The 60,948-nt window shown below is 42.7% G+C and overlaps 1 protein-coding gene and 1 long non-coding RNA gene across 2 annotated transcripts; both read left to right on the top strand.

Moving 5' to 3' along the window:
- Positions 1–4,057: 4,057 nt before the first annotated feature.
- On the top strand, positions 4,058–7,211 carry LOC146649654 (uncharacterized). The gene is made up of 3 exons (XR_014908347.1): positions 4,058–6,508; positions 6,670–6,830; positions 7,098–7,211. It is a non-coding gene; the product is annotated as an uncharacterized LOC146649654 (long non-coding RNA).
- A 2,288-nt stretch (positions 7,212–9,499) lies between these two features.
- LOC146649653 (tetraspanin-8-like) lies at positions 9,500–30,925 on the top strand. Its single transcript, XM_085387098.1, has 9 exons — positions 9,500–9,654; positions 16,949–16,999; positions 19,328–19,453; positions 19,561–19,635; positions 20,186–20,272; positions 20,613–20,747; positions 29,959–29,991; positions 30,081–30,164; positions 30,649–30,925. Exons 1-9 carry the CDS (start codon positions 9,595–9,597, stop codon positions 30,733–30,735), a joined length of 738 nt encoding a protein of 245 aa, XP_085243224.1. The 5' UTR covers positions 9,500–9,594; the 3' UTR covers positions 30,736–30,925.
- The last annotated feature ends 30,023 nt before the right edge of the window (positions 30,926–60,948 follow it).

Below are 60,948 nucleotides of genomic sequence, written 5' to 3'. Positions count from 1 at the left end.
TCAAGTCAAAATGTATTTCTATAGCAATTAAAATTATATTACAAGGTGTAGTGCAGGCCAAATGAAAGTCAAACTAATTTGCTTCAGTAGATGTTAAACACTGGACATAATTCATTCAGGTTCTGTTGGGTAACGTTTAGTTCACTTTTTTATTTACAACTGAGAAAATTGGTTTGGCTCAGATTAAAGTTAAGTTTCATTACTGCATAATTTTACTGAAGTTTAATGTCTGACTGGAGCACATTTTGGACCATTCACTTTTCTTTATCTGGTGTTCATTTTTGTTATTTGTTGGATTTTTTAATCGTTTATAATGAGTTGAAAGTGTGATAAGTTCTATCTTCCTTTAGCTTTAACTTTTTGTGCGATGGTTTGCATCTTCCCCCGCCTGTTGGGTGCTACCGCAGGTTCCTTTAACGGTAAAAAACATTTCGTTGACATTGTTGTGTTCGTTGGGGAAAAAACTTACAAACATACAGTACAGCACTTCAGAGTCACACTGCCAGCAATCAAAGATTTATGTAAATTTGACAAGCTGAATGCATTTTTTACAGGACAGAAGACACAGAACGGAGATTGATTGACAGTGGTCTACAGCCGATCAGGACGCAGAACACAATGCAAACAAACAAACAAAAAAGCATGCAAAATTGCACAAAAAAATCCACGAAACAGCGAGGCCGCAAAAGGTGAACCAGGTTATAGCGAGGGACCACTGTAATTGACTTTTGTCTTTGGTTTTCTATTTGTATTTTTTGCTTGTCTTGATATTACATGTTATATTTTTTTCTACTCTTTTGTCCGTTTTCATAACTTTTTATTGCTCCTGTGACAAGTGAATTTCCCCAAGAGGAATCAATGGAGTTCTTATTTTATCTTATCTGTGTCATGTCTGCGGTGGCAGAGGAATTATAGAAGAATGAGGACCCAAGCTGACTGGAGGATGTTTTGAATGGAAAGTGAGCCTCTGGTCTGGTAAAATGGAGGGCCAGGAGTGACAAAATAAATAAATTAAATACGCCATTAAATAAATAATACATCTTTTATTAATTAATAACATTTGAATGAATGAATTAAATCAATATTTAAATAATTTATTAAATGCCTATTCATTCAATTTAAAACATTTAATCAATTATTTCTTTATTTCAATTTTTATTTAATTAATGACACATTTAATTATTTAATTATGTATTTATTTATTTCATTTTGGCAGTCCTGACACTGTGGCTTTGTTCTTGAATCAATATTATCTGTCAGCCTCACCCATCAAAGTCAGGAGGCGAGGTTAATGCTGATTGAGTCAAAACCATTGCTTTGGCCTGGTGGCGTTTCTCAACAACAACTATGAACATGTTGAAAATAACTGAACCGTGCTTTGAAATACCCTATTACCCCTTTAAAATTGTTTTAGCTGAAAATGTAGCGGTTTAATCTTCAGATATCTGGTTGGTTTGTCCTATTTCCAAAAGTGCTTCAATGATTTTGGAGATGTCTGCCCAGCCCAGTCACATGGCAAAGCATGTGATAGACCCACTCGCCTATTAAACCGCAGACAACTGCCATACACAACTGGTAGACAACTGTCCTAAAACTCTGCTGACTGTCACCTTGTCATGATCTGCGTGGCAGATCATCTGGAGGAGGAGGATTTGAACCCAAACGCAAGCATGGACAATAGCGTAGTTGTGAGAAAATTTATTAACAATGAAAGGCAAAATAAAAACCAAAGCAGAGCATTGCAGGGAACTATGCAAACAAAAACCTAAACTGGGAACAGCTACAAAATAACAATGAAAAGAACAAAAACCTGCAATGAGAAACTTGAAACATGAAAACCTGAGGTGTGAAACCTTGGAACATGGAGAAACACACGGCAGAAATACAGGGGTAGACACACAGACGAACCCGCGACTACAACAACTGGGAGCCTCGACCCAGTGACGAACCTCAAAGTGGTAATCTTGCAATGTCTCCAACCACCGGGCTAGCTGTCACTCCGGTTCTTTAAAGCTGAGCAGCCAAGTGAGGGACGCATGGTCTGTGCGCAGGAGGAACTTCTTCCCGTAGAGCTGGCGATCGTGGCTCAAGAGTTCAGTTATTTTTAACATGTTCGTCTTGTAATCGGAAGGTTGCCAGTTCGAGCCCCGGCTCAGACAGCCTCGGTCGTTGTGTCCTTGGGCAAGACACTTGCCACCTGTTGCCTACTGGTGGTGGTCAGAGGGCCCGGTGGCGCCAGTGTCCGGCAGCCTCGCCTCTGTCAGTGCGCCCCAGGGCAGCTGTGGCTACAATGTAGCTTACCATCACCAGTGTGTGAATGGGTGGATGACTGGATGTGTAAAGCGCTTTGGGGTCCTTAGGGACTAGTAATGCGCTATACAAATACAGGCCATTTACCATTTACTAATTTAAAGTAACTTACCCAACACTGATGGTTACATGCATTCATTGCTAAGAACTTCGCCACACACTAAGCGTGGGCTCATCTTCTATGCCACTCCAAAAAGAATCCAAACTTGATATAATTCAAATCATATTTCCTCACTGTTTTGTAGTGGTGCAACGGATCAAAACTCTCACGGCTCGGATCGGATCACGGTTTTAAGTCATGGATCAGATCAATTTTCGGATCAGTAAAAAAAGAAAAAGACAAAAATTGAACATTTACTTTTTTACTTATTGAACTATGTTTTGCCTGTTAAAAACATTAAACTCTAGGCTCAGTCCACGCAATTATTAAAAAAAAATTATGGTACAATATAGGTCAGTATAGGGCTTTGTATCTACCACTCAATTCAATTTTATTTATAAACCGCCAAATCACAACAACAGTTGCCTCAAGGTGCTTTATATTGTAAGGTAGACCCTACAATAATACCGCTCATTATATCGCACTCCGGTGTGATATAATGAGCTGTCACGGTCACGTAGCTTTCCGTTGACCTGGAGGTCCACCCATTTGTATGGGTTAGGGCAATAGAAGATGCCTGGGACAGTTCAGCCATAACTTAAATCTTTTCCTGCTCATACATGCCTGGAATGATCTTGCCATTAAAGTGGATGCGCAACGGGATATCATGGCATGGCTCAAGCACCTTCATCATAGTTTAAACCCCTTGTTTTGGACAATGGAATACAACCTCTCATCTGCAGCTAAACACCCCAGTAGCTTTTGTAATAGCTTTAGCCTGGTCGGACTGGGCAGGAAAGGGCTGCTTAAATACCTTAAATCTGTTTATATGGGCTTCCCCAGATAGCAAGACGACATTGAATTGATGTTGATTTTTCATCCGATCCGTCGTTACGGTCAGGGTTGAAATGCCAATCTTATAACAACATTGAAATACTGTGGTAAACCGACGGTCTTACTATAGGGACATTGTAATGATGTTGATTTACCGTTGTTTTTTTGTCATTGATATTTGATCTATTTGTAGTCGACCAGGTGGCAACAACAACATCGAGAAAATGTCTATTTATAGTTGACCATCATTCCGCGCCGGTCACCATCAAAAAGCCATTGATTTGTAGTTGAGCGTTAAATTGCATTGCAACTGAGCGGGTATAAAGTACCGGAGAAAGTAGATTTATTGTTCTTTTGTTATCAATGATTTCTGGTCTAGTTCACCAGCTTTAAAAAATCGTGTCGACGTGCAATTTATGTATAGTTGACTGGGAAATTACAGCAGGGATCACTTGGACTATTCCACAGCACCCCTCTCACAGTGGTACATCCCTCCAGGTAACCAAAACTTTAGACTCAGTTCGAATGCTCACGCGGCATGCCCACGTGACTGTACGTTGCATGCTCACCTAACTTTACGTTGCATGCGTACATGACTTTCCGACACAGCTTTGCAATCTCCCCAGCATGCAGTCTGATGTCGATGTCTTCCCTATAGATGGTATGCTTTTAAAATAGTTTTAAAGCTGCATCACAATGTCATTGTACTCTTATCTTCAAAACACCAATTTATACTCCTGAATGTCATCTTGTTGTGATTTTTTTTCTGTAGATTCCAGAGACTCTGTGAGGCCACTATTACAAGGCAAGTTTGAAAATCTTGGAATTTCACAGTTTACATGGTATAAATGGTAAATGGCCTATATTTGTATAGCGCTTTTACTAGTGTTAAGGTTCAGAATATTGGGATGGACACCAGAGGAAAAAACCCACAATAACAACACTGGTCCGGTCGGGTTGAGTCAAACGATGATTTAATGATCACACACGTGGGAGATGGACACTGTATGCAGACAGTCTCAGATCTCATCTCAAAAAACACATCACCATAGTTTTATGAAATCAGGGTATTAGAACGCCCCCTCATGCGTAGTGACAGGTGTAATACAATCAATGTTGACAATTTTATTTAACACAAAGAATAACATTGTCTCCTTCCCGAGGGCAGACGCTGACTGCCCCCGTCTCCTGGAACCGTCTGTACCCTGCTAAGACACAACATGGCAGCTACAAGGACTCTTTCATTTGTTAAGACCATCAGTGTGTATTGCTCTAAATCAAGTATATAATATTAAATGAATATTGCTGGATCAGCTACTTCTACTTAAACATATTAAAACATGACTAAGCACAAAATCACCAAGAATAACATCTTATAAGTGCTGTGTAAGCGCGTGCGGCCTTCCAAGCTCAAAGCCTTTGCCCTCCATAGATCAGCCAGACTCGCGCTGGCTGTAGCTTTTAACCTTTAATTACCTTGAGCACAACTCTAGAATAAGCAACAAACTGCAATGTGTATGGAATGATCATGGTTACATCTGCAATGGAAAATCATGTTATTATTCTGGTACCTGTAAGAAAAGATCAAACTAAAGTTATCACCATCACTGTAATGCAAAGAATAATGTAAGATCAAAAACTTCAATTTATGCTTAATGCAAAGCTGGTTATATACTTCTAATGAACTAATAATGGCATATTAAAATATTAAATGATAATGAGAAAAACATCCCCTCCTTATTCTACACTAGTCTCTAAGGACCCCAAAGCGCTTTACACATTCAGTCATCCACCCAATCACACACACATTCACACACTGGTGATGGCAAGCTACATATACAAATATCAAATATATGTGACAGGCAAAAACTAGTAAACACTTTTAACAGTTACAACAACTACCGTAATTGTCGGGCTATAAGCCGCTACTTTTTGCACAAGCTTTGAACCCTGCGGCTTTTAGTCAGTTGCGGCTTTTTTATGGATTGTCCAAGATTTTTGTGATATCGTAAGAGGATTTATTTTGTTTGTTCCGCTGTTGTACGGCACTACGTTGACTGGCAGGAGGGCATGTGATCAGACACACAGTATCGGGGTTCAAGAGTGGTATGTTGGTCACGTGTCCATTCGCCAGGCAACATAGTGCTGTACAAGTAGCGCGAAAAACAAACTTCAAATTAACGCTACGCGTTCAGCGGGAGTCGTGGATGACGAGCGGCGATAAACTTGCGAAAAGCAAGTTATGCTGAACTCCACCGGTGGAACCTGACAGCGTGGAAAAGTGTGAAAACATCCATGATCACCAACGGATTTCAAAGGGCTGGACTGCTGCATTATGGAGAGGAAGACACCGCCACGGCCCTTCAGAGGGGGTTCGACTCTGACACTGACAACGAGGATTTCTTTGGTTTTGTAAGTGACAACGAATGAAAGAAGCTGAGAGTGGATGACGTAGCCATCCTGAGCCTGTTCGTATCCGACACTGGAGGAGAGGACTTTGGTGGTTTTAGTGCGCAGGAAGATGGTGGTGAATGACTGACTTTTCTTCTTGTTAAAGCCATGTCACTGCACCTGAGCCTAAAAGGTAGTCTGAATCTATTTTTCTGGTGTGCTGTAGGTTATTGTTATGTACTACATTTGTTACTCATTTATGAAGCACAGTACATGTTTCGTACTTGTAATTACCGCTACTTGTACATATACCTAAAAAGTTATGCAAATATGTACCCATAACTTGTTTTTCAAAATATTAATAAAAGTGATGTCTCCAAACAGCCGTCTCTTTCCTGACAATTCCCTTTGTGCATATTCTCTTACATATGATAAGTCAACATTGAAACACCTGCGGCTTTTAGTCAGGTGCGGCTAATGTATGTACAAAACAGGATTTTCCACTGATTTTAGCTTGTGCGGCTAATATTCAGGTGCGCTTTGTAGTCCGGGAAATACGGTAATATTTGAATGCAGAATGTTACACCATCACTTATGGATATATTCGTTTTTCGCCTCCCACTGCTTAAGCCATTAATCTTTCTAGAATTGTTCTTTGAAACAGATGCGACCTCACAAAAGATGTTAACGATGCTGTCAGACCTGACCAGAGCAGTTAACGAACTCCGTGAGGAGGTCAGAGCCAACCGCCATCCCTGCTGCAATGAATCTGTAGATGCTGGGGTATTGCCTCTGGATTTGCCTTTGCACAACATTGAGGAGCTAAACAATGCAGGGGCAGCCCTTCAATCACCGGAGGCAAATAAGGCAATGGTAAGTATATAAAGGTTATGTACACTTTGTAACTATAAAGTGTAATAGCTATCAGATTTGATTAAAATACATAACATGCCTGTTGATTAAACACACAAGCACTTGCGTACACATTTAAGACATGAGACACGCTAATTCCATCTCTTAAAATGTGTCTATAGGTGAGGCGCTTTGCCTTGATTGGAGGGACCACACTGGAGGTGCGAGTCTGCCGCACCGCCAAACGAGCTGGCCTCGGTACTCAATTGGGCAGGGAAAAAAACAAGGACCAGACAGCAAAAAATGGCATTTAAAGAGACAGCGCAGTGCAGATGCATATTTGGTAAGTTTTATCATTTATTGTAGTTTTATGAGCCTACAGTAAACAATAAAGGGATCAATTGATGTGCTGGGTGTGTTTCACATATCCTATGTCCGGTTTTTGCTATATTACTTTGTCTTTCTTAATAACAAGACTTTCATGTCCGGTTAATCTGGAGATGGAGTCTTTGGTCTTCGGCTTGTTTTGTCAATTAACAAGAGCTTATTCATGTGCTCTAATTCACTTTTTTTGTCTTTTTTTTTCTGTGTGTGTCTATTTTTGTCCTAGATGGCCTGACGCAGCAGGTAGGGGCAAACTCTATGTCTGAGTTTGTCTTTGCTCAAGCAGTCCAGAAATGGCTCAGATATGCTCCGGATTGTAAAAATTAAAAAGTGACGTGAAACATAGAAATCTTAATAGGAAACTTTGTCTTTTAATAAAATATTTTGCAAACGATACATGTCTATTGACCTTTTTTTTTCTTTTCTGTTCTCTGTTACATGATGTGTGATGCTTTCTGTTTTTAGAACTGACTATCAGAATCAGAATCAGAATACTTTATTGATCCCTGGGGGAAATTATTTTTTGTTACAGTGCTCCATTTTAAACCAACATTAAGACAAGACAGACAATACGCTAACTAAGAATAGTACAATATATACATATATATACATACATACATACATAAGTCACTTATAAATAAATATTTGGAAAAGAAACATGTGTAGTTGTAGCAGCAAACAGTGTGTTAAGTGGATGCGTTGTACAGGGAGATGGCCACAGGCAGGAATGATTTCCTGTGTCGTTCAGTGGTGCTTTTCGGTAATCTCAGTCTCTCACTGAACGAGCTCCTGTGACTGACCAACATGTCATGGAGTGGGTGGGAGGTGTTATCCAACATTGTCTTTATCTTGGACAGCATCCGCCTCTCCGACACCACCTTGAGGGAGTCCAGCTCCATCCCCACAACATTGCTGGCCTTACGGATCAGTTTATTAAGTCTGTTGGCATCTGCGACCCTCAGCCTGCTCCCCCAGCATGCAACAGCATAGAGGATCGCACTGGCCACAACAGACTCATAGAAAATCCTCAGCATTTTCTGACAGATGTTGAAGGACCTCAGTCGCCTCAAAAAATAGAGACGACTCTGGCCCTTCCTGTAAAGTGCTGTGGTGTTTTTAGCCCAGTCCAGTTTATTGTCAATGTGTACTCCAAGGTATTTATAGTCCTCCACAATGTCAACACTGACCCCCTGGATTGAAACAGGGGTCAAGTGTTTCCTGGTCTTCTTGAAGTCCACGATCAGTTCCTTGGTCTTTGCCACGTTGAGCTGCAGATGATTCTGCTCACACCACGTGACAAAGGAGTCGACCACAGCCCGGTACTCTGTCTCATCATCCCTGCTGATGCATCCAACCACCGCAGAGTCATCAGAAAACTTCTGAAGATGGCAGGTCTCTGTGCAGTGGCTGAAGTCTGTGGTGTAGAGGGTGAAGAGGAAGGGGGAGAGGACAGTCCCCTGTGGTGCCCCTGTGTTGCTAATCACCTTGTCAGACACACACTGTGGGAGACGTACATATTGTGGTCTTCCTGTCAGGTAATCAACAATCCAGGACACCAGGACTATTGACATGATACATTGTGAGACATTTTTTAACATATAAAGGGTGTCCAATTTGAGGAATAAGTACAATTATGTGTTTAGGTGGTTTAAATATGATGGAAACATGCAGTAGTTTAGTATTGATTAAAATACCTATAAAGAATGGTAGATTTCCAGTCATGATTTCCAGTAACTGTTGTTTCAATAAAAAGCAACTGTGCGAAAGAAGTGGAAAATCAACATCATAGTTCAACAGTGTTTCAATATTAGAATCTGACATTGTTTCGATGTCAACATTATTAGAAAATATAGCGTCGAATCAATGTCAGCTTTCAACATTGATTCAATATCAAAAACTGACGTTTCAATAACAGTAAAGGGTGCAAGTGTAACGTTAGGTCAACGTCACACCTCAACGTTGATTCAGTGTTTCCTTGCTATCTGGATCCCTTCTAGTGCACACCCGTGACATATACAATTATTTAATCCTAACAAAAAAATATTGGAGACTTCCCACGTACCACCAGACATAGGTGGTACACGTATTACAATTTGAGAACGACTGCTATAGTAAATGTTGTGTGCTTTAACCTCTCTAGGCCAAGTGTTAAACTGATGCAAAGTAAACTGAGCAGCCACAGTGAATCAAGCGAAAAGTCCTTGCCATTTTAGATGAAGTGAAGGAGACTCAACTGGTTCATAGCAAGATGTTAAATGCCTTGCTGAAGTAGAAAAATTGATTTAGTTGCATAATTCCTTGAAGGGGTGGTTTTACCTCTCAAAACCCAAGACGATGTTGAGGCTCTTAATGGAAGACTGGAGGACTGCAGTCTTATCTCTGCTGTATTACGTTTACTCCCCCCCCCCCCCCCCCATTCTGTTTGCCAGTGTTCTTTATACAGTAGTCAGAAATAATTCTTTGATATGTTTTTTTCTTTCAGTTTTTGTTTTGCTTACTGTTATTAAGTTCATGAGAACTAAAGCATGTTTTTTTTTCTAACTGCATGTGTTTTATGAGGTCTTACTATAGATGTGAGGGTTTGTCCTCAGAGAAGCCTTTTGTGTTTCACTTCTGCGTCTTCCTGAATTCACATTCACTCTGTGTGTTCACAAACGGCAGAAAAGCTGCACATTCTTACACTCTGGGTTACAACCTCACTGCATCACCTCTAAAAATTGAAGATGGGGAAAATTAATGGATGTCTCAAGTGCATTTTTGTCTTCTTCAATGTGCTTTTTGCAGTAAGTGGAATCTTTATTTTTTTGTTTTTAGGATTTCATTTTGATGATTGATTTATTGATTTTTGTTATTATTTATGTTGAAGGAAAGAGAGAAACTAAAAGGATTTATTTTTCACAAGTTTATTTTAAAAAAAAGAAAATTGTTCACTTCAGTTTTATTTATGTAGCACCAAATCACAAGAACAGTTGCCTCGTGGCACTTTACATTGTAAGGTAAAGACCCAACAATAAGACATACATGCAGAAATGGAAAAACTATTTTCAGCATTCTCATATTTTAATCTAACTATGAACCACTGAAGCCTTTTTGTCTTTTACCATGGTGAAGCAGTGCTGCAAGATATAATGATTAAAAGACTGGGCAGTTAGAAGAAGCTGTTTTTCCATAATTTAGAACAAATAAATAAGGATTTATTTTTAATGCTTAGCACACATATTTCCTACTATGTTTTATTAAAATTACATTTACATTGCTTCTAGCAATGAGCACTCTGAGTGCAAAAGTATACATATATACATAAATGTATATACATACACACACACACACACGCACACACACACACATATATATATATATATATATATATACTATATATATATATATATATATATATAGATATATATATATATGCATATGTGTATATATACGTATATATATGTACACACACACACACACACACACACACACATATATATATACATATATATACACATACATACATACATACATATATATATATATATATATATATACAACACCCAGCACGCCCCTGCGGGCGGTTTATCCTTCAAGCTCGGGTCCTCTACCAGAGGCCTGGGAGCTTGAGGGTCCTGCGCAGTATCTTAGCTGTTCCCAGGACTGCGCTCTTCTGGACAGAGATCTCCGATGTTGTTCCCGGGATCTGCTGGAGCCACTCGCCTAGCTTGGGAGTCACCGCACCTAGTGCTCCGATTACCACGGGGACCACCGTTACCTTCACCCTCCACATCCTCTCGAGCTCTTCTCTGAGCCCTTGGTATTTCTCCAGCTTCTCATGTTCCTTCTTCCTGATATTGCTGTCATTCGGAACCGCTACATCGATCACTACGGCCGTCTTCTTCTGTTTATCTACCACCACTATGTCCGGTTGGTTAGCCAGCACCATTTTGTCCGTCTGTATCTGGAAGTCCCACAGGATCTTAGCTCGGTCATTCTCCACCACCCTTGGGGGCATCTCCCATTTTGACCTCGGGACTTCCAGGTTATACTCGGCACAGATGTTCCTGTACACTATGCCGGCCACTTGGTTATGTCGTTCCATGTATGCCTTGCCTGCTAGCATCTTGCACCCTGCTGTTATGTGCTGGATTGTCTCTGGGGCATCTTTACACAGCCTGCACCTGGGGTCTTGCCTGGTGTGATAGACCCCAGCCTCTATGGATCTTGTGCTCAGAGCTTGTTCTTGTGCTGCCATGATTAGTGCCTCTGTGCTGTCTTTCAGTCCAGCTTTGTCCAGCCACTGGTAGGATTTCTGGATATCAGCCACCCCCTCTATCTGCCGGTGGTACATACCGTGCAGGGGCCTGTCCTTCCATGATGGTTCCTCGTCTCCCTCCTCTTTCTTGGGTTTCTGCTGCCTGAGGTATTCACTGAGCACTCGGTCAGTTGGGGCCATCTTCCCAATGTATTCTTGGATGTTCCTTGTCTCATCCTGGACTGTGGTGCTGACACTCACCAGTCCCCGGCCCCCTTCCTTCCGCTTAGCGTACAGCCTCAGGGTGCTGGACTTGGGGTGAAACCCTCCATGCATGGTAAGGAGCTTTCTTGTCTTTATGTCAGTGGCTTCTATCTCCTCCTTTGGCCAGCCTATTACCCCAGCAGGGTACCTGATCACGGGCAGGGCATAGGTGTTGATGGCCCGGATCTTGTTCTTACCATTCAGCTGACTCCTCAGGACTTGCCTGACCCTCTGCAGGTACTTGGTGGTTGCAGCTTTTCTAGCGGCCTCTTCATGGTTCCCATTCGCCTGCGGGATCCCCAGGTACTTGTAACTGTCCTCTATGTCTGCAATGTTGCCTTCTGGTAGTTCAATCCCCTCAGTTCTGACTACCTTCCCTCTCTTTGTTACCATCCGACTACACTTCTCCAGTCCGAACGACATTCCAATGTCATTGCTGTATAGCCTGGTAGTGTGGATCAGTGAATCGATGTCTCGTTCACTCTTGGCATACAGGTTGATGTCATCCATGTACAGGAGGTGGCTGACAACTGCTCCGTTCCGTAGTCGGTATCCGTAGCCAGTCTTGTTAATGATCTCACTGAGGGGGTTCAGGCCTATGCAGAACAGCAGTGGGGACAGAGCATCTCCTTGGTAGATCCCGCACTTGATGGTGACTTGTGCTATGGGCTTGGAGTTGGCCTCTAGTGTTGTACGCCACATCCCCATTGAGTTCCTGATGAAGGCTCTTAGGGTCCCATTGATCTTGTACAATTCTAGGCATTCCAGTATCCAGCTGTGGGGCATTGAGTCATAGGCCTTCTTGTAATCAATCCAGGCAGTGCACAGGTTGGTCAGTCTGGTCTTGCAGTCTCGGCTGATTGTTCTGTCTACCAGTAGCTGGTGTTTTGCGCCTCTGGTATTCTTGCCAATTCCTTTCTGTGTCCCGCTCATGTATTGACCCATGTGCCTGTTCATCTTAGCCGATATGATGCCTGACAGGAGCTTCCATGTAGTACTGAGGCAGGTTATTGGTCGGTAGTTGGAGGGGACCGGTCCCTTCTTGGGGTCCTTGGGGATCAGGACCGTCCGACCTTCGGTTAGCCATTCCGGGTGTCTCTCGTTAACTAGCAGCTGGTTCATTTGTGCTGCTAGACGCTCGTGGAGTGCAGTCAGCTTCTTTAGCCAGTAGGCGTGAACCATGTCGGGCCCTGGTGCTGTCCAACTCTTCATACTGGAGACCCTTTCTTGGATATCTGCCACTGTGATGGTTACTGGATCCTGTTCGGGGAGGTTGCTGTGGTCTGCCCTCAGATCCACTAGCCACTGAGCATTGCCGTTATGGGTTGCGTCCTTCTCCCATATGCTCTTCCAGTATTGCTCGGTCTCCAGCCTTGGTGGTGCTGTTCTCTTATTGTTCCCTTGCCACTGAGAGTACACCTTTGCTGGTTCTGTGGAGAACAGCTGGTTTATTCTCCTGCCTTCTATCTCTCTGGTGTACCTTCTCAAGCGGCTGGCCAAGGCTGTGAGTCTTTGCTTGGCAGTTTCTAAGGCCTCAGGTATGGACAGCTTGCTGTATTTCTTATGCACCTTCTTTGTCGCACCTTTCTGCAACTCCGTTAGTTGGCTAACCTCCCTCCGTGCTACTTTGATCTTGCCCTCTAGCCTCCTTCTCCATGGAGGGTACTGCCCCTTGTGGCTGTTCAACTTGTAGCCAAGCATCTCACTGATCACTGCTGCCATATTGTAGATCAGCTTGTTAGTGTCGGTAATCGTGGTTGTAGGTATCGTCCGTAGTGCTGCATTAACATCATCTAGCAGACCTTCTGAGGGTACTTCACGTAATCTTGGTAACCGGCTACGGGGGATCCAGGTTTCAAGCTTGGCCATGATCCTATCTTTCAGGTCAGTTCCTCTCGCACTTAACGATCCTTCTCCTATCGCACTTGGGGCTATGTACCCAATCTCGGGTGGGGGTGATGATATCGCCCCCCTGACCTGGCGTCCTGACTCCTCCTTGCCGTAGCATTTGTGTTGTACCTTGTCAATCTCTAGCTGTGAGAGCAGTCCCTTCTTTCGAATGTTGGAACACTGAGCTACTAGTTGTTTCGCCGTCATTGTGGATGTTGGGTATCGAAGAATCCATAGGTCCCTCAGCCTATTCATGTAGCCCCTTCCGCCAGGGTTACTTGCGTAGTAGCATTCCAACAACGCCCTGTTTTCGTCTCTTGCCCACCGATGCCTTCTTGTTCCAGTAGCCCACTTTTCGTCAGGGTGCCCTGGTTCCTCAACACCTGACGCGGACCTTGTTGATCCGGGCGACGTCCGAGCCGGCATGCCTTCATATTTATCTGTCTCGCTCATGTCTGCGGTAGGCTTGCTTAGCATAGGGGGTCTAGCCTTAGGACCCTTACTGGATACAGACGCCCCAGGCAGGAATCGAACTTGCGATCCTCTGTTCCAAAGGAGTGTAGTCTAACCACTACGCTATCCAGCTGCTTCACTACGCTATCCAGCTGGATATATATATATACATACATACATATATATATATATATATATATATATATATATATATATATATATATATATATATATATATATATATATATATATACACAGTGGGGCAAAAAAGTATTTAGTCAGCCACCGATTGTACAAGTTCCCCCACTTAAAATGATGACAGAGGTCAGTAATTTGCACCAGAGGTACACTTCAACTGTGAGAGACAGAATGTGAAAGAAAAATCCATGAATTCACATGGTAGGATTTGTAAAGAATTTATTCGTAAATTAGGGTGGAAAATAAGTATTTGGTCACCTCAAACATGGAAAATCTCTGGCTCTCACAGACCTGTAACGTCTTCTGTAAGACGCTTTTCTGTCCCCCACTCGTTACCTGTATGAATGGCACCTGTTTGAATCCATCATCTGTATAAAAGACACCTGTCCACAGCCTGAAACAGTCAGACTCCAAACTCCGCCATGGCTAAGACCAAAGAGCTTTCGAAGGACACCAGGAAAAGTATTGTAGACCTGCACCAGACTGGGAAGAGTGAATCTACAATAGGCAAGCAGCTTGGTGTGAAAAAAATCAACTGTGGGAGCAATCATCAGAAAATGGAAGACATACAAGACCACTGATAATCTCCCTCGATCTGGGGCTCCACGCAAGATCTCATCCCGTGGGGTCAAAATGATCATGAGAACGGTGAGCAAAAATCCCAGAACCACACGGGGGGACCTGGTGAATGACCTGCAGAGAGCTGGGACCAAAGTAACAAAGGTCACCATCAGTAACACACTACAACGGCAGGGAATCAAATCCCGCAGTGCCAGACGTGTTCCGCTGCTGAAGCCAGTGCATGTCCAGGCCCGTCTGAAGTTTGCCAGAGAGCACATGGATGATACAGCAGAGGATTGGGAGAATGTCATGTGGTCAGATGAAACCAAAGTAGAACTTTTTGGTATAAACTCAACTCGTCGTGTTTGGAGGAAGAAGAATACTGAGTTGCATCCCAAGAACACCATACCTACTGTGAAGCATGGGGGTGGAAACATCATGCTATGGGGCTGTTTTTCTGCCAAGGGGACGGGACGACTGATCCGTGTTAAGGACAGAATGAATGGGGCCATGTATCGTGAGATTTTGAGCCAAAACCTCCTTCCATCAGTGAGAACTTTGAAGATGAAACGAGGCTGGGTCTTCCAACATGACAATGATCCAAAACACACCGTCCGGGCAACAAAGGAGTGGCTCCGTAAGAAGCATTTGAAAGTCCTGGAGTGGCCTAGCCAGTCTCCAGACCTCAACCCCATAGAAAATCTGTGGCGGGAGTTGAAAGTCCGTGTTGCTCGGCGACAGCCCCAAAACATCACTGCTCTCGAGAAGATCTGCATGGAGGAATGGGCCAAAATACCAGCTACTGTGTGTGCAAACCTGGTAAAGACCTATAGTAAACGTTTGACCTCTGTTATTGCCAACAAAGGTTATGTTACAAAGTATTGAGTTGTATTTTTGTTATTGACCAAATACTTATTTTCCACCCTGATTTACGAATAAATTCTTTACAAATCCTACCATGTGGATTCATGGATTTTTTTTTTCACATTCTGTCTCTCACAGTTGAAGTGTACCTCTGGTGCAAATTACCGACCTCTGTCATCATTTTAGGTGGGGGAACTTGCGCAATCGGTGGCTGACTAAATACTTTTTTGCCCCACTGTATATATATATATATATATATAGACAAGAAAGCTCCTTACCATGCATGGAGGGTTTCACCCCAAGTCCAGCACCCTGAGGCTGTACGCTAAGCGGAAGGAAGGGGGCCGGGGACTGGTGAGTGTCAGCACCACAGTCCAGGATGAGACAACGAACATCCAAGAATACATTGGGAAGACGGCCCCAACTGACCGAGTGCTCAGTGAATACCTCAGGCAGCAGAAACCCAAGAAAGAGGAGGGAGATGAGAAACCATCATGGAAGGACAGGCCCCTGCACAGTATGTACCACCGGCAGATGGAGGAGGTGGCTGATATCCAGAAATCCTACTAGTGGCTGGACAAAGCTGGACTGAAAGACAGCACAGAGGCTCTAATCATGGCAGCACAAGAACAAGCTCTGAGCACAAGATCCATAGAGGCTGGGGTCTATCACACCAGGCAAGACCCCAGGTGCAGGCTGTGTAAAGATGCCCCAGAGACAATCCAGCACATAACAGCAGGGTGCAAGATGCTAGCAGGCAAGGCATACATGGAACGCCATAACCAAGTGGCCGGCATAGTGTATAGGAACATCTCTGCCGAGTATAACCTGGAAGTCCCGAGGTCAAAATGGGAGATGCCCCCAAGGGTGGTGGAGAATGACCGAGCTAAGATCCTGTGGGACTTCCAGATACAGACGGACAAAATGGTGGTGGCTAAACAACCGGACATAGTGGTGGTAGACAAACAGAAGAAGACAGCCGTAGTGATCGATGTAGCGGTTCCGAATGACAGCAATATCAGGAAGAAGGAACACGAGAAGCTGGAGAAATACCAAGGGCTCAGAGAAGAGCTCGAGAGGATGTGGAGGGTGAAGGTAACGGTGGTCCCCGTGGTAATCGGAGCACTAGGTGCGGTGACTCCCAAGCTAGGCGAGTGGCTCCAGCAGATCCCGGGAATAACATCGGAGATCTCTGTCCAGAAGAGCGCAGTCCTGGGAACAGCTAAGATACTGCGCAGGACCCTCAAGCTCCCAGGCCTCTGGTAGAGGACCCGAGCTTGAAGGATAAACCGCCCGCAGGGGCGTGCTGGGTGTGTTTATTTTGGTTTTTTTTACATATATATATATATATATATATATATATATATATATATATATATATATTCTGTATTGGTCAAACCTAACCAATGGGCAGATCGACTAAAGTTTAAACTTGAAATTCTCTGTGGTACTGTTTATCTTTTGTTTCTTTTGTTTTGAAACATTTTTAAAACAAGTCCCTGATGAATTTATCTTTTAAAGAATAAATGTTTCCTTGGTACATTTAGGCAACCATACAGGAACTCTGGTTTTGCTATTGCAGATGACATGATCTGAGTCTCTTTCCTCAGATAGTTGGATTTGGGCTGATTTACGGATTGCTACAGACCTCTACCCATAAGGTAAACAGTCTCATTAATTTTTCAGTTTTTAATTAGAACAAAGCAGATTGCTGATTTTTTTAAGTGTCACTTTCTTTTAAAATGTTTCCTTTTAACATGTTTAATATATCCACATTTTATTCCCCAGCATGCTACCGACCTGTTGTTAGTTAACAAAATATGTTTCAAAATGTTCCTCCAGTTGTTCCTTTTTTCCATACTATTTTTCGAACTATTTGTCAAGCCTTTTGTTACCTGACCCCAACTGTTTTGCAATGTGTTGCCATTTTTAGTACAGAAGTACAAGAACATGACATGCAGTAGTGTCATATAAACCATTAACAGAAAAAGGTAGTACACAAGCCTTGAGACGACTGTTGTGATTTGGCGCCAGTGTTGGGAAGGTTACTTTTAAAATGTATTCCACTACAGATTACAGAATACATACGCCAAAATGTATTCTATAACGTATTCCGTTACGTTACTCAATGAGACTAACGTATTCTGAATACTTTGGATTACTTAATATATTATCATGCTTTTTACAACTACGTGAATGTACTATTGCTGTGTGATTTATTACTGTTACTGAAGGTCCGCGACTCCGAACTGTAGTAAACGGACCTCTGACTAATACGTCGGTTCCGTGTTGGGCTTGTAGCTGAAAAATAGCTTTACTTTGTTGTCTGGGTCACCTTTGCTTGTGAGAGACAGAGAGAGGCGTTGAAAGGCTGCTCCAATGGAACTTATTGTTTCGTAGGAAAACATGAACACAGTGTACAGTCGAGTCTTAATAGCTTACTTACAACTGGGCTCGCCAGGCACTCTTCTTGGCTGCAGTGGTTATTATTATATTTACATGCTTCCAGCTCCCGTTTTTGTTTGATGACAACTCGTACTTTTCCACTCTCCTTTTTCTCCCTCCTCGCGCTCACAGACACATAATGGGTATGGCGATCCATTCTCCCTGCAGCACGGACTACACTGCCTATGATGCTACATTCTTTAGGGCTATACCTGTAGCATTCTGCCTATTAGCTTTTTTTTTTTTTTTTTTTTTTTTCTAAATGACATCAGAAACAGCAGTATGCGACATTACGTGATGACAGAGCTTCAGTTCATCCTTTGTCATTTTTTTTTTTTTTTTTAAATAAATAGGACAGGGGGAATGAATGAGAGAAAGAGGGGGAGAGAAAGAAAGAAAACCAAAGGGGAGAAGAGACGGTGAGAAGGGGGGGGAAGAGAGAGAAAAAAAAAAAGAACTCCTGGGTCACCTGTATGGAGAAAAAAAACAAACAAACAAAAAAAACAAACAGAGGAGACAGCAAACAACAAAGAGCAACATAATAATAGAGAAAACAAAGCACCATCACAATAAACTAGCTAGTCATAGATATCAATATTTACTAAATAATAAACGATATTGTGCAGCACGCAAGATAGACAGCGCACAGTGTGCTTTGAGGCAGCAGCCAAGAAAGCTTTAGTCCGCGTCTGTGAATACCCATGTGTGCATACCTGTGTGGATCAGCATGCTTGCATTCCAAAGGTTTCTCCATGTAATGATCTGCTAGGGAGTGTGGGGGGGCCACAGCCCCGTCCTCCAGGGTGTGAAGCGGGTATGGAGGAGATCAAAACTCCAGACATCCAGAGGCCCCCAGAACACAAGAGACCATGGAAGACCAACAGAGGGGCAGCCGCGCCACTGTTCCAGTAAGAGCTGAGGAGAGTCCCTGCCTATTAGCTTTACACAACAACAACAACAAAAAGGCGCTTTCTCACCCAGGAAACACACAGTCGCCATGGCAACCATAATGCTGCCGCCTGGAACAACAGAACATAGTTGTCAAGCAAAACCGAAACAGTCCTGACCCGCGACAAAATGAAACAGGAAAATACCGCCATGTAATCCATTTATTTTAACAAAGTAACTGTATTCTAAATACCACCTTTTTAAATGGTAACTGTAATGGAATACAGTTACTCATATTTTGTATTTTAAATACGTAACGGCGGTACATGTATTCCGTTACTCCCCAACACTGTTTGGCGCTATATAAATAAAATGAAATTGAATTGAATGAGCTGGCCTCTTCACTCAGGAATGCTACTTGCTGGGTGGTGAGTTGCAGGTTGGTCCTCGTATGGCCTGGTTCAGGTTTTGAAATGCTTCTTGTGTGACCTATGGTAGCATGGGGGGGGGGGGGTTGGGATAGTCAGTCTAACATGGACCGGACAGTCATGTCTAAAATGTTATTTTGGATGATTGTTTTTGATTTGTTTTTTCATTTGAAGAACTAAATAATTTTCCAGATTAATCCATTGTTGGTGTCCTTTCCTATCATTCAGGAGGAGTTCTCATCACTTGATTTGCCAGACATGATTTGGGGTTGGTTGTTTGCCATCGGCGTCCTCGGTATTTCCTCTCTGGGAATCTTTGCTACGTGCTGTGAGTCAATCATCGGCCTCAAACTAGTATGTACAACTCCACATCAAACAAGATAACAAGCTGATGCTGTGTTAATTTTATAGTTATTAGAACAATAACTGTGGATGCTCTTTGTATTGTTTTGTTTGTACAGTTTGCAAGCTTCATGGGGATTGGAATGATCATCATGTTTTATGGTGGCATCAATGTAGCGACAGGAAGAAATGAGGTCATCTTGTCTTTTCTTTCTTAATTCTGCTGTGTTCTCCATTGCTGTCTGATCAGCTACATTTAGTATTTCCATCTGTTATCTTGCCGCTAGACTTAATTTTTATGTTTTGGAGATAAATTACCTTCATTGTCTTTCTGCAGTATGCTTTTTATATCTCAGTCTTAATAACTCACAATAACCAACACACTACCAAGTGATCAGTTTACTCAACCGTCCTAGTTGGCCATGACCATGGGACTTAAGAGGTACTTTAAAAAGAAAGCAAGTAGCATTTCAGAGAATGAGGATTCAGTCAAAATATTTCAGGAAGATACAAATAAAATCAGGAAGTGTAACTGCTGTAAGAGGAACCATTGAAGGGCCTCTTGGTTATGAGTGGACATATTATTGCTTAAGCGTCTGCTGTCTCATAATCCATAACATTATTATTGCTTCATCTTTCCCTCTGCTTTCTCTGTGCTTTTTGGCCTGCTGTGTCTGTCTGTCTTGAGGAGAATATATTCTTCATTTCTCTACCATTATACTAAAATGTTATTTTCTTTTCCAGATAGAGACTGCCCTCCAGAATGAACTACAAAAGGCCAACATAAGAGAAGAAGTCATTAGAAGTATGGTTGAGAAGATACAGTCAAATGTAATGTTTTTTGCACTATTTACCCCAATAATAGTAGTCTTTCTACTGGCCCTAGTGGATTTTGTTGCAACTGTGCTTTTACAAGTAGTCAACACAGAACTTGTAAGTTACCTAAACATAACAGTAGCACTGGAAGGGCCCAGAGGTGAACAAGGACCAACCTTAAAGGGGAGATCAGCCAAGATTGGAGTCAAAAAACATTTTGATTGCACCATATATTGACTGAATTGTTTTGCAATGATATTTACATTACAGTCACTATATTGATAAAAAACAGAATAGTGGAGAATTTTGTTGAGTATTTCCTGTTGTTTAAAGTCAATCTCTTGTTTGTTAACAGTTTCATTGCTGTGGAATTAGGAACGCCACAGACTGGGGTAATAATATCCCTGACTCCTGTGAATGCATTTCTTCAAATACTGGATCAGCAATGAATGGAAGATCCAACTCACTTAGATGCAAATCCAAGCCTCAGGTTGGTTTTACAGAATAGAACTATAATGTCAAGCTGAAAAGCAAATTGTTCATAAAACAATTTCATGACTAAATGTGTTGTGATTTTGGGTGTTTTTATATGTCAAATGATCATTAAAGCTATCATTGTCGCTGCTAATTTATTTTACCTTTTTTTCTTTCTTTCCTCCCTCCCTCTTTCTTGCTCACATTCCATTCATATTTTTTTCTCTCCCCCCACAGTAGTTGATAAAATCCAAAAAGAACAGTTAACCTAGTTGTCTCTGAACTCATGTGTCATTAGGCTCTTAACATTGTGTACGCAATGCCTTTATGTGTTTCAGTGTTAACATTTTTTTTGTTTATTTCTTTATCTGTGCGTTTTGTTTAATTTTCTTTCCTTCCTCCTACCATTGTCACATCTGTTTTATTTGGGAAGATTGCACACAACAGCAATATTAAGCAGTTCCAAATTATACAGTGGGGCAAAAAAGTATTTAGTCAGCCACCGATTGTGCAAGTTCCCCCACCTAAAATGATGACAGAGGTCAGTAATTTGCACCAGAGGTACACTTCAACTGTGAGAGACAGAATGTGAAAAAAAAATCCATGAATCCACATGGTAGGATTTGTAAAGAATTTATTCGTAAATTAGGGTGGAAAATAAGTATTTGGTCAATAACAAAAATACAACTCAATACTTTGTAACATAACCTTTGTTGGCAATAACAGAGGTCAAACGTTTACTATAGGTCTTTACCAGGCTTGCACACACAGTAGCTGGTATTTTGGCCCATTCCTCCATGCAGATCTTCTCGAGAGCAGTGATGTTTTGGGGCTGTCGCCGAGCAACACGGACTTTCAACTCCCGCCACAGATTTTCTATGGGGTTGAGGTCTGGAGACTGGCTAGGCCACTCCAGGACTTTCAAATGCTTCTTACGGAGCCACTCCTTTGTTGCCCGGGCGGTGTGTTTTGGATCATTGTCATGTTGAAAGACCCAGCCTCATTTCATCTTCAAAGTTCTCACTGATGGAAGGAGGTTTTGGCTCAAAATCTCACGATACATGGCCCCATTCATTCTGTCCTTAACACGGATCAGTCGTCCTGTCCCCTTGGCAGAAAAACAGCCCCATAGCATGATGTTTCCACCCCCATGCTTCACAGTAGGTATGGTGTTCTTGGGATGCAACTCAGTATTCTTCTTCCTCCAAACACGACGAGTTGAGTTTATACCAAAAAGTTCTACTTTGGTTTCATCTGACCACATGACATTCTCCCAATCCTCTGCTGTATCATCCATGTGCTCTCTGGCAAACTTCAGACGGGCCTGGACATGCACTGGCTTCAGCAGAGGAACACGTCTGGCACTGCGGGATTTGATTCCCTGCCGTTGTAGTGTGTTACTGATGGTGACCTTTGTTACTTTGGTCCCAGCTCTCTGCAGGTCATTCACCAGGTCCCCCCGTGTGGTTCTGGGATTTTTGCTCACCGTTCTCATGATTGTTTTGACCCCACGGGATGAGATCTTGCGTGGAGCCCCAGATCGAGGGAGATTATCAGTGGTCCTGTATGTCTTCCATTTTCTGATGATTGCTCCCACAGTTGATTTTTTCACACCAAGCTGCTTGCCTATTGTAGATTCACTCTTCCCAGTCTGGTGCAGGTCTACAATACTTTTCCTGGTGTCCTTCGAAAGCTCTTTGGTCTTGGCCATGGCGGAGTTTGGAGTCTGACTGTTTGAGGCTGTGGACAGGTGTCTTTTATACAGATGATGAGTTCAAACAAGTGCCATTCATACAGGTAACGAGTAGGGGACAGAAAAGCTTCTTACAGAAGACGTTACAGGTCTGTGAGAGCCAGAGATTTTCCTTGTTTGAGGTGACCAAATACTTATTTTCCACCCTAATTTACGAATAAATTCTTTACAAATCCTACCATGTGAATTCATGGATTTTTTTTTTCACATTCTGTCTCTCACAGTTGAAGTGTACCTCTGGTGCAAATTACTGACCTCTGTCATCATTTTAAGTGGGGGAACTTGCACAATCGGTGGCTGACTAAATACTTTTTTGCCCCACTGTATCTACTCTATAAACCAATCCAGTGACCACATTCAAATTCATCAGCAGTTTTCAAGACTCCTATCAAAAACAATAAAAGATTACTTAAATTAATGGTTGACAATACAGCTATCAGTTATAGGACGTATTAACACCATAAAGTTGATGATATTACCTAAACTCAACTATTTATTCACAATGATCCCTATTTAACCCGCAGAAGCTTTTTTTTCACTATTCTGGACACAATAATAACTTCATTCTACTGGAAAAACAAAAACTCCAGAATAAAACTAAAAATATTACAAAAGTCAAAAGTCCAAGGAGTCCTAGAAGCACCAAATTTCAACTACTACTTCTTAGATAACCAACTACAATACCTTATCAAATGGATGCATTCAACCCATCACCTTCATCCAGGTCTAGACAATCTGATTATAAAGATCGATTAATCAAAGATTTACCATTTATCAGGAATACAATCACACATCACAACGGCTTAAAACCACTGCAACAGCAAACACTGTCAGCTTGCTGGAAGATTAATAAAATAAAAAACACTATATTCTCACCTACAACTCAAACACCCATATGGAATAGCCCTTACATCACTGCAAATAAATTACCCTGATAGGCATTAAATGGAAAGAAAAAGGCATCACACACCTCCGCCACATATTTTATCAGAATAACTTCTTAACATTTCAACAGTTCATTGACATATACAGGACTGACAGAAAATTATTTCGTCAACATAACCAACAAAAACACTCCATCAAAGCAAAATAAGTATCAATAACACTAACGTAGGACAACCATCACTAATAAACAGCATCAATAAAATTGCAAAGTCACAAAAACCACCCTTAAAACCAAATAAACTACTATCCTCTAATGATAATGCACCTCACGCTCAAATTAACAAATGGGAAAAAGACTCCATCATCCAGACAGATAATCAGTTTTGGAGTAGAGTCTGCAATAACATTTTTAGCATGTCTAACAACACCAACATACAAGTAATACAATATAAAATCATACTTCACTAGCTAGGCCCACGTCTTTATTTTAGATTTGACAGCGTTTTAGTAGATACAGGGAGTGCAGAATCATTAGGCAAGTTGTATTTTTGAGGAATAATTTTATTATTGAACAACAAACATGTTCTCAATGAACCCAAAAAACTCATTAATATCAAAGCTGAATATTTTGGAAGTAGTTTTTAGTTTGTTTTTAGTTTTAGCTATTTTAGGGGGATATCTGTGTGTGCAGGTGACTATTACTGTGCATAATTATTAGGCAACTTAACAAAAAACAAATATATAACCCATTTCAATTATTTATTTTTACCAGTGACACCAATATAACATCTCCACATTCACAAATATACATTTCTGACATTCAAAAACAAAACAAAAACAAATCAGCAAGCAATATAGCCACCTTTCTTTGCAAGGACACTCAAAAGCCTGCCATCCATGGATTCTGTCAGTGTTTTGATCTGTTGACCATCAACATTGCGTGCAGCAGCAACCACAGCCTCCCAGACACTGTTCAGAGAGGTGTACTGTTTTCCCTCCTTGTAAATCTCACATTTGATGATGGACCACAGGTTGTCAATGGGGTTCAGATCAGGTGAACAAGGTGGCCATGTCATTAGTTTTTCTTCTTTTATACCCTTTCTTGCCAGCCACGCTGTGGAGTACTTGGACGCGTGTGATGGAGCATTGTCCTGCATGAAAATCATGTTTTTCTTGAAGGATGCAGACTTCTTCCTGTACCACTGCTTGAAGAAGGTGTCTTCCAGAAACTGGCAGTAGGACTGGGAGTTGAGCTTGACTCCATCCTCAACCCGAAAAGGCCCCACAAGCTCATCTTTGATGATACCAGCCCAAACCAGTACTCCACCTCCACCTTGCTGGCATCTGAGTCAGACTGGAGCTCTCTGCCCTTTACCAATCCAGCCACGGGCCCATCCATCTGGCCCATCAAGACTCACTCTCATTTCATCAGTCCATAAAACCTTGGAAAAATCAGTCTTGAGATATTTCTTGGCCCAGTCTTGACGTTTCAGCTTGTGTGTCTTGTTCAGTGGTGCATCCCTCTGCAAGATATCTCACTATTTTTGACTTTTCTGTGCCTGTCAAGTCCTTCTTTTGACCCATTTTGCCAAAGGAAAGGAAGTTGCCTAATAATTATGCACACCTGATATAAGGTGTTGATGTCATTAGACCACACCCCTTCTCATTACAGAGATGCACATCACCTAATATGATTAATTGGTAGTAGGCTTTCGAGCCTATACAGCTTGGAGTAAGACAACATGCATGAAGAGGATGATGTGGACAAAATACTCATTTGCATAATAATTCTGCACTCCCTGTATAGGTAAATGGCTTGGATGTGAATTCAGCTGCGGTTTGGGGAATTCCTCGAACGGGACTGGTCGTGGTTCCCGGGCCTAGCAGATCCCCATGTACTAAACAGAAGTGAAGGAGTTAAAGAAGAGGGAGGGTAGGGCACGTAAACGAGAATGAACAGCTTGTAGAACTGGGGGAACATATATAGATGAGAACCGGAAGGAGTGCGTTTTGGAGGCATGGTACCTCTCCTGAAATTCCGATACTTTATCTCCAATAGGACTTAGTGAATAAGACATTTGCACAAACTGCACACTCAACACCACTGATGAACACCTTCAAGCATTCTGGCTCTGTCCACCAATACAAAACGTCTGGAAAGAAATAACTACTAAAATATCCCAAATCCTTGACCACCTCTCCCTCTGTTTACTTGGCGATATGGAAGAACTAAACAAACTCCAAATATATCAAAACACCTCTGCTTGTGGTCCTGATTATTGCCAAGATACTGCTCAACTGGAAAAACTTCTCTTTAGGCTCTCGGAGGAGGCGGACGCACTTTTTCTCCTCTCCTCTCCCTTATCTTCCCTGCTTATGTCCTTGTCTAGTCTCGTGTTTTTTGTATTACTTTCCCTGGAACACACTCTCACAGTCTGTTTCTAAAACCTAAAGAGAATTATGGATTTGATCAACTGGTCTCTGAATGCTATTGACACCCTTTTCTCAATGAGAAGTCTGGGCTCGGGAGAGCCCGAGTGCCCTGGAAGTACTTTCCCTGCCGGATACACGATGGACGGATTGAGAGACCAGTGTCGGAGTGTTAAAGAACAGCTTTGAAATTCTCATGAGTTGTTGCAAAAGAAAAATTACCATCATAATCCGGCAACCCCTTCGGCGCCAGCTGTGGGCTCAAGGCTGGAGCCGAACAAAAACTCCCTGATAACGACTGTGTTGAGTCTGTTCCTTCCCATTCCATGCAAGGCCACCTGGGTTGGCTGGAAGACTATTTACTTAGCCTGGCAGGGTGAAGGACACTGTCTCAGCTGAACTATGGACACGCAAACACATACATATACTGATACTGATAACCACTCACTGACGCATCACCCTCCCTGCCCCGGATCCAACACCACCTCCAACGCTTACCTCCCCTCTGATGTGGACATCGGGTCAGCTGGAGGCGCAGTCGAAGATTGCAGCGGTCCCAGATCAGATGTACACACTGGAACACTTTCCCATGCTGCTTGTCTGTGTTTATTGTCCTATGGTGTGTTGATATCTGTGCATTCCTGTATTATCCTTTTGTGTTACACATTTTGTTTCTTTTGTTTTTTTCTTCGCTACCTAGCCTGACCTGTCTCCCTAATGTGATGTTTGTGTATTGTATGTACGGTCGGCAAGGTCTGTCATCTCGGTTGTGGGCAAAAGACCTGCAACTGACAAATAAAGGCTATCTCTCAAAAAGATCACCACATTACAATGGGTAGGCCTCCTCACACAAGTAGGGTAAACAGAGAGGCCCAGACCTCCCTCTAAGGGAGATCTCTAAGGGAGAGGCCAGCCACCCTTCGAATTAAGCTCATTTCCGCAATGTCGTTCTTTTGTTCACTACCAAAAGTGCCCAAAAGAACTCGTGACCCTGAGGGTACGGACAAAGATCGACCGATTAATTGAGAGCTTCACTTTTATAATTTTTTATTTATAAAGTTTTGCACATGTAATTTAACATATCAGGCCCAATACAGCAAGTATCAACCGATATAAAGACATATATCAAAACAGGTTGGGCCATTGAGATTCGGATGATAACAATAAAACAGAAAAAAAAAAAAAATAAAAAAAAAAAAAATAATAATAATGAGCTTCACTCATTAGCTTCACACGAGCTTCACTTTTATGCTCAGCTCTCTCTTCATCATGACGGGCCGGTACCACTGCAGCCACACCACCAATCCGTCTGTCGATCTCTGTCTCCATTCTCCCATCAACTCTTCCACTTGGGGCAGAAACTCGTCCCCGACCCGGAGTGGGCACTCCACTCTTTTCCGGCTGAGAACTATGGCCTCAGATTTGGAGATGCTAATCCTCATTCCTGCTGCTTCACATTCGGCTGCGAACTGTTCCAGTGTGAGCTGGAGGCCATCACCCGATGAAGCCAACAAAACCACATCATCCGTGAAAAGCAGGAATGAGATTCTGAGGCCACCTAAGTGAAAGCCCTCCAGCACTTGGCTGCGCCTATAAATCCTGTCCATAAAAGTTATGAACAGAATCGGTGACAAAGGGCAGCCTTGGCGGAGCCCATCACCCACGAGGAACGAGTCCCCCTTATGCGAACCAAGCTCTTGCAATGGTTGTATAGGGATCGAATGGGCAATGGGCCAGACACCCCATACTCCTGCAGCACCTCCATAGGACACCCTGAAGGACATGGTCGAATGCCTTCTCCAAGTCCACAAAACACGTGTAGACTGGTTGTGCAAATTCTCATGCGCTGTCAAGTATCATTGAGAGGATAAAGAGCTGATCCAGTGTCCCGCGACCAGGACGAAAACCACATTGTTCATCCTGTATCCGAGGATCGACTAACAGACGGAGTCTCCTTTCCAGCACCCTGTCATAGACTTTCCCAGGGAGGCTGAGGAGTGTGATCCCCCTGTAGTTGGAACACACCCTCCGGTCCCCCTTCTTAAAAATGGGGACCACTACCCTAGTCTGCCAGTCCACGGGTACTGCCCCTGATCTCCATGCAATATTGCAGAGGCGTGTCAGCCAGGACAGCCCTACAACATTCAGAACCGTCAGGAACTCAGGGCGGACCTCATCCACGTCAGGGGCTCTGCCACCAAGGAGTTGTTTAACTGCCTCAGTGACCTCACCCCCGGAAATTTGCGGGTCATCCCCCTCAGCCCCAGACTCTGCTTCCTTCATGGAAGACGTGCCAGTGCGATTAAGGAGGTCCTTGAAGTATTCCTTCCACCGCCCAACAATTTTCTCAGTCGAAGTCAGCAGCGCTCCACCGGCACTATACACAGTACAGGTAGAGCACCGCGTTCCCCTCCTGCCAGAATCTCTTTGAGGCAATTCGAAGGTCTTTTTCCATGGCCTCTCCAAACTCCTCCCACACCCGAGTTTTTGCTTCAGCCACTGCCCGAGCAGCATTCTGCTTTGCCTGTTGGTACCTGTCAGCTGCCTCCGAAGTCCCACAGGCTAACCAAGCCCAATAGTACTCCTTCTTCAGCCTGGTGGCTCCCTTCAACTCTGGGTACTACCATTTGGTTTGGGGGTTACTACCACGATAGGCACCAACCATCTTGCAGCCACAGCTCAGTGCAGCAGCTTCTGCAATGGAGGTGCTGAACATGGTCCATTCGGACCCATTGTCCCCAGTCTCCCTTGGAATGCTATCGAAGCTCTGCCGAAGAAGATCTCACGGACTGGGGCTCTGCTAGGTGTTCCCAGCACACCCTCACTATATGTTTAGGCACGCCAGGTCTGTCCAGCGTCCTCCCCTGGTACCTGATCCAATTCACCACCAGGTGGTGATCAGCTGACAGCTCAGCCCCTCTCTTTACCCGAGTGTCCAGAACATGGCTGCAGGTTTGGTGCTACGACTACAAAATCGATCATTGACCTGCGGCCTAGAGCGTCCTGGTGCCACGTGCACTTTTGGACACTCTTATGTTCAAACATAGTGTTCGTTATGGCCAAACTTTGGTTTGCAAGAAGTCCAATAACAAAACACCACTCGGGTTCAGATCAGGGAGGCCGGTCCTCCCAATCACGCCCCTCCAGGTCACACTGTCGTTACCCATGTGAGCATTGAAGTCTGCCAGTAGGGCACCTTCCAGCATCCCACAGGGACTCTAAAAAGGCTGGATACTCTGAGCTGCCACTTGGCGCATAAGCGCAGATGACAGTCAGGACCCGTTCCCTGACCCAAAGGTGCAGGGAACAAAACCCTCTCACCCACTGGCAAGAACCCCAACGTACAGGCAGCAAGCCGAGGAGATATTAGAATACCCGCCCCAGCCCACTGCCTCTCACCAGGGGCAACTCCAGACTAAGACAGAGTCCAGCGCCTCTCCAGGAGATTGGTTCCAGAGCCTGAGCCATGCGTTGAGGTGAGCCCGACTATATCTAGCTAGTACCTCTCAGCCTCACGCACTAACTCAGGCTCCTTCCCCAGAGAGGTGACATTCCATGTCCCAATTGCCAGTCTTGGTTGCCGGGGATCAGTCAGCCAGGACCTCTGCTCCTGGCCGCCGCACAGCGCACAATGCACCTGACCTCTATGCCGCTTCCTGAGGGTGGTTGGCCTGCAGGAGGATGGGCCCATGTCCCCTTTTCGGGCTGTGCCCTGCCGGGCCGCTCACCCTCAGGCACCCTCCCCGGGCCTGGCTCCAGGGCGGGGCCCCAGTAACCTTATCCTGGGCAGGGTAAACTGTTCCCTCGGTGATATTCTCATAAGGGTCTTCTGAATCACTCTTTGCCTGGTCCCTCACCCAGGACCAACTTGCCATGGGAGACCCTACCAGGGGGTAAAAGCCCCCAAGCAACATAGGCCCTGGCATCTCTGGGACACACAAACCCCTCCACCATGATAAGGTAGTGATTCGCGGAGGGGTATATTATATTATATTACATGAACAAGAATCGGAATTGAAGGAGATTTGCATTGATGGGGGGTTGAACATGAGTATCTAACAAAGAGGCTGGTGAGTGTAATCTCACCAGAATAAAACAACCTAAAACATTAACAGACTGTTTCTATTTACATCCACATTTTGCTCTTGTGTTCTTGCAGGGAACCAGTGGCCCACATGAAATCTATGAACAGGTATTCAATCATCTGACCTACCAGCCAATCAAAACACTGTACACTGTACTGCTGGTCAGATAATTACCATTTTCTCTTCTCTTCTGCAGCCCTGCTATGACATTATCCTTGAACTTTTGAACCTTTTCTTTAACATCCTGTTTGGCTTCTTCTTTGGATTTGCTGTTATAGCAGTAAGCTCTATCGTTTTTTTATTTTATTGCCATGGTTACCTCTGTGTGTCACTGACTCTGTTGTTCTTTAAGATTTTGTCAAAATCACCTTTGACTCCTTTAACCTGTACATTCAATAACTGTTCAACAGTGAAAAATCATTTTAACATAGTACTTGACTCTGGTCAATGGACTGCTAATCAAACAAAATATGGAATTTGAAGATGTTATTCTGATCTATGCGTTACAGTCTTTATTGTCCACTTTTTTGGCCACTTTGTTGCAAACTTGATAAGCCAAAACGTTTACATTTCAAATGTTTTTTCTTTTTAATTTAATCTATAATATTCATTTATCTTATGTAGCTTATTAGCCTCCTGATTTCAACTTTAACTAGCATGAAGCTGGAAACTCTTCAGCTTTAGACTAAAAGCCAGTCATTACAGTGTTGGAGCAGTACATACAAACAATACATTTTGATCATTCTTCTTCTCTGTCTTTATAGCTGCTGGGCCTGCTCATTACCATCTGCATGATTAATCAGGTCAAAAGTGACGACAGTAGAGGATCCATGTACTTGAGGAAATATTAAAGGGAGCCACCACACCACATGTCCTCTGGCCTTTGGGTTATAGTGAATCAACAGGAGTCGTGATCAGGATGTCACCTCGTTTTTATTTCACTGTGTTTTACTCACAAAAAAAAGAGAGAGTGAGAAAAGAAAAAAATAGTAATATGTGCTTTGTAAGTAATGTCTTTCTTTTCCTTCCAGTTTTTTAACATACCAAGCATAGCTTTAAAAGCAAAAATTTATTTTCTGAAAAGCTTTGTAACTTTTTTGTTATTTGATGATTTTCAGTGTTTAGTCATCTTAAATAGAGACCAATTATAGTAAAGAAATTAGATCTCAAAATCGGACTCTCTGTCTCTCGATTTCTTATAAGTACCAGTGAAAAGTTTGGACACATCTTCTCATTTAATGGCTTTTCTTTTTTTTTCATAACTATTTACATTGTAGATTCTCACTGAAGGCATCTGAACTATGAATGAACACATATGGAATTATGTAGTAAACAAAAAGGTGTAAAATAACTCAAAACATGTTTTATATTTTAGATTCTTCAAAGTAGCCACCCTTTGCTGTGATTACTGCTTTGCATTCTCTCAATGAGCTTCATGAGGTCGTCACCCGAAATGGTTTTCCAACAGTTTTGAAGGATTTCCCAGAGATGATGAGCACTTGTTGGCCCTTTTGCCTTCAGTCTGTGGTCCATCTCATCCCAAGCCATCTTGACTGGGTATAGGTCAGGTGACTGAAGGCCAGGCAATCTGGCACAGCACTTCATCACTGTCCTTCTTGGTAGTTAGTTTAACATTCTCTATTCCCAGCACCTCATCCTTCAAGAAAAAGGTCGCTAAAATATGTCCATTCCACGGTAGTCATTGTCCTGTTAAAAAATAAATGATGGTCCAACTAAACACAAACCAGATGGGGTGGCATGACGCTGCAGGATGCTGTGGTAGCCTTGCTGGTTCAGCGTGCCTTCAGTTTTGAATAAATCCCCAACAGTGTCACCAGCACAGCACCCCCACACTGTCACACCTTCTCCTCCACTACACAACTGATTGTCCAAACACCATTAAAGGGTTAAACAGGGCAGATTTATTCATCATATTAGTTATTAGTCAAATCGACATGGCACAGCCAAGAGGGAGATCACAACAAAGATTTTATGAACCAGGAGCTAGAAATAACAAACTCAGATACACAAAAAAAATTGCAAAACTGAAGATTAAATCATACAAAAAACTAGTATGAAAATCTCTTAAATCGAAAAAAAAAAAAAGAATCACAATCCCATAAGAAACTCAAAAACTGGGTCAAAGACCAAGGCCATGACAGAAGGTTGGAACTGGGAAGGACATTACTCCAAAGGTAGCGCCCTCCATTAAAGTTGGAAAAGGGAGAAAAAACAGAATAAGTTTTGGTTCTTATCAAGGGCGAGCCATTCAGGTATCACTGGGACATGCCATCCCAAGTCGGAACAATTAATTTAAAAAAATTGTTTTTTGTTGAAACTTGTAATTCTAACAGAGCTTGAAGTTTTACTGGAGTTTCCATGTTAATTGATAATTTTCTTTCTAGAAGCACCTTTGAATTAGTTCCTAGAATGATTTTGCATGTTCTCCCATGAGTTATTAGTTTCCTGGACACATTTAAAAAGGAAAAGCTGGTTTTCTAAACAAACAAACAAACAAACAAACAAACAAACAAACAAACAAACAAACAAACAAACCCTCTTAGCTTAAAATTATGATTTCTGGAAAAATCTTTTTTTGTTTTTTCCCCCAGTGCTGTTGAGAATCTAAGAGAATTTGGGGGATTTCTGTTTTTCTTCTTAGAGATTTTTGAGACTTTAACCTGAGAGATTTAGCTTCTCTTAGGTTTTTGTAAGAATGTGCACATTTTTGATGACTTGATTACCTTTGGACTCTGTTATTTTGTCTTATCAGAATTAAAGCTTCCTTTTATGTTCCACTCCTATGTTCTGCATGCTGAGTTTGTTATCAGTAACTGATACAAAAAAATATCAGTACAATCTTCAGACAACCACTGATTTTTCTTTAGTTTCTACAAACTTGTTGTCATATTTTCACTCCATTGTGACTTGTTGTACTAGACAGACAAACAGTGTTGAAACTACAATTTTTGACTACAACAGAGGGAAATACCAACCATACCAACCAGCAGCTGTTTTGCTTCCATGTGTCTAACCTCCTGAAGTGCATTTTTATCTTTCTTTGTAAAATCAGCTGCTCTGCTGCTAGTGCGCTTTTCCATAATTGGGATTGGTCAGATAATGCAAATGCCATCCTGGGTTATCTCAGAGAGTTGATGAGCCTCAAGGTGGCAGTAATGGTGTACAATCCTGCAGCAGATGAGCATGTGGGTTGTGTGTGGTGTGAAATTAAATTCTCCAGTCTGAGTTTGTTTCTTCTGATCTTGAGTCATTAAAAACATGAAAGGAAAACCAAAGGAAACAAAAAGAGAGATCAGCATATTAGAGCTAAACTGCCATTTGGACTCATGCCAGAAATTCATAGGAGAAATGAGGGGTGGCGAGCTGATTACAGGAAGACAAAATGTTTTGACTTTATCTACTGTGATGTTGGAGACAACATGAAAGTAAACAATGTTCCCACGCCCAAAATCAGCTACAGAAGCTGTTCAGATTTCATGCTTTGCAGTGTTCTTATGAATCTCAGGAGTTTTTACCGTTTTTTCTGATGGCTTAAGCATATTTTTTGTAACTATTGGCTATTTTTGCAAAACTCTACACACAAATCAGAAAACCCTTCACCAAATCAGCAAAACATTGTAGTTTTCTTGCAAAAGCTAATAAACCTTGCTTAACTGTCCAAACCTTCGTAAAAATGGTATTTTTGTATCAAACAGTTAACACAAGCCATCACATTAATAAGCACACAATGCACCAACCTAACACTGATGGTATGAATAAAAAACACATCTGGCTTTTGCTGGTGTTTATTCACACACATCAAAACAAACACAAGTGCTTATTTCCAATTCAAAACAAAATAGTAATTACACTGAGTTTTTACGTGCTTCTGAGTGTTTACGTGTTTTGGAGTTGGTACGTGCTTCAGAGTTCGTATGTGTTTTGAAGTTTGTACGTGCTTTGTCTCTAGGGGCCACCGTAAATATAATTTTATTTTTTCACTCCACATAAATTGAAATAAATAAATCATATAATACAAAACCCAACTATTCACAGTTCAACTTTTAACTATTTAAATTTTCAGCTTTTTCCTTTTAAACATATTTAAAGTGTAACACCACAAAACACTGCAAACCACAACACAATTAAATATAAATTAAACTATGAAAACAAAAAGAAGATGCATATTCTCTGTCATATAGGCCTGCATGAATAAACTTTCTGAATCCTTTATCATCCGCAACTGAAAATAGTTGTGGGTCATTACTGTACCTTTCTAATGTGATGTTGTTGTCCCTGGCTCTCTTTCTCAGTCTCTCCCTCCTGCTCTGTTCCTGTGCTACTGCGTAGTGATGTTCGATTCGTGAACAAATACTCGAGAATCACTTTACTGACTCGTGAATCATGATTCACAAGCGCAACTGACTCACTGACTCATCCCTGTTTCTGTTAGCAAACTAATCCCATTATTAGAAATATATCTAGCTTATAATTAAAATTGTGGGTAAAAAAACAACAGCCAGTTTCTTAACAAAAACATTCCTGCTCTGAACTGGAAGAAAAAACCCTGAGTAGAAGCTCACATCACACATCAAGACAACAGCTCCTCGGTTCACTGTAGCATCGCTCAGCTAGCATGCTAACAGCACATTTGAGTTACTCACACCCTCATAGTAGAAGCGAATCACTCAGGACTCACTAACCTCCTCCCTCCTGGCTCACAGCTCAAACGAGTTGAATGAATCACTGGCTGTGTCCGAATTCAGGGGAAGGATGCTCATAAGGACACTACCTACCTACGTCACAAGGTAGTGTCCTTAGACGGACGGGTAGTCAGGAAGTGAGTGGCTGTGGACAGCCCCCTTTTTTTTCTCTATAGAAACTTTATTGAACAAACAATGAGTATCCAACATAACAGACGGGCTGTGGACAGCCTCCTAGCCTTCAACTCTGCCCTTACTTATGTGTTTTTCCGTCGCTAACGCCACAGCGCGAAAAATTTAAAATGGACCCACAAATGTTGCTCCGTTGTGTGGACAATTTTATTTCTTGAGGAGCTAGAAAAACCTTATCGTTGTCACCCGCACGTTTTGTACCTTAGGCTCATCAGAGACAATCATATCTAGGTAAAATAATTTCCTTTAATCTACACGTATTTAGGAATTACTCAGCTAATTACACGTATGAATTATTGCCAGCGTTGTGCCAAAAAGTGTTCGCCTGCCAAAACTGATTTCCAATGTTTCCGTGTGTAATATCTTTATGTATGTTGGTAAATAGACTTCGGTGAACATGGTTTACAAAGGGGTTTTATATATACAATAATTACCTGTTGTTCAAGTATCTTCATAACTCTGGTTGTAATGTAGGTACACTTGATATATTTGTTGCGCTGTCTGCTGTCCTCTTGGCCAGATTACTCTTTTTTTTTTTCATCATTGTTTTTATTGCAGATTTTCCTTTAACAAGACAGTGTCTCGACATTAGACACAGAACAACAAAACAGTACAAACACAAAACGTACACAACAGCTCTTAAATAAGGCATAATACAAGATACAAAATACAAAATATAACATACAAGAGGTGGTGAGTCAGTCTTACAGCGCCCGGGTGGTGATCACGTGCGTAGTAGTCCTTTGAATAAGATAGCGGAAAGGTCCGGTCCAATATAGTCCAAAAAGGGGTGCCACATCCCATAGAACTGACCCACACTGTGGTGTATAACGTGTGTGAGATATTCCAGAGGAATCAGTTCAAAAATTATTTTGCACCAGCCACAGACAGTGGGAGTCCTATCGTTGATCCATTGTAAGAGGATATTTTTCCTGGCTGCAAATGTTAGAGTGTTATACAATCTTTTGTTGGCCGCCGCTTTTAGGCGGTCACTTGGAAGACCTAGAATCAGAGATAAAGGGTCCATCTCTATATCAATGTGGAAGATTTTCCCCAGTTCACCTGTAATGTCAGCCCAGTATTCTTGAAGCTTGTAACAGGACCAAAAACAGTGAGTTAAAGCCCTTACATCAGTTTTGCACTTAAGACACACAGGGGAAAGAGAGCGGTTGAAGAGGTGTCTGCGGTGAGGGGATACGTGTAATCTGTGTAAAATCTTAAGTTGGATTGCTCTTGTCCGAGTACAAATTGAAATCCTTTTTGCGAGAGACCAAACGGTATCCCACTTATCTTCATCTATGGTTACCGACAGTTCCCTCTCCCACACACCTCTAATCCCCTGCGCATCAGTGGTAGTCAAAGCATTAAGCACATGATAAAATGAACTCAGCGACACCTTCAGCTGTTGCCTAAACAAAACCTTCTCAACATCAGATACTTCAGGGTGCTCAGCAAGGGTTGTACTGTGAGTGATATAGTGTCGTATTTGCAGAAAACGAAAGAAATCCTGTCTAGGCAAGCTGTAACTGTTGGTAAGTCGTTCAAACGACATGAGTTCACCACCCGAGAAAAGGTCACCAAGAGACTTAATATTCTTATCAGACCATCATTGAAAGCCGGGGTCCAAGGAACCCGGAGGGAAAGCAGGGTTATTCATTATAGGGGTAAAGGTTGATGTTATTCTCGATCTTCCCTCAAGACGGCGGACAATTCGCCACGCTTTTAGGGTGTTGATTGTTACAGGATTTGTACAAAGGGCCTTAATTCCGTTAAAATCATTACAAAATAATAGATCGCTCAGTTTGCATTGTGACAGAGCTGTCTCAATATCCGACCAGACTGAGGTTTTACCCCTAACCCAGTCGCTCACAAATCTTAAATGGGCAGAAAGCTGATACAATCTAATATTAGGTAGATCCAAGCCGCCCCTAGAGCTTGGCAGATGCAACACTGCCATCTTGAGTCTGGGTCTGCGCTTGTTCCAGATGAAAGAGGTAAGCCAACCATTTATGTCCTTCAGTACTCTCTTAGAGAACAAGACGGGGATCATTTGGATAGGATACAATAGCCTGGGCAGCACATTCATTTTGATCAGGGCAATGCGTCCTAGCCAGGAGACAGGAAGTGACGCCCACCGCTCTAGGTCCTGTTTGAGTTTGCCAAATAAGGGTGTGAAGTTGGCTTTGTACAATTGGTCGAGAGACGGGGTAATAAAGATCCCCAAATACACAAATCCATTAGGAGACCATTTAAAAGGAAAAGAAGGAACAGTAGCCGGCATTGTGAAAAGAGTACCGAGAGGCATGGCCTCTGACTTAGCCAAATTGATTCTATAGCCAGAGAAACGGCTAAACCTGTCAGTCACCTCAATGAGACTGGGTACGGATGTTACAGGGTTAGTCAAAAGAATCAAGATGTCGTCCGCGTATAAGGTTATTTTATGACACAGCTGTCCAATCTCTAAACTACGTATTGTGGGCGTCGCCCTTATGGCCTCAGCAAGAGGCTCTATGGCCAGAGCGAATAGAAGGGGCGATAAGGGGCAGCCCTGCATAACTCCCCTATGAGTGTTGAAGTAATCAGACCTAAGTCCATTAGTCAGGACTGCTGCCTGTGGATTATTGTAGATAACTTTGACCCATTTTATAAAATTCTCCCCTAAGCCGAATTTGCCCAGAGTATACAACAAATAAGACCACTCAATTCTGTCAAATGCTTTCTCCGCATCGAGAGAAAGCACCAGGCCGTCAATAGATTTTTGCTTGAAAGCCACAATAGCGTTCAGTAAGCGTCTAACATTGGTGGCTGAGTTTCGACCCTTTATAAAGCCTGTCTGGTCCTTCCTTATCAGCACAGGTAAAACATTTTCTAAGCGGGAGGCCAGAATTTTAGAAAGCAGTTTCCTATCCACATTCAAGAGGGCTATAGGTCTATAGGATCCGCACAAATCAGGACACTTCCCTTTCTTTAGAATTAGGGAAATGTTGGCTTCCTTCAGTGTCTGCGGGAATTTACCCGTAATGAAGGAGTGGTTGAACATATCAAGAAGCGGTTCCACAATAATATCCCGAAACTGTTTATAAAATTCACAACAGAAGCCATCAGGCCCTGGTGACTTTTCACTTCGTAGTGATTTAATAGCCTTAAACACTTCGGTCTTAGTTATAGGGCTGTTAAGGGCAGTCTTCTGTTCCTCTGACAAATTTGGTAAGTCGAATTGGGTAAAGAAATTATGCATCAGCTGCTCCCCCTCCGGGACTTGTTGAGAAGAGTACAAGGCTTCGTAGAACTTCTTAACACAGTCATTTATCAGTTTGTTTTCATATATCTTGTGGCCACCTTCATCAGATATCGCTGCAATGGTATTAGATTCTGCGCGCTTCTTAACATAGTACGCCAGACATTTACCGGCCTTATCTCCATGCTCGTAGAACCTCTGTCTGGTGTATTTAAGTTTCTTCTCTGCATCTCTGGTAAGAAGGCAATTCAGCGCTGACCTGAGTGCGGTTATTTCTTGCCATAATGGTGGTGATGGGGAGGCAATATATGTTTTCTCCTTATCCATCAATTCGCTCTCTAAAGATTTTTGTTCCTCCATCCGTTGTCGCTTCTTTGTCGCAGAATATGAAATAATTAGGCCCCTCGCATAAGCTTTGCATGTTTCCCACAAAACAGAGGCAGTACTAGCTGAGGGGGTGTTGATATCCAAAAACGCTTTAAATTCTGCAGAGAAGTGAGAGGTAAATTCCTCATCCTTAAGAATAATGGTATTGTCACGGTTTGCGGGGCAAGCCGTGTGGATTTGTAGTAAGGACCCAAAAGGCGGCAGCTCTGGTGCAGGTGAGTGTTTATTTACAGCAGTGGGTACAAACATCAACGGGGTGTGAACATGAAACCGAAACCTAAACTGGGTAAACTAACAACACAAACCAGGAATGACGGTGCAGGGAGGTCCGGGGAAATACATACAGGGAGACCGAGGGGAAACAACACAGACGAACCAGCAACTACTATGACAGAAGACACAACTTAAATACACTCAGAGAACACAGGGGGATTACATACAGGTGGGAACACAGCTGGGAGTAATTAACATGACGAGACTAGGGAGGCAAACTGAAAACACTCACATAAGACACAGACCTTCACAATAAAACAGGAACTTACACATGAAAGGACACAAACTAAGAAACGCGGACTAGATACAGGAACACATGGGCAGAACAGAGTAAACACTAACCAGAGGAAGAACAGAACCAAAATCGCAAAGAGAAAACACAAAACGCTGGGTCAAAAGGACCCAGGATCATGACAGTACCCCCCCCTCAAAGGCTGGCTCCAGACAGCCCAACAAGAAACAAAACAGCCAGAAAAAACAGAAAACAACCCGACCAGGGCGGGCGGCGGGGGCCCAGGAAGGAGGGCTCAAAGCAAAACAAAACCGGAGCACCAGAAGGCCAAAAGACAAAAACAAAAAACGAGCCCAAAACCAAAAGAAACGAAGCACACCAGAACACAGGAAAAAACAGAGTCCAAAACAGAAGAGTTCAGGGGGCCGACAGCACAGGAGTCCAAAACAGTTCAGGGGGCCGGCCAGGGGGCCGACAGCACAGGAGTCCAAACAGTTCAGGGAGCCGACCGTGCGGACGGCAACGGCGGCGACGTGGACACAGTTCGGGGGGGCGGCCGTGCGGAAGGCAACGGCGGCCACTCAGGCGATGGCGGTCCGGGGGCCGGCCGTGCAGAAGGCAACGGCGGCCACTCAGGCGATGGTGATCCGGACCAGGCGAGGCTGCAGAGGCTGGACCAGGCGAGGATGAAGACTCGGATGAGGCTGGACCAGGCGAGGCTGAAGGCTCTGAGGCCGGACCAGACGAGGCTGAAGGCTCTGAGGCTGGACCAGACGAGGCTGAAGGCTCTGAGGCTGGACCAGACGAGGCTGATGATGATGCTGCAGCTGGCGAGGATGATGATGCTGCTGCAGCCGGTGAGGATGATGATGATGCTGCAGCCGGCGAGGATGATGATGAAGCTGCAGCAGGTGGCTGGACGGGCTCCTCGGGCCCTCCAGCTGAGACAGGTGGCTGAACAGGCTCCTCGGGCCCCCCAGCGGAGACTGGAGACAACGGCCGGAGCGGTCCCTCGGACCCTCCAGCGGAAACAGGAAACAAAGGCCGGAGCGGTCCCTCGGACCCTCCAGCGGAAACAGGAAACAAAGGCCGGAGCGGTCCCTCGGACCCTCCAGCGGAGACACGGGACGAAGGCTGGACGGGCCCCTTGGACCCTCCAGCAGAAGCCAACACAAAGCCAGCAGGCATGGAGTCCTCTGGCAGACATGAAGGCAATGGGTGCTGTGCTGAGCACTGGCCCTGCTCAGACAGCACTGACACGGAGTTGTTCTCTGAGGGCTGCTTAATCTTCAGGGGTCCAGAATCAGCTGGGGACTGAGACCTAGCCTCTGGGGAAGCCCTGGAGTGCAGAACGGTGCCTGAAGCAGCTAAAGCGCGAGAAACTCCCTGACTGGACCTTAAATCTTCTCCCTGCATGGAGTGAATGAGTGGAACCGGTACTGCTGGAGCCAGAGCTACGGGTAGCGGGGGCACTGGAGCTACTGGGGCCTGCGCCACAGGCGGCACTGGAGCTACTGGGGCCTGTGCCACAGGCGGCACTGGAGCTACTGGGGCCTGCGCCACAGGCGGCACTGGAGCTACTGGGGCCTGCGCTACGGAGACTGAGCTGAAGGAGGCACAGGAGACTGAGCTGAAGGAGGCACAGGAGACTGAGCTGAAGGAGGCACAGGAGACTGAGCTGAGAGGAGCACTGGCTGCGGGGGAGCTAACTGAGCTGAGAATGGCTGCGGGGGAGCTAACTGAGCTGAGAGTGGCTGCGGGGGAGCTAACCGAGCTGAGAGTGGCTGCGGGGGAGCTAACCGAGCTGCCGGTAGCTGCACAGGCGATAAGCAGCTCGCGTTGACATCCGCCACACAAAACGCAGCCCCTGAATGAACAGTCATGCAGTCTGAAAATGAAAAAGAGTCCTCACTCACCACAGCCGGCGATTTAGAAGCCCGAACGTCCGGCTGTGGGGTGGCGCGCTTGCGGCGCGATCGGCGTTTCCTCCCCGCAGACGGCTCCGACGGGCCGGGCAAGATCACATCCGGCGAGTCGGGCAGCGAGGCAGGAGTGGCTGAGAGAAGGTGAGGTGTGTGCCGGAGAAAAGCCTGTATGGTCGGAGGAAGTGAATTCAGTAGCCATGGCAGGCCGGAAAAGAGACGTTGTAGCCGACCTTCCACGGCGCGGCGAAGCTCGTACGGAGGATTCTCCAGCCACAGCCCGAGGAGGATCTCCACATTGTAGCCGATGTCATCCTGGAGCTCCTCGGATGGATTGACTGCCGCTGGGTCCATGGTGGCTGGTTCGTTCTGTCACGGTTTGCGGGGCAAGCCGTGTGGATTTGTAGTAAGGACCCAAAAGGCGGCAGCTCTGGTGCAGGTGAGTGTTTATTTACAGCAGTGGGTACAAACAGCAACGGGGTGTGAACATGAAACCGAAACCTAAACTGGGTAAACCAACAACACAAACCAGGAATGACGGTGCAGGGAGGTCCGGGGAAATACATACAGGGAGACCGAGGGGAAACAACACAGACGAACCAGCAACTACTATGACAGAAGACACAACTTAAATACACTCAGAGAACACAGGGGGATTACATACAGGTGGGAACACAGCTGGGAGTAATTAACATGACGAGACTAGGGAGGCAAACTGAAAACACTCACATAAGACACAGACCTTCACAATAAAACAGGAACTTACACATGAAAGGACACAAACTAAGAAACGCGGACTAGATACAGGAACACACGGGCAGAACAGAGTAAACACTAACCAGAGGAAGAACAGAACCAAAATCGCGAAGAGAAAACACAAAACGCTGGGTCAAAAGGACCCAGGATCATGACAGGTATTAAGCCTCCAGTGACGGGACCTATGAAGCGCAGCTTTAAGATCGAGATCCATGATTACTCTAGCGTGATCTGAGATGATTATACTTGTTATGTCGCACGATACTACTGAACCCAAGTCAGTTTTCGGGAGAAAAAAGTAATCAATTCTAGTTTGGGACCTATGCGGAGCCGAAAAAAATGTGTATTGCTTATCGGAGGGGTGAGTATATCTCCAAGCATCAGCAAGTCCAAACTCGTCGCATAGAGCGTGAAGCGCTTTGGCCTGAGGAGAGGGAGTTGCAATGCTATGTGGAAATCTGTCCATAAACGGATTTAACATTAAGTTGAAATCACCACCAATAATAACGGTAGAGTTAGGAAGAAATGGGGCTAATTCCAGAAACATTTTGGTAAGAAAGGTAGTCGGGTGGGCAGGTGGAAAATAAACATTCAGTAATAAAATATTTTGGCCTTGCAAAATCCCTTTGACTATCACGTAGCGGCCCTTCAGATCCTTAACGCAATCAGTTACTACAAAAGGTACATTTTTCCTAATCAACACTGCCATTCCTCTACTTCTTGTAGTGAAGGATGAAAAAAACACTTGTCCATATAATCCTTGTTGCAACTTCAAGTGCTCATTATTATCAAGATGTGTCTCTTGTAACATAGTAACATCTACACCGTCCTTTCTTAGACAAGTAAATATCTTCCTCCTCTTAATAGGGCTGTGAACCCCTCGTACATTCCAGGTGCATATTCGCAGCCTACTCATTATTAGACTTATTCATGTATCATACAAAGCATATTGAGCCAAAGGGTTCACCACACCCTGGTTGAAAAAAATAAATAAATAAATAAATAAAAAAATAAAAATAAAAAAAAGGCAAGAAAGAGCTGTGTGACGGAACATTCAAAGAACAGTGATTTGGCAACAGCCCTACTAAACATGTAGGGAAAAACCAATCTCCTCCTGCCCGTCGGGAAAGCCGAAGGGCATTGCACGCGCGTAACTCACGCCTACCCATAGACGAAAACACAGTCCGTCCGGTGCCCGATGGGGTGGAAGATTTCACCTGGTCGCTTTTAAGCAGCGAGGACGAAAAAAGAGAGTCATATACGCCTAAATTCGGCAAGTACTCACACTGGTTCATAAGGCATAGTGTGAAGAAAAGGAGTACTCCGGTGGTTACGGGGATTCAGGGCAGCGAGTCCGCGTAGGACGCAGCTGCCTCCGGTGTGTTAAATCTCTTCTCCTTGCCGTTGGCAAACAGCCTCAGTGTGGCGGGGTAGAGAAGCGCATAATCCACATTCTTCTTCCTCAGGCAGCTTTTAACCTCGTCGAAAGCCTTGCGTTTCTTGGCTACCGCCGCTGAATAATCATTAAAGAAGGAGACTTTGATCCGACCTCTTGGTTGGTTCGGCTGCGTAGCCAGGCGCCGAGCTGCGGCCATCACACGTTGTTTATCAGCAAAGTTGTGAAGCTTCATAATGATGGGTCTGGCGCGCTGGCTGGGGCCCGGCCTCGGTGCTAGAGAGCGGTGAGCGCGGTCTAGTTTGATCTTCCCATTTTTAGTTGTGAGCTCGAGATAGGAGGGGAGCCATGACTCCATGAAGGCGACAACATCATTTCCCTCCGTGCCCTCGGGAAGCCCGACCAGGCGAAGGTTACATCTGCGGCTGCGGTTCTCTAAATCATCCATGTGGTCTGCCATGTCAGTTACTTGTTTTTTGAGTCGAGCCACTTTCGCCTGCAATACACCTGCCGTGTCTTCCACGCCTGAAATCCGTATCTCGGCGTCTCCCACCCGTGTCGCCAGAGCCTGGATCCGAGACGTCTGTTCACGGATTGCGGCCAGCACAGTATCAACTTTAACATCCAACAAAGTTGTAATGCTGTCAGTTATCTTACTCAGAGCCGCAAGGATATTCGGGTCGATATCACTCCCAGTTTCCTCAGCGTCAGCGGAGATTTCTGTGTCGCTGGCGTTAGCTTCTTCAGGCTCAGCCGCCATAGGACCCACAATGTCGCTAGCTTGCACAACCGGAGCTGTCTTTTTCTTAGACCTGACGTTAGGCATTTTAGAAAAATAGTCGTCCAGACTCATTATAGAGTTACTCCCACGCACATTTGTAACATTTCACCAGGTGAACACGTATTTTAGACGGATAATTGGGGGACCTCACCGGAGCACAGCGAGACGGGTGTTCACGCTACGATGCCATCTTGCCGTCCTCGGCCAGATTACTCTTAAAAAATAAATTTCTAATGTCAACAAGATTGTTTTTGAACTGGATAAATAAAAGATATATAAAAGTCACTGCCAAAAACTGATTGCAGCTTCTACCTTGTTACAGGAATGTTGCTGGTGGCTCAGAGTGACTTGATATCATTAATGAGGGAAACATTTGACACGTTTCACGTATAGAACAACAACTTATTTATAGCAGGTTACATACAAGCAATCAGTTTAGGGCAAAAACCGGAAAGTTTTTGGCAGACGATCATTTTTTGGCACGACATCGGTCATTCTTACACGTGTACTGTATCATATAAAATATATAAACTAAATATCTTTGAAACGTATAGAATCTAATCTTTTGTTTGTTTGTTTTTTTACATAGCACTTAATCAAACTGTTGTCTGCTACAGAGTTACAAGTATTATACTAATACAGTTTTTTCTGATTGCTTAAGCACATTTTTTGTAACTATTGGCTATTTTTGCAAAACTCTACACACAAATAAGAAAACCTGCCACCCAATTATCAAAACATTGTAGTTCTCTTGCAAAAGCGAACACAGCTAGATTAACTCTTCACACCTTCGTAAAAATGGTGTTTTCGTATCAAACAGTACACACAAGCACACAATGCGCCAACTGCACACTGATGGTATGAATACCAAACACATCTGGTTTTTGCTTTCTCTGTGTATAGATGTCAATTTGAGGTCACACTTTTGTCATAGTGTCATGTAAACATACAAGGATCCAAACTTCAAGTATTGGTGTTTATTCACACTCATCAAAACCAAGACAAAGTCAGAACACAAAATAGGAATTTCACAAAAAAAAAGGAGAAAAAAAAGACAATCAGCCTACATCATGTCGTCTTTCTGGGTCCAGCCACAAAATTTCGTCCACATCGCATGCGATATCCTCCAGTCCAAGGCACCGGGGAAAATATCTCCTTGCATGCCGTATCCAGGCCTGACATGATGCCTGGTCAATATCTCCACATGCCTCCTCCATTGCCTGTAAAAGGGCTACCTGTTGATGAGGATGACGGTCGTACACTTTCCAGCGCCAGGCAGAGAAGAACTCCTCGATGGGATTTACAGTTTTTTCTGATTGCTTAAGCACATTTTTTGTAACTATTGGCTAATTTTTGCAAAACTCTTCACACAAATAAGAAAACCTGTCACCCAATAATCAAAACATTGTAGTTCTCTTGCAAAAGCAAACACAGCTAGATTAACTCTTCACACCTTCGTAAAAATGGTGTTTCCGTATCAAACAGTACACACAAGCCATCATCTACTAAGCACACAATGCGCCAACTGCACACTGATGGTATGAATACAAAACACATCTGGCTTTTGCTGTCTCTGTGCACAAGGTAGGCTATGTTAGTTTGAGCTCATACTTCTGTCATAGATCCATAAGCATAGAGGGATCCAAACTTCAATCCACTATTTTGACACCAGAAATGTCTTGGTTGGTAACTGTATGTCCACATGTACAGTAATGTTCACATTCAAAAGCATTCCAGTAAAAAGCAAACAAGTTTTTGTTTCTTTACTGTTTACTACAGGAGGTACAGTAGAAACATGGTATGATAGGACAGAGAAAGTTTTACAGTATTGCTTACAGTGAACAAAATATCCATGAAACACACAAGAGCATTCTGAACAAAAAAACAACAGCAAAAAGCCAAGATAAAAAGGGGGGGAGGGGGGCTAAAAAAAGGCAAAAAATTTGCATCTAATCTCTGCGATCTTCAGGGTTAGGCCACATGTTTTCATCAACATCACATCTGATGTTATCCAAGTCAATGCACCTGGGATAAAACCGCCTGGTATGTCGGATCCACCCTTGGCAATCGTCAACTGTGATGTCCCTGGAGCCAGCATCCATGGCTTCAAGGAGGGACATCTGGTCATGTGGCTGATGGTCATAAACCTTCCACCTCCATGCAGAAAAGAACTCCTCTATGGGATTGAGGAAAGGTGAATAGGGTGGAAGGAAGAGACTTACCAGTCTTGGGTGGACTTCAAACCATGTTGTTATTGCTTGCGAGTGATGGAAAGCCACATTGTCCCAGGTAATTACAAAGGTCCTCATGTTTTCACCCTCCTGACCCTGCTCTGGAACCAGGCGCTGCACACATGGTAATGTTTGCCCCTCTCTGTCCTGGCACATCAACTGTGGCCCTTTTTCCAATTACATTTCGTCCACGTCGACGCCTTTTGGCCAGATTGAATCCTGCCTCATCGATGTATATGAATTCATGAGGGGCCTGGTTGGCCTCCAATTCCATAACTCTCTGAAACAAAGTTCATGGGGCAGGGATAGCTCAGTAGGTAAAGTGGTCGCCCCATGATCGGAAGGTCGGCGGTTCGAATCCACTTAACGGCTACCCTGAGGTACCCCTGAGCAAGGTACCGTCCCTACACACTGCTCCCCGGGCGCCTGCTTAGTGGGCTGCCCACTGCTTCACTGAGTGAATGGGTCAAATGCAGAGAAAAAACAAGTAATTTCCCCATGGGGATCAATAAAGTATCCATTATTATTATTACAGTTTTTTCCAGTCGCTAACAAGCGTTTGTCCAAACAGTTGTCACATTTCCAAAACTCTAAACACAATTAGCACAGCATCGGTCTGTTGTGGCCATACCATTCTTACATTTCATGTCGTGTTCACCCAATATGCAGTCAGTGAACACATTTCCACAATGCTTACATTTTCTTAACAGACAAGCTATACCTCCCAACAAAATTATGGACTGTTTTTGTAGTATTTACGAATGTTAACACACAACATCCCACAATAGCAAAAACAATATTCCAAACCGTAGATACAGTATAAAAACCTCTGCTTCTGCAATGATATCAGTACAAAAACAATATCAATATCAAAAATATATATCAGCTGATAATAAACAAACAATTGAATAATTGACACACAGCTGATTTATGTTGGGTAAATTGGGCCAACGACAGCTTCTTCCATTCTGGCTTAGACTCAGTGGGGTTTATAAGGCAAGACCTTGAGGAGTGATGTTTTTGGAAACAAAAAAAAGACAAACACTGTAATGTCTGGTCGAGGAAGAGTAAGAGCAAGGGGCCCAGGGAGAAGAGCAGGCCCAAGGAGAGGGCAAGGTAGAGGTGTAAGAATGCGTGGTGGTGGCATTCCAAGGGCTGCAAGAACAGTAGTCAGTGATGAAATTCGTGCCACTATCATTGACCATGTAATCAACCATGGTCTTTCACTAAGAGAGGCTGGTGAAAGAGTGCAGCCCAATTTGAGGCGGTCAACGGTTGCCTCCATTATACACATCTTTCAACAAACCAACAGGTAAGTATTGCATTTTACATGGATTGTTTCTATTCTCACTTGACATGTCAATATGGTCATACAGTAATGCATATGTTGAATTTTTTGTCTTTCTAAAGAATGCAATGTCTTCCACCCTCTGGGGGAAGAGGAAAGCTCCTCAGTAATGATCAGGAGCTTGCCATTGTAGAAATGGTTACTGCAAATAATGCAATAAAACTGCGTGAAATTCAAACTAGAATTGTGGCGGACCATGAGATATTTGACAATATCGATAGAATCAGCCTCACAACCATTACGCGGACATTGTCCAAACACAGAGTGCGGATGAAGCAGCTCTACGCTGTTCCCTTTGAGAGGAACAGTGAGAGGGTCAAGGAGCTACGACGACAATATGTCCAGGTACAGTGTATATTCAATCCAATGTCCAGTTCTATAAGCTTTGCACTTTGCAAGTAGGTAACCTACACAATACTAGGTTACAGTACAGTATGGTATACAGTAATAACATGACTTACATAAACTTTGTTTCAGAGAGTTATGGAATTGGAGGCCAACCAGGCCCCTCATAAATTCATATACATCGATGAGGCAGGATTCAATCTGGCCAAAAGGCGTCGACGTGGACGAAATGTAATTGGAAAAAGGTCCACAGTTGATGTGCCAGGACAGAGAGGGGCAAACATTACCATGTGTGCAGCAATTGCAAATGCAGGATTACTCCTTCACAGATGTCAGGTTGGACCCTATAATACAGAGCGCTTGCTTGCCTTTCTCAATGATCTCCACCAGCGCCTGGTTCCAGAGCAAGGTCAGGAGGGTGAAAACATGAGGACCTTTGTAATTACCTGGGACAATGTGGCTTTCCATCACTCGCAAGCAATAACAACATGGTTTGAAGTCCACCCAAGACTGGTAAGTCTCTTCCTTCCACCCTATTCACCTTTCCTCAACCCCATAGAGGAGTTCTTTTCTGCATGGAGGTGGAAGGTTTATGACCATCAGCCACATGACCAGATGTCCCTCCTCGAAGCCATGGATGCTGGCTCCAGGGACATCACAGTTGACGATTGCCAAGGGTGGATCCGACATACCAGGCGGTTCTATCCCAGGTGCATCGACTTGGATAACATCAGATGTGATGTTGATGAAAAAATGTGGCCTAACCCTGAAGATCGCAGAGATTAGATGCAAAGTTTTTGCCTTTTTTTAGCCCCCCTCCCCCTCCCCCCCTTTTGATCTTGGCTTTTTGCTGTTGTTTTTTTGTTCAGAATGCTCTTGTGTGTTTCATGGATATTTTGTTCACTGTAAGCAATACTGTAAAACTTTCTCTGTCCTATCATACTGTGTTTCTACTGTACCTCCTGTAGTAAACAGTAAAGAAACATAAACTTGTTTGCTTTTTACTGGAATGCTTTTGAATGTGAACATTACTGTACATGTGGACATACAGTTACCAACCAAGACATTTCTGGTGTCAAAATGGTGGATTGCATGTTTCGCATGCAAATACCTGTAAAACTGAAACATAAAAGTCTATGCAGTTTTTGTAATGTCAATAATAGCCAGTATTTTGAAACCTGGTGTACTTTGATTGACTGCATGTACCTTGTGAAGTGAAAACAAGTGTTATTCTTTGACAGACTAATTTCATTTTGAGTCAGATTTATAGTGTTTTTGTACAGTTAGTGTGTGCAGAGAAAGATGTGTTCTATTTTGAAATGAAGAGTTAGTATATATTTAACAAAATGTATTTTTGAGAAGAAAATTATCCATTTGGCCAATTGTGTTTTGTAGGTGTGAGTCTGTGTTAAGAGTTTAGAAAAAGTATCTGAAGTATGGGTAGGCGCTTGTTAGCGATTGAAAAAAACTGTATTATGTAAGTCATGTTATTACTGTATACCATACTGTACTGTAACCTAGTATTGTGTAGGTTACCTACTTGCAAAGTGCAAAGCTTATAGAACTGGACATTGGATTGAATATACACTATACCTGGACATATTGTCGTCGTAGCTCCTTGACCCTCTCACTGTTCCTCTCAAAGGGAACAGTGTAGAGCTGCTTCATCCGCACTCTGTGTTTGGACAATGTCCGCGTAATGGTTGTGAGGCTGATTCTATCGATATTGTCAAATATCTCATGGTCCGCCACAATTCTAGTTTGAATTTCACGCAGTTTTATTGCATTATTTGCAGTAACCATTTCTACAATGGCAAGCTCCTGATCATTACTGAGGAGCTTTCCTCTTCCCCCAGAGGGTGGAAGACGTTGCATTCTTTAGAAAGACAAAAAATTCAACATATGCATTACTGTATGACCATATTGACATGTCAAGTGAGAATAGAAACAATCCATGTAAAATGCAATACTTACCTGTTGGTTTGTTGAAAGATGCGTATAATGGAGGCAACCGTTGACCGCCTCAAATTGGGCTGCATTCTTTCACCAGCCTCTCTTAGTGAAAGACCATGGTTGATTACATGGTCAATGATAGTGGCACGGATTTCATCACTGACTACTGTTCTTGCAGCCCTTGGAATGCCACCACCACGCATTCTTACACCTCTACCTTGCCCTCTCCTTGGGCCTGCTCTTCTCCCTGGGCCCCTTGCTCTTACTCTTCCTCGACCAGACATTACAGTGTTTGTCTTTTTTTTGTTTCCAAAAACATCACTCCTCAAGGTCTTGCCTTATAAACCCCACTGAGTCTAAGCCAGAATGGAAGAAGCTGTGGTTGGCCCAATTTACCAAACATAAATCAGCTGTGTGTCAATTATTCAATTGTTTGTTTATTATCAGCTGAGATATATTTTTGATATTGATATTGTTTTTGTACTGATATCATTGCAGAAGCAGAGGTTTTTATACTGTATCTAAGGTTTGGAATATTGTTTTTGCTATTGTGGGATGTTGTGTGTTAACATTCGTAGATACTACAAAAACAGTCCATAATTTTGTTGGGAGGTATAGCTTGTCTGTTAAGAAAATGTAAGCATTGTGGAAATGTGTTCACTGACTGCATATTGGGTGAACACGACATGAAATGTGTGAATGGTATGGCCACAACAGACCGATTCTGTGCTAATTGTGTTTAGAGTTTTGCAAATGTGACAACTGTTTGGACAAACGCTTGTTCGCGACTGAAAAAATCTGTAATGATAGCCATACATGTGTATACTTTTGCTAGGAGTGTGTTGGAAATTTGGTAATTGAGTGTTGTGCAGTGAATTGTGCTTACAGTTTTGCAAAGTGTGTGTTACAAAATTGCAAACTGAGTGCAAAGCAGTTTTTGTGCTTTTAGTTTTGCAAACTCAGTGAGTGGTTTTGCTATAAGTCTGAATAGTTTTAGAGATTGTGCTACAGGAATCACAGTTAGGGTTTAAGCATTCAGAAAAAACTGTAAGAATGGAGAGCATGGAGGGAGGTTGAGTGCCATGAAGGATGGGTGGTCTGTAAACCAGTTGCGGACCAAAGCAGCCCTATGGAAGCTAATATTGTCCCATATGATGACATATCGGGTCTGCCCTGGTCTCTGAACAGTGAGCATGTCATGTAAGGTGTCCAGGAATGCAATAATGTGTGCAGTGTTGTATGGGCCTATGGTTGCATAATGGTGAACAACACCATTTTGGCTTATAGCTGCAGACATGGTTATGTTACCACCATGTTGTCCTGGGACATTGATGATGGCACGGTGTCCAATAATGTTCCTGCCACATCTCCTGGTTTTACTGAGGTTAAAACCGGCCTCATCTACAAAAAGTAGCTCATGTCCCATTGCATCTGCTTCTAGTTCCATCACTCTCTGGACAAGACAAAACAAATGCAACACATCAGGCCCATGCACAGCACTACAGTATGCACTTCCAAATTCAGAACCAATGACACTAGCTTACCTGCACGTAGTCATATCGCAGTTGCTTTACACGTTCTATGTTTCTCTCGAAAGGAACTCTGTAAATTTGCTTCATTCTTATTCTGTTGCGCGCAAGTACACGACTTAGTGCAGAAATGCTTGCACTGTGTATATTTTGAAAGATGGTGTCATTATCAATTATGCGCTGCTGTATTTCGCGCAGTCTTATTGCATTATTGGCAATCACCATGTTCACTATATGGGTCTCTTGCTCTGGAGTGAACATTCTGCCTCTGCCCCCAACATCTGGACGTCTAGCAATTCTGTAAAGTAACAATTTCAGTATTTTTGCATGTATGGTACTGTTGTGTTTCTCATTAGAGTATGGCAGTGCTACAAAGTACTTACCGATTCTCATTTTGAAATGTCCTAATGATGCTTGCCACAGTGTAGCGGCTCAGTTTAGGCTGAACCCGTTGGCCAGCTTCCCTCAGGGTCATCCCATGGTTGATGACATGGTCCACTATTGTAGCTCTGATGTCATCAGTTATTCTGTTTCTTACTCTTCTTACCCTTCCTCTTTCCCCTCCTCGTCCTCTTCTTGCTCCTCCTTGTCCTCTTCCTCTAACTTCCTCTAACCCTCTTGCTTGTTCACCTCCACGTCCTCTTCCTCCAACTTCTTCACCTCCACGTTCTCTCCCTCGGCCTCCTCTGATTCTCACTCTTCTCACTCTTACTGCTCCTTCCATTGTACTCCACATAGACAGCTTACCTGTGGCCTGTTTATAGTGCTTAGGCTGATTGCAAAGTGGACTAATTATCTAAAACAGTTTTCACATGTGAACGTGTGCCAGACAGTTGGCAAAATAGTGTTAATGATAGCCATACATGTGTATAATTTTGCTTGGAGTGTGTTGGAAATTTGATAATTGAGTGTAAGCAGTGAGTTGTGTTTAAAGATCTGCAAAAAGAGTGCTGTGCAGTGAATTGTGCCTACAGTTTTGCAAGTGTGTGTTACAAAATTGCAAACTGAGTGCAAAGCAGTGTTTGTGCTTTTAGTTTTGCAAACTCAGTGAGTGGTTTTGCTATAAGTATTAACAGTTTTAGGAATTGTGCTATAAGAATCACAGTTAGGGTTAAAGCCTTCAGAAAAAACTGTAATATAGCATCCACCATCTCCTGCTTGCATATTTCTGAAAACATCTTAGTGGTGTGGCAGCCACGAGTGAGCCAGCCCTGCAAACACTGTGGATGGACGATGCAGTGGACAGTGGGAGGAAGCATCCTAAAGCTCTCTTTGCAGACCACCCTGTGTGATTCTCCACTCGCTGACCAGAAAAGACAAACCGCAGGTCTCAGTTGCAGCACCCCCTCCATGTCTGATCTTCAGCAACACTGCCAGAGACTTCCTGTAATCTATTACAGTTGTTCAAGAAACGGTCCAGGAACAGGTCACTCGGGTTAATCCTGTGTGAACAACTGAAAATATTGTTTTTCCATCTTTACATACTGTGTATTTGAAATATTCATGTTTAATTGTTATTGTTATTTATTTATTGCTATCAAATAAATATCCATGTAATATTGTTCAAAGTTAGCATTATGTTCATACATGTTAAAAATGCCTGTAAATCAAATTGAGTTCAGTGACAATTACTGTTTGTTTGAATCAATTTATTAATAACATAAAACCTTTAAACTAATGCAACACATATAACAATGTAACAAATATATTCAAATAAATAAATGTCTCAATACATAACTCATTTGGGAACTAATCTTTCTAGAAGTGAACACAGTCTGTCCATCCTCTCCCTGCTCCCCTCTCCTCAGCCCCTCTTTGCTGCCTCATGTCCTCTCTGATGAGGTCTAGCAGCTCATCATTCCTGTCTCTTTTCCTCCTTCTCCCTGTCGTAGGTGGCTGAGCCGCTTCGTCATTGCTGTCGTTTTGGTCACCCACTGCTGTGCTTGGCCCTGGGGTGTCCTCAGGGAGAGAGGACATTAGGACAGGAGGCTTAATGGAAGGCATCTGTCCTATCACCTCATCCATGAGGGCAAACTAGGGCCAAGTAGCAGCAGTGGGCTTCCCACTGACTCCCTCTCCTGAGCCTGGATACTTGCAATCCTAAAGGCAGAGGAAATCAAAAATGATAGCAGGCAAATAAAAACACCACAGTAACTCTTAGTAATTGCACATTTATTAACTTGTGTTCTTAAGAATTATCTTCTTGATAACACACATATGTACTTTGTATTTTGAGTTATCTCATGTCTTCTGGCCTGCAAGGGGGTGACTTTCCCCTGCAGGCCCATCTTCTCCAGAATTGTCCTGACCACAGACAACAAATAAGAGAAGAAAGGAAACCGTGGCAACTATGTTAATCCCTAAATCAAAAGTTTTCACAGCAGAACACCAGAGGAACACCGTCTGGACATCACAGGTTCTGTACAGCAGCGGTCTGTGAGTCGTTTGGTACCGGGCCACGAGAGTTGAGGCTCCGCTGTGAAATTTATGGTTTTCAGGGTTATTATCTTTAACTCGGTTTCCCTGGGTCTTTCCCTTGTTGTAGCTGTGTGTCTTATTTTGAAAGAAATATTTACACGTTACCATAGCGACCAGAGAGTATTAAGCGGCAGAGAGGAGGATGTTACTCTCAATGTTGAGGCATTTTCAGGATGACGCTGCTAATAAAGTTACACAATTAGACAGTACATTCACGTTTATTATATTTACAAAATACCACAGTTTTTGTCTTGGTCGGATCATTTTATGTGGTTGTATTCATCCGCGATACCTTAAAGGCCACTCTGTGTCTGACATAAACCGGTCTGTGGTGCAAAAAAGGTTGGGGACCGCTGCTGTACAGCGTGAAGGTTAATAGGACCGTACTCATATGAATATGATGTGTTAATTTATTTATTCTTGTACATCCAAGCCGTAGTGGCCCAATTCTTCACCCCAGTGAAGAGGTGATTGTTTTCTCCTCGTTTTAATAAATTAAGCTGTTTGGTCTTTGTTCCCCACAACATGTCACCAATTCGAAAAAATCTAAATTAGCTGTATGTAAGTGGCAATACATGAAAAATTGCGGGACCTGCGATACAAGCTGGTTTACGGTTATTTTAAATAAAAGAAACATGTCTATGCAGATGCCCAAAGCTTAACAACACAACAGCTATAACAATTTAAGTTTTGTACAACCAGATGTTCATATACTTACATTTGAAAGTGTTTTCCTCTCCTGCTTCGACCACCATCGTTATCAGAAACAAATCTCCTCTATGACCCGCAATGAATCGTGGGATATAGTAGGACATGAAGGATACATCGGACCCATCCTTAGAATTCAGGGCAAATTTATGCTGCTCACCCCTGTCCTTGGTTTCTTTCTTTATTCCTTTCACTGCCTCGATCACCTGCTTCGACACTCATCCGCAAACATCCTTTATTTCGACACATACGCACCATGCGCTCAACGGCAGCACATTTACATTAGTCAGACAGCGCACACAGTCATATAAGATACACACACACTTAAGCCAAGCCTACTCATATTAGTAACTATGCATACACAAAGTCAGACTCAGGGAGCATCTCGCCACACATTTTTTCTCTCTCTCCTTCTCTTTATTTATGAACAAGTGACATATTCTCTCCACCTGTCTAAGCGACGCACACAGCATACATCCCTAGTTATACACAAACATCTATGGGTACACTGAGGTTCATTACATGGAATATAAATGGAGCTGGCTCCAGAGAAAAGAGGTTAAAAATATTTAACCAACTCAAAAAACTACAGACAGATGTTGTCCTATTACAAGAGACCCACAGACCTCTTAGAGGTTCGAATGAACTTAAAACACCTGAGTTTCCCAATGTGTTCTCAGCTTGTTATAATTCTAGACAAAGGGGAGTAGCAATTTTAATACATAAAAATATTAATTTCACAGTACTCGATACAGTTATAGATCCAGAGGGCAGATTCTTAATCATTAAACTATCTATACTTGATAAAAAGCTATGTATTGCAAGTGTATATGGTCCAAATGTTGATGATCCCTCATTCTTTCACGGTTTTTTCAGTGCACTCTCTGAACACTTAGATGGCACACTTGTTCTTGGAGGCGATCTCAACCTTGGACTAAATGAAGACATGGATAGGCTCAATACAGCGGGAACTCAGCGTAATTGGCAGTCCACAAATATAATCAAACAGTATATGAGTGACTTTGGTCTTTGCGATGCATGGCGCTCCCTTCACCCCACCAGTAAGGAATATACTTTTTTCTCACATGTCCATCACTCCTACTCTCGTCTGGATTGTTTTTTGGTCAGCAGCTCACTGCTGAACGACATTTCAGACACTGAGATTCACCCTATAGCTGTCAGCGATCATGGTCCTGTATCTTTAACACTAATGCACAAGAATAATACTACGCCAAGAAAAAACTGGAGATTTAATATATCACTACTTAAAGATGAAGACTTTATTAAATATTTTAAAAAAGAGTGGACTTTATATTTGGACTATAATGACACTCCCGAAACATCAGCTTCTGTTCTATGGGAAGCAGGGAAAGCTGTGATGAGAGGTAAAATAATTTCTTTCTCATCACATAAAAAGAAAAAAGAAAATAAAAATATTCAGGAATTAGAAAAAAAACATCAAATCACTAGAAGAAGCCTACGCGTCCCACCAAGATCAGGAAACATTGAACAAAATACGCAAAACAAAACTAGAATTAAATGAGATAATTGATAAAAAAAAAAAATTCTTAGTACAAAGACTACGGCTACAAAATTATGAACATGGTAATAAATCCGGTCAATTTCTAGCAAACCAGCTAAAAATAAATAAAGAAAAAACAACTATATGTGCTGTTCAAGATTCATCTGGGAACACAATATATGACCCAAAACAAATAAACAACATTTTCAGGTATTTCTATAAAACGCTGTATTCACCACAAATAAACCCATCTAAAAAAGAAATTGATCAGTTTTTGGACAACATAACTCTTCCAAAATTATTAGACACTCAAGCAATGGCACTGGATTCACCACTGACACCAGGTGAACTCCAGGAAGCCCTGATAAGTATGCCCAATAATAAGGCTCCAGGTCCAGACGGCTTTCCTGCAGAATTCTACAAAGAATTCTGGTCGATTCTAGCACCAGTTTTCTACAGAACGTTGTTGGAAATCAAAGAAAAGGGCAGACTTCCATCAAATATGAATTCTGCAAACATTAATCTCCTGCTAAAACCAGGCAAAGACCCTGTATATCCCTCAAGCTATCGTCCAATATCCCTTATAAATGTAGACCTTAAAATAATCTGTAAAGCTCTCTCAAAGAGACTGGAGAAAATAACCCCCCTCTTAATTCATCCTGACCAAACTGGTTTCATAAAAGGTAGGCACTCATCAACAAATACACGTAGATTACTTAATTTGATAGACTACTCATACAGTAAAAACCTAGAAACTATATTCTCTTTAGACGCAGAAAAAGCATTTGACAGAGTTAACTGTAAATTTCTATTTGCAACTTTACACAAATTTGGTTTTGGATCCTCTTTCATCAACTGGTTAAAAATATTATATAATTCCCCAACAGCTTGTGTTAGAACAAATGACCAGACATCCTCCAGCTTCTGTCTCTTGAGGGGCACCAGGCAGGGATGCCCACTCTCCCCTTCACTGTTTGCAATTTTTATTGAACCACTAGCAGCAGCAATTAGACAGAATTCAGTAATTAAGGGCATAAAATGCAAGAACGTGGAACATAAAATCAGCCTTTATGCGGATGATGTGTTACTCTTTCTCCAAAATTCACAAACCAATATCTCTGGGGTGATTGAATTGATAAACTCTTTTGCAAGAATATCAGATTACTCAATTAACTGGTCAAAATCTACAGTTCTACCGATTAATTGCTCCCTCCATAATTCCTCTTCTACACCACTGCAATCGGGAAATATAAAATATTTAGGTATTAATGTTTCTCCCAAGCTTGCAGATCTAACTAAATTAAACCATATCCCACTTTTAAAGAAGGTAGAAGATGATCTGGCTAGATGGAAATGTCTACCCATATCACTCATGGGAAGGGTTGCCGCTATAAAAATGATGGTCTTACCAAAAATAAATGATTTATTCTCAATGATCCCAACTAAACCGCCACAAGATTGGTTCAGATCGCTAGATTCATGTATGTCCAAATTCCTTTGGAAAAATAAACCCCCACGTATAAGCTTAAAAACACTACAAAAGACCAAGGATAAAGGAGGACTAGAACTGCCTAACTTTCAGCACTACTTCTTAGCCAACAGGCTTCAGTTTATCTCAGGATGGCTAAAACATACCCTCTTAGATGAACCTTGGCTAGATGTAGAACAAGCACTTTGCAATAATCTAGAGATCTCAGACCTACCATTTATCAGCTCAAACATCCAACGACATGAATGCTTTAAAAGCATCAACATCAGCTCTTCTCTGACAGCATGGTGGGAGTTTCTAAAATTGACGGCGTCTTCATTAATCCCATGCAAACGTACACCTATCTGGAACAACCCTGACATATTACAAAAAAATAATATGATAAACTTTTCAGATTGGAGTGGTAAAGGAATCAAATATTTAGAACATATACTAGAAGGAACAGAATTTATCTCATTTGACGGACTAGTTACACAATATGGGATCAACAAGAAAAGATTTTTAGAATATCAACAAATTAAATCCATAGTAAAAAAGAAATTTAAACCGGGTCAAGTTGAACTACAAACACCACCAAGTGTGGTTCAATTTCTTACTCTTAAAACCCCCAAATTACTATCCAAAATATACAGAATGCTTTCTAAAACAGATGAATCAATATCACTTCCTATTGCAAAATGGGAAGCGGATTTATCAGTTAACTTAGACCTAAACTTCTGGTCTCAGATTTGCTTAAAAACCTTTCATCTAATTAGAAATCCCAGTCTTCAATTAATTCAATACAAAATATTACATAGAGTACACTATACAGGTCATCGGATGTTCAAGATGGGCTTTACGTCTACCAACAACTGCTCACACTGCCAAACCAATTCACCGGACAATTATATCCATGCTCTTTGGTTCTGTCCACCAGTTCAGAAGTTTTGGCGCGAGATATGTGAAGACTTATCGAAGTGTCTGAAATGTAACATTCCAACTTCCCCCTTAGTGTGTTTGTTGGGCAGCTTAGATAATGTCACTTCAGAAAAGAATATCGCCCATATGGTTTTCACTGCCCTATGCATAGCCAAGAAAACAGTCCTCATGAACTGGAAAAATAAAAATAATCTTAATTCTAACCAATATAGAAATTATCTATTAGATTACATTAGTCTTGATACAGCCTCTGCCACCACATCAGATCAATTGCTCTGGGCTCCTTTGATCAGCTCCATCACCTAGTGGGGGTGGGGGGTCATAGTTTGGTCCCGCCTTCACTGTTGTGATTGGTGTGGGGGTAGGGACAGGCTTAGGGCGTCAGGGGGTTCCCCGGAGGCATCTTCCTTGGGGGGCTCAACCTGGGGTAGCGGTCATGTCCGGTTAGGGGCTCTGTTGACTCTCAGGTGGCTGTTTCCTCGCGGCTGCGTGCAGCGGGGCTAGGGGAGGGTCTGTGCTGACGGACGTGGGTTACTGACCTGGTAGCCTGGCTGCCCCTGGGTGGGTCCAGGATGGGCGTGAGGTTCTGGGGGCGCTCCGTCTCTGGGCTGGGGCCCATAATAAAGACTTTAACTGATCAAGCACACACATCCATACATATGCAATAATACTAAGTGCAATAATCCTTTCTGTCATCGTTGTATTTTTACTCAGTTGTATATAGTATTTGTATTTGTATTCTATTTTTATCTTATTGTATATTTATTTTATTTTATTCTACTGTATATAGTATTTTATTTTATTCTATTCTGTACAGTTGTGTACTGTATTTATTCTTATTGTATTCTAATTTTTGCCTCATAACTTTTGCACTGTCCACTTCCTGCTGTGACAAAACAAATTTCCCACGTGTGGGACTAATAATAAAGGTTATCTTATACCTGCTTCATGCCCTGGAGGACGGGGCTGTGGCCCCCCCACACCCTCTAGCAGATCATTACATGAAGGAACCTTTAAAAAAAAAAACAAGCGCGTCCATGCTCACAGGTGTACACACGGGTGATCACACCCACAAACTACACCCTTTTTGGCTCCTACCTCAAAGCACACTGTGTTCTGTTGATCTTATGTGCTGCACAATAATGTTTAACATTTAGTATTTACTGTCATATTCCCATATATCATTGTGATGTTGTTTATTCTATTACTCTTGTTCTCTTCTGCTTGTTTTCTTTTTTCTTTCTCAACAGGTGATCCAGGTCATTGATATATGCATTTTTTTTCTCTTTCTTTTTTTTTTTCTGCTCATTCTGTTGGTTTCTGTTTTTTGCCCTTCTCCCCCGTCCCTCTTCTCAGCTGTTTCTCTTTCCCTCTTTCTTTCTTCCCTTCTTTCCCCCAGTCAAGTCTGTCCCGTATTCAGTAAGTGAAAATAAAATAAACAATAAAAGGTGAATCAAATGGACCATTACGGCAAGGCTGGGATGGTCAATTTGGTAAAGTAAATCCGTTGGGTATCTTTCTTTGCCTTTAGACAACAATTCTGATGGCAAAAGAGCCAAACGGGACAGGCAAAAAAAAAAGAAAAAAAGAAAAAAAAAAGCATAGAAAACCCAGGGTTAACCCTAAAGTTGCTTGGAAAAGCCAAAATCCTGCTTTACAGCTCTGGTACAGCTCTGAGGTGTTGCTGAATTTTCTCAATGATCCAAATGTTTCCTTCACACACCTGCAGGGGAAAAAAAAGGCAAACTTAACCAAGCTCTTAAACAGCAGACATCTTTTCAACACTTTTATTCTGTGTGTGTGTGAATTTTACACTCTGACCTTGAAGAAAAATTCAAAGCAACAGCTACAGCGGCCTGTCTCTACAAGCTCAAAAAATTAAATGATCTTCTTTCAATAAATCTTTAATTTAGGGACTATAGGTAAATTATTCACTGTCATACAGGCCGTTTCAATTATCACGGGGAAAACGTGAAATGTGTTTTTATAACCTAGTCCTGCTTTAAACTTCTCCACAGCGTTATTCCCGACCTGTCTGGTGTTTTCTTAAGCTTCATGATGTTTCTTTACAAACCTCTGAGGCCTTTAAAGAGATTATACTGAGATTATAGTACACAGAGTACACACAGGTGGTTGCAGTGAATTTTGTTTTTGTGATATCAGTAACGGGATTGAATACAAGTGCACACTTTTCTGATTTTTAGCTGTAAAAAAGAATTTGAATTTAGCTGTCAACTCTCTTAAGTGGTCAATTCAGTGACTGCCCTGGTCCTGAAGCTTTTGTACCTGCTTAGCTGTTGTACCTGCAAAACAACCCCAAATCTTTATCCATCCACCAGTGTGCTGAAGTTGGCATGGTGTGTTTGTTTTTTTCTTAAAAAAAAACCGCTAGGACCTGTGCACAACGCACACAGGGCTTTGTTCCAGAGGTCTTGTGTTTTCTAACGACTGCATTTTTGGAAACATAACCTGTTTTAACATGTTCTTTATAGGGAGATGACCTTTTCTACGGCAACAGTTTTGAACAAGCCATACTAATCCAGTGTTTTCTGAAAAAAAAAGCTGCACCCTTTTTGGAAACAAAGGTGAGAAAGTAGTCTGGCTGTATCCACTGGATGGGGTTTAATAGATTTTTGTCTAGTTGTTCTAACTTGTCTGATGTA

Source organism: Rhamphochromis longiceps, linkage group LG17 (genome assembly GCF_057381845.1).
Source record: "Rhamphochromis longiceps isolate RC_006_pf linkage group LG17, R_longiceps_female_GT1.1, whole genome shotgun sequence".
NCBI lineage: Eukaryota > Metazoa > Chordata > Actinopteri > Cichliformes > Cichlidae > Rhamphochromis > Rhamphochromis longiceps.
The sequence above is the reverse complement of the archived record's forward strand: the minus strand, read 5'-3'. Positions and strand labels throughout refer to the sequence as shown.

What these genes read in the sequence shown, in the direction of transcription:
- LOC146649653 (XM_085387098.1), top strand. Translation starts at nt 9,595, where the DNA reads ATGGGGAAAATTAATGGATGTCTCAAGTGCATTTTTGTCTTCTTCAAT. An exon ending in TACAGACCTCTACCCATAAG is followed by an intron (nt 17,000 to 19,327) that starts GTAAACAGTCTC and finishes CCTATCATTCAG; the next exon opens with GAGGAGTTCTCATCACTTGA. An exon ending in CAATCATCGGCCTCAAACTA is followed by an intron (nt 19,454 to 19,560) that starts GTATGTACAACT and finishes TTGTTTGTACAG; the next exon opens with TTTGCAAGCTTCATGGGGAT.